This window comes from Pelophylax lessonae (genome assembly GCF_965119305.1).
Source record: "Pelophylax lessonae genome assembly, chromosome: 1".
NCBI lineage: Eukaryota > Metazoa > Chordata > Amphibia > Anura > Ranidae > Pelophylax > Pelophylax lessonae.
Genome location: NC_138768.1, coordinates 872,594,731 through 872,666,819, shown reverse-complemented (window position 1 = coordinate 872,666,819; position 72,089 = coordinate 872,594,731). Strand labels below are relative to the sequence as shown.

General features: G+C 43.6%; 1 protein-coding gene across 1 annotated transcript; it reads right to left on the bottom strand.

Moving 5' to 3' along the window:
• Positions 1 to 20,350: 20,350 nt before the first annotated feature.
• LOC309550360 (vomeronasal type-2 receptor 26-like) lies at positions 20,351 to 57,196 on the bottom strand (the record flags this gene model as incomplete). The annotated part of the gene is made up of 3 exons (XM_082250757.1): positions 20,351 to 21,243; positions 36,676 to 36,799; positions 56,456 to 57,196. 3 exons carry the CDS (start codon positions 57,194 to 57,196, stop codon positions 20,351 to 20,353), a joined length of 1,758 nt encoding a protein of 585 aa, XP_082106883.1.
• Positions 57,197 to 72,089: the final 14,893 nt, after the last annotated feature.

The window sequence follows — 72,089 nt, the reverse complement described above, 5'->3', positions numbered from 1 at the left end:
CATGCGTTTCGTCATCATCGGAGACGTGCTGCGATGGTCCTTCCATGTACTCATCTTGAGAAATAAGTGGTTGGGCATCGCTGCACTCAATCTCTTCCACTTCTGGAGCAGGGCTAGGTGGATGGCCCTGGGAAACCCTGCTGACAGAGTCATCAAAAAGAAGAAGAGACTGCTGCATGACTTGGGGCTCAGACTGCTTGCCTGATTTGCAAGGGTGTGAGGTGAAAGACGGTTGGACATCGGCTGCAGGTGCCAACTCTGACCTTTCTGCAGTAGACTGGGTGGGAGACAATGTGAAGAAACTGGAGGCACTGTCAGCAACCCAATCTACTATTGCCTCTACTTGTTCTTGCCTCAACACTTGTAGAGGCGCATGATGCCCTACCAAATACTGCTGCAGGTTCTGTCGCCTACTCACACTTGAGGAAGGTGTTTCACTTGTGCGTGTAGCTGGCACAGATCGACCACGTCCTCTCCTTGCAACAGGAACTCTACCAGCAGCACCACGACCCAGGCCACGGCCCCTATTTGACGTTCTCCTCATATTTCTGTAATTTATGATCTTGCCCTAGAAAGGTGTTTATTGAATAGCGGAACAAAACAACAACAGTATCGCACGGGTGTATCTCACAGTCAAATATGCGAACTATGCCGCAATTTAATTTCTTTTACCCCAAAAGGGTGTTTATTAAATAGCGGAATAGAAAAACAGTATACAAATACAACGGGTGTATCTCACAGTCAAATATGCAAAGTATGCCGCAATTTAATTTTTTTCACCTCAAAAGGGTGTATATTAAATAGCGGAATAGAAAAAAGTATATAATACGGTGTATCTCACACGTACAAACACAGACTAGGCCCCGATTACAATTTTTTGTACCCTAAAGGGAGGATGAGGAAGAGGAGTAGGAGGAGTTCGGAACAGGAGGCAAACTGAAGCGCCCTGCAATCCTCGGCGGAGGAAGGAGATGCACCAAACAAATTTAAAAGGTGTATCTCACACGTACCGATACAGACTAAGCCGTAATTTAACTTTTTTCACCCCAAAAGGTTGGATATTGAATAGCGGAATTTAAAAAAAGTATATAAAACGCTGTATCTCACACGTAAAAACACAGACTAGGCCCCGATTACAATTTTTTGTACCCTAAAGGGAGGATGAGGAAGAGGAATAGGAGGAGTTCGGAACAGGAGACAAACTGAAGCACCCTGCAATCCTCGGCGGTGGAAGGAGATGCGCCAAACAAATTTAAAAGGTGTATCTCACACGTACCGATACAGACTATGCCGTAATTTAATTTTTTTCACCCCAAAAGGGTTTATATTGAATAACGGAATAGAAAAAAGTATATAAAACGGTGTATCTCACACGTACAAACACAGACTAGGCCCCGATTACAATTTTTTGTACCCTAAAGGCAGGATGAGGAGTAGGAGGAGTTCGGAACAGGAGACAAACTGAAGCACCCTGCAATCCTTGGCGGTGGAAGATGCGCCCCAAAAATTTGGAAGGTGTATCTCACACGTACCGATACAGACTATGCCGCAAATTAACTTTTTTTTACCCCAAAAGGGGGTAGATTGAATAGCGGAATAGAAAATATGATATAAAATTGGTGATTTTTCAATAGCACATGTGAACACAGCAGTGTCTTATGTTTTATGTCACAGTCAGCAGCAGGCTATGAAGGGAAAAAAAAATTCCCCTTTAAATTTGTAATTTTGAAATAGCAGACCCACCCACATCCGGTCAGGAGACCGGATGCCAGGTCGGAGAGGACTGCCCCCGATCTGTTTCTTACATCCAGGCTGGGGGCGCGGCTGTGCTACTACCATCGGCGCCATGCACAGTAGGCGAGCGGTGTGGCGTCTCTCCGACGCCGCGTCGCTATGGTTACTTCTATCCATCTGCATCGGGGGCGGTCCTCTCCGACCTGGCATCCGGTCTCCTGACCGGATGTGGGTGGGTCTGTTAGCCGTCCATATATATCCGACGCCGACATGGCGTTGGCGTGGATTACATCCGTACTTGGGGAAATGCAGCTTGGTCACTACCTCAGTCTATATCTCCTCAGTTCACATTGGTGAGTTCCTGCACATCTAATTCGTGGTAGTCTGGCTTTCTACATGCTACACTATCCCATTTAGTTATTGCATGCCCTCAGTTTTTCTGTTTATGCACGATTTACCTGCTATCTGGGACGGATACAAGCTCCTTTGGGGTCCTCTTTCTCACCACGGCTCCGATTTCATCTTTCTCCTGATTCTGATCTTTCATCTTGGAATCACCTCAAATATAACCCGTTATCACAATCAACCTTTTCACTCTTACCTGTCCCCTTTATTCACGCAATAATATCACTTGCTCACTATTATGTTTGACACCTCTTTTTGAGTTATTTCTCTAGGATTTCCATAGCGTTGGCATTCTCTCTGGTGGCTTACTGACTTTTATTGACCACATAGAGTTTCTCACCATATCTAGACACATTCTTTTCTCTCCCTTCCATTACTACCAGATATATTTACATTTTATTAGAAGAATCAAAACTAAACCAAGTCTACTTTATTATATATTTTCAGAATTTACTGGTATTGAAGTATTTACCATTTCATTTCTTGACGACTTCCCTGGTTTCCTATTGATTTCCTCTTTCTCATATGGGGCTTTTACTTTTTCACTACTCATCCCCATTTTATTGGATGTTACCCATGCCTCAGCCCCGGGTCAGGCGTATCTCGGCCCAGCCCTGCACCTCCTCTCTGGGATTGGACTTTTGTAGACATGACACTGCTCAAGGTAGTGTTAACTCCATATATACTTTGATACATATCCCCATTTCCCTTGTGTTCATATCATTATTCTGATATATATCCAAACTTATATTTTCAGACACACAATTTAGTTCCTATGCTCCTGATGAGTGGACGGAGGTCCACGAAACGCGTCGAGCCTACAATTACTCAGCCATCATGTACAAGTCTGTTATAATGAAAGATTATGTATCTACAAAGAATATTTTCCCGTATTTTATATGCTTCTTATGAATAAGCAGTCTTGAAATGTTACCAATGTGTTTTTGTTTATGAAAATCTCTTAAATACATGACTTGTTATCGATATCAATATATGTTATATTTTAGGTTATGAATTTTGAATTTAATATGTGAACCATGTGTCAGCTCTCTGTAGGTCCCCATTTTCTGGGTCTTAGTAATTGATTTATATATATTAAAAGATTGTGTGCCTACAGAGACTTAGTTGTCACAATAAATCTGTTATTTATTAACAATGATTTTGTATATATTATTACTGCAGTTATTCTCGCCTAGATTAATTATATATAAGACTTATCATTTATTGATGCCACTTCATTCATTGTGATGTTATATTTGGTTTCAGGACATCATGGGTCCCCCATTCAGGACCTTATTCTGCTTTCATCACATCTAACACAATTATATATATACATATATCTAGCTGCACTCACTCAAAGTCCCACAATCCCATCTGTTTTTGCCATATTTCATTAGGGATGGAGACAGCTAGATACTTTATCTATGTGGCAAATCTATCCCCCGCTGCTTGCCCTAGTACATTTTGGGTGGAAGACACCCGTATTTCTAGGTCTTCCACATTCATTATATTCTTTTATATTTATATGGAATTTCCCCTTTTTTGTAAATAATATATACAATTATCAATAAACCCTTCATTATTACTCTGTATATTACTTATGTTTATACATCCCCCCTCTTTTTATTTTTGAACATTTTTTAATATCCCTTTCCAAGATTATCATACAGTCCCAGATAGATATGGAAGGTCAGGTTCCTGTGTTTGGGTTCCCTGCTCCGGGGCTGCGATGGTATTTAGCTACCGCTCCCTTTACCTGTCTCTGTTTCTTACATCCAGGCTGGGGGCGTGGCTGTGCTACTACCATCGGCGCCATGCACAGTAGGCGAGCGGTGTGGCGTCTCTCCAACGCCGCGTCGCTATGGTTACTGCTATCCATCTGCATCGGGGGCGGTCCTCTCCGACCTGGCATCCGGTCTCCTGACCGGATGTGGGTGGGTCTGTTCGCCGTCCATATATATCCGACGCCGACATGGCGTTGGCGTGGATTACATCCGTACTTGGGGAAATGCAGCTTGGTCACTACCTCAGTCTATATCTCCTCAGTTCACATTGGCGAGTTCCTGCACATCTAATTCGCGGTAGTCTGTCTTTCTACATGCTACACTATCCCGTTTAGTTATTGCATGCCCTCCGTTTTTCTGTTTATGCACGATTTACCTGCTATCTGGGACGGATACAAGCTCCTTTGGGGTCCTCTTTCTCACCACGGCTCCGGTTTCATCTTTCTCCTGATTCTGATCTTTCATCTTGGAATCACCTCAAATATAACCCGTTATCACAATCAACCTTTTCACTCTTACCTGTCCCCTTTATTCACGCAATAATATCACTTGCTCACTATTATGTTTGACACCTCTTTTTGAGTTATTTCTCTGGTATTTCCATAGCGTTGGCATTCTCTCTGGTGGCTTACTGACTTTTATTGACCACATAGAGTTTCTCACCATATCTGGACACATTCTTTTCTCTCCCTTCCATTACTACCAGATATATCTCCATTTTATTAGAAGAATCAAAACTAAACCAAGTCTACTTTATTATATATTTTCAGAATTTACTGGTATTGAAGTATTTACCATTTAATTTTTTGACGACTTCCCTGGTTTCCTATTGATTTCCTCTTTCTCATATGGGGCTTTTACTTTTTCACTACTCATCCCCATTTTATTGGATGTTACCCATGCCTCAGCCCCGGGTCAGGCGTATCTCGGCCCAGCCCTGCACCTCCTCTCTGGGATTGCACTTTTGTAGACATGACACTGCTCAAGGTAGTGTTAACTCCATATATACTTTGATACATATCCCCATTTCCCTTGTGTTCATATCATTATTCTGATATATATCCAAACTTATATTTTCAGACACACAATTTAGTTCCTATGCTCCTGATGAGTGGACGGAGGTCCACGAAACGCGTCGAGCCTACAATTACTCAGCCATCATGTACAAGTCTGTTATAATGAAAGATTATGTATCTACAAAGAATATTTTCCCGTATTTTATATGCTTCTTATGAATAAGCAGTCTTGAAATGTTACCAATGTGTTTTTGTTTATGAAAATCTCTTAAATACATGACTTGTTATCGATATCAATATATGTTATATTTTAGGTTATGAATTTTGAATTTAATATGTGAACCATGTGTCAGCTCTCTGTAGGTCCCCATTTTCTGGGTCTTAGTAATTGATTTATATATATTAAAAGATTGTGTGCCTACAGAGACTTAGTTGTCACAATAAATCTGTTATTTATTAACAATGATTTTGTATATATTATTACTGCAGTTATTCTCGCCTAGATTAATTATATATAAGACTTATCATTTATTGATGCCACTTCATTCATTGTGATGTTATATTTGGTTTCAGGACATCATGGGTCCCCCATTCAGGACCTTATTCTGCTTTCATCACATCTAACACAATTATATATATACATATATCTAGCTGCACTCACTCAAAGTCCCACAATCCCATCTGTTTTTGCCATATTTCATTAGGGATGGAGACAGCTAGATACTTTATCTATGTGGCAAATCTATCCCCCGCTGCTTGCCCTAGTACATTTTGGGTGGAAGACACCCGTATTTCTAGGTCTTCCACATTCATTATATTCTTTTATATTTATATGGAATTTCCCCTTTTTTGTAAATAATATATACAATTATCAATAAACCCTTCATTATTACTCTGTATATTACTTATGTTTATACATCCCCCCTCTTTTTATTTTTGAACATTTTTTAATATCCCTTTCCAAGATTATCATACAGTCCCAGATAGATATGGAAGGTCAGGTTCCTGTGTTTGGGTTCCCTGCTCCGGGGCTGCGATGGTATTTAGCTACCGCTCCCTTTACCTGTCTCTGTTTCTTACATCCAGGCTGGGGGCGTGGCTGTGCTACTACCATCGGCGCCATGCACAGTAGGCGAGCGGTGTGGCGTCTCTCCAACGCCGCGTCGCTATGGTTACTGCTATCCATCTGCATCGGGGGCGGTCCTCTCCGACCTGGCATCCGGTCTCCTGACCGGATGTGGGTGGGTCTGTTCGCCGTCCATATATATCCGACGCCGACATGGCGTTGGCGTGGATTACATCCGTACTTGGGGAAATGCAGCTTGGTCACTACCTCAGTCTATATCTCCTCAGTTCACATTGGCGAGTTCCTGCACATCTAATTCGCGGTAGTCTGTCTTTCTACATGCTACACTATCCCGTTTAGTTATTGCATGCCCTCCGTTTTTCTGTTTATGCACGATTTACCTGCTATCTGGGACGGATACAAGCTCCTTTGGGGTCCTCTTTCTCACCACGGCTCCGGTTTCATCTTTCTCCTGATTCTGATCTTTCATCTTGGAATCACCTCAAATATAACCCGTTATCACAATCAACCTTTTCACTCTTACCTGTCCCCTTTATTCACGCAATAATATCACTTGCTCACTATTATGTTTGACACCTCTTTTTGAGTTATTTCTCTGGTATTTCCATAGCGTTGGCATTCTCTCTGGTGGCTTACTGACTTTTATTGACCACATAGAGTTTCTCACCATATCTGGACACATTCTTTTCTCTCCCTTCCATTACTACCAGATATATCTCCATTTTATTAGAAGAATCAAAACTAAACCAAGTCTACTTTATTATATATTTTCAGAATTTACTGGTATTGAAGTATTTACCATTTAATTTTTTGACGACTTCCCTGGTTTCCTATTGATTTCCTCTTTCTCATATGGGGCTTTTACTTTTTCACTACTCATCCCCATTTTATTGGATGTTACCCATGCCTCAGCCCCGGGTCAGGCGTATCTCGGCCCAGCCCTGCACCTCCTCTCTGGGATTGCACTTTTGTAGACATGACACTGCTCAAGGTAGTGTTAACTCCATATATACTTTGATACATATCCCCATTTCCCTTGTGTTCATATCATTATTCTGATATATATCCAAACTTATATTTTCAGACACACAATTTAGTTCCTATGCTCCTGATGAGTGGACGGAGGTCCACGAAACGCGTCGAGCCTACAATTACTCAGCCATCATGTACAAGTCTGTTATAATGAAAGATTATGTATCTACAAAGAATATTTTCCCGTATTTTATATGCTTCTTATGAATAAGCAGTCTTGAAATGTTACCAATGTGTTTTTGTTTATGCAAATCTCTTAAATACATGACTTGTTATCGATATCAATATATGTTATATTTTAGGTTTCGAATTTTGAATTTAATATGTGAACCATGTGTCAGCTCTCTGTAGGTCCCCATTTTCTGGGTCTTAGTAATTGATTTATATATATGCATTTATTCTGGCCTAGATTAATTATATATAAGACTTATCATTTATTGATGCCACTTCATTCATTGTGATGTTATATTTGGTTTCAGGTCATCATGGGTCCCCCATTCGGGACCTTATTCTGCTTTCATGACATCTAACACAATTATATATATACATATATCTAGCTGCACTCACTCAAAGTCCCACAATCCCCTCTGTTTTTGCCATATGATGTGTGCTCTCTCCCTACACTACAGCAGAATGACGCACCGCGCTGTGTCTCTCGAGCTTATAAAGACATGGGTCACATGCTTCAGATGGCCAATCACAGCTACTAATACTTTAGTAGGCATGGCTGGGATGGCTTAAGGCACACCAGTTGACGCACTTCCGGTTGCGGACGTAACGTCATTTCCGGTCGGGAACTTCCTGTATGTGGAACGCACGCCAAGAGCGGCGCCACTTGCTTTGTTTGCTACATGCCATTTTTTTCTTTGATCTTGTAAGTATTCAATCGTCTTTTGGGGAATAAAATTATACCTACGTACTTCACGATGTATGGCCCTCTTTTCTTTTAATGGTGTTATCGGGAACGATTTCAACACGGAGGACACATCGGAGGAATCCCACATCTGATCCTGGGCAAATGTGCAATAAAATCAAGGGCTTTTATACAATCTAATTCCGGTGAGTGGGGAACCAAGAGGGCACCTTCACCTCACAAGCACCTTTATTTACTTGGCACTTTGGCACCTTTTTGGATCATCAATAAGGACTTTATTCCACCATTTTTGCACTTTAAATCTCACACTTTGAATGTATATTTATTTTTTAGTTTAAATATGCACTTTAAATTATTTCTATAGAAATTTATGCACCTTAATGTGATTAATATATTTTATTATTACATATTGTATTCACATGATATAGATTGGTTTCAATTTAAATAATTTTTAATTTTGTTATTAATCTGTTACTAGCGCTGCATAAATTTGTTTTCATTCATTTATTCTAAGAATTTCTTAGTGTTGCAGCAGCTGCACACCTTCACAGTTTTCTCACTGAATAACTTATCACTATTGTGCAGCGCGGGTTTAAATTTGTTTTTTCAGTTAAACGCTTGTTGATTGGCTGTTGAAAGCCTGCCATTAAAAGCGCACCATTACATACAAAACAGGAAATAAAATTACCGAACACGGATTTTAAACCCGAACATACAGTAAAGTTTTCGGGTCCGTGTCCGGGTAGCAAAAATCCAATTATCCGGTACGGACTCGAACAATACAGACCGTGTTCGTTCAACACTACTTAGCACTAAATTCATCTGTGTGTGTTGTAGGATCGGTCATTGTTCAGTAACATACACATTTGCACATAGTTTTGGATGCAGGTAGAGTGTACAGCCATCCCTGCTCTACAGATATTTAGTATCACTGCCTCATTGAGCAGAAATATTGATTTATCTTCCCTATTGGTTATTCCATTTAAGTAGCACCATATTGTTATGTTTTAAACACTCCTAAGCGCATAGGATCACTTAGTAACCTGCTGTGGGCATTGGTTACTTTTCAAGTGTTTTTTGGTAAATAGGTGTTGTCCTCCATCTATAACCCTTCTCCCACCCTCCTGTGTGACACATGATCAATAATCCCACCAACACTCGGCTTTTAATGAACACACAATCTGATCTCTTCTACATATAATAATGCTGTACCCCCAAACACAATCCTCTCCCCGGTATCAGTGCGGGGGTCTGACTGTAACCCATAGCAACCAAAAATATCCCCAATTCTCCTGTACAGATTCAGAATTAGGGGCTGAAGTGGTTAAATAACGAGACTGATTAAATACCTCAACTTTATTTATATGAATTACAAATGTAATGCTTTTCCCCTTCAAAATTTTCCCCATCCTTCAATATATTCTCCATCCTTCAATATATTCCCCATCCTTAATATATTCTCCATCCTTCAATATATTCTCCATCCTTCAATATATTCCCCCATCCTTAATATATTCTCCATCCTTCAATATATTCCCATCCTTCAATATGTTCCCCATCCTTCAATATATTCTCCCTTCCTTCAATATATTCCCCATCCTTCAATATATTCCCCATCCTTAGTATATTCTCCATCCTTCAATATGTTCCCCATCCTTCAATATATATTTCCCACTTGTCAATATATTCCCCATCCTTCAATATATTCTCCATCCTTCAATATATTCTCCATGCTTCAATATATTCTCCATCCTTCAATATATTCCCCATCCTTCAATATATTCTCCCATCCTTCAATATATTCTCCATCCTTCAATATATTCCCCATCCTTCAATATATTCTCCATTCTTCAATATATTCCCCATCCTTCAATATATTCCCCATCCTTCAATATATTCTCCCATCCTTCAATATATTCTCCATCCTTCAATATATTCCCCATCCTTCAATATATTCTCCATTCTTCAATATATTCCCCATCCTTCAATATATTCCCCATCCTTCAATATATTCTCCCATCCTTCAATATATTCTCCTAAAGGCAGGATGAGGAGTAGGAGGAGTTCGGAACAGGAGACAAACTGAAGCACCCTGCAATCTCCTTGGCGGTGGAAGATGCGCCCCAAAAATTTGGAAGGTGTATCTCACACATACCGATACAGACTATGCCGCAATTTAATTTTTTTTACCCCAAAAGGGTGTAGATTGAATAGCGGAATAGAAAATATGATATAAAAAGGTGTATCTCACACGTACAAACCCAGACTAGGCCCCGATTACAATTTTTTGTACCCTAAAGGCAGGATGAGCAGTAGGAGGAGTTCGGAACAGGAGGCAAACTGAAGCACCCTGCAATCCTCGGCGGTGGAAGATGCGCCCCAAAAATTTGGAAGGTGTATCTCACACGTACCGATACAGACTATGCCGCAATTTAATTTTTTTTACCCCAAAAGGGTGTAGATTGAATAGCGGAATAGAAAATATGATATAAAAAGGTGTATCTCACACGTACAAACCCAGACTAGGCCCCGATTACAATTTTTTGTACCCTAAAGGCAGGATGAGGAGTAGGAGGAGTTTGGAACAGGAGGCAAACTGAAGCACCCTGCAATCCTCGGCGGTGGAAGATGCACCCCAAAAATTTGGAAGGTGTATCTCACACGTACCGATACAGACTATGCCGCAATTTAATTTTTTTTACCCCAAAAGGGTGTAGATTGAATAGCGGAATAGAAAATATGATATAAAAAGGTGTATCTCACACGTACAAACCCAGACTAGGCCCCGATTACAATTTTTTGTACCCTAAAGGCAGGATGAGGAGTAGGAGGAGTTCGGAACAGGAGACAAACTGAAGCACCCTGCAATCCTCGGCGGTGGTAGATGCGCCCCAAAAATTTGGAAGGTGTATCTCACACGTACCGATACAGACTATGCCGCAATTTAATTTTTTTTTACCCCAAAAGGGTGTAGATTGAAAAGCGGAATAGAAAATATGATATAAAAAGGTGTATCTCACACGTACAAACCCAGACTAGGCCCCGATTACAATTTTTTGTACCCTAAAGGCAGGATGAGGAGTAGGAGGAGTTCGGAACAGGAGGCAAACTGAAGCACTCTGCAATCCTCGGCGGTGGAAGATGCGCCCCAAAAATTTGGAAGGTGTATCTCACACGTACCGATACAGACTATGCCGCAATTTAATTTTTTTTTACCCCAAAAGGGTGTAGATTGAATAGCGGAATAGAAAATATGATATAAAAAGGTGTATCTCACACGTACAAACCCAGACTAGGCCCCGATTACAATTTTTTGTACCCTAAAGGCAGGATGAGGAGTAGGAGGAGTTTGGAACAGGAGGCAAACTGAAGCACCCTGCAATCCTCGACGGTGGAAGATGCACCCCAAAAATTTGGATGGTGTATCTCACACGTACCGATACAGACTATGCCGCAATTTAATTTTTTTTACCCCAAAAGGGTGTAGATTGAATAGCGGAATAGAAAATATGATATAAAAAGGTGTATCTCACACGTACAAACCCAGACTAGGCCCCGATTACAATTTTTTGTACCCTAAAGGCAGGATGAGGAGTAGGAGGAGTTCGGGACAGGAGACAAACTGAAGCACCCTGCAATCCTCGGCGGTGGAAGATGCGCCCCAAAAATTTGGAAGGTGTATCTCACACGTACCGATACAGACTATGCCGCAATTTAATTTTTTTTACCCCATAAGGGTGTAGATTGAATAGCGGAATAGAAAATATGATATAAAAAGGTGTATCTCACACGTACAAACCCAGACTAGGCCCCGATTAAAATTTTTTGTACCCTAAAGGCAGGATGAGGAGTAGGAGGAGTTCGGAACTGGAGGCAAACTGAAGCACCCTGCGATCCTCGGCGGTGGAAGATGCGCCCCAAAAATTTGGAAGGTGTATCTCACACGTACCGATACAGACTATGCCGCAATTTAATTTTTTTTACCCCAAAAGGGTGTAGATTGAATAGCGGAATAGAAAATATGATATAAAAAGGTGTATCTCACACGTACAAACCCAGACTAGGCCCCGATTACAATTTTTTGTACCCTAAAGGCAGGATGAGGAATAGGAGGAGTTTGGAACAGGAGGCAAACTGAAGCACCCTGCAATCCTCGGCGGTGGAAGATGCACCCCAAAAATTTGGAAGGTGTATCTCACACGTACCGATACAGACTATGCCGCAATTTAATTTTTTTTACCCCAAAAGGGTGTAGATTGAATAGTGGAATAGAAAATATGATATAAAAAGGTGTATCTCACACGTACAAACCCAGACTAGGCCCCAATTACAATTTTTTGTACCCTAAAGGCAGGATGAGGAGTAGGAGGAGTTCGGGACAGGAGACAAACTGAAGCACCCTGCAATCCTCGGCGGTGGAAGATGCGCCCCAAAAATTTGGAAGGTGTATCTCACACGTACCGATACAGACTATGCCGCAATTTAATTTTTTTTACCCCATAAGGGTGTAGATTGAATAGCGGAATAGAAAATATGATATAAAAAGGTGTATCTCACACGTACAAACCCAGACTAGGCCCCGATTACAATTTTTTGTACCCTAAAGGCAGGATGAGGAGTAGGAGGAGTTTGGAACAGGAGGCAAACTGAAGCACCCTGCAATCCTCGGCGGTGGAAGATGCACCCCAAAAATTTGGAAGGTGTATCTCACACGTACCGATACAGACTATGCCGCAATTTAATTTTTTTTACCCCAAAAGGGTGTAGATTGAATAGCGGAATAGAAAATATGATATAAAAAGGTGTATCTCACACGTACAAACCCAGACTAGGCCCGATTACAATTTTTTGTACCCTAAAGGCAGGATGAGGAGTAGGAGGAGTTCGGGACAGGAGACAAACTGAAGCACCTTTCAATCCTCGGCGGTGGAAGATGCGCCCCAAAAATTTGGAAGGTGTATCTCACACGTACCGATACAGACTATGCCGCAATTTAATTTTTTTTACCCCAAAAGGGTGTAGATTGAATAGCGGAATAGAAAATATGATATAAAATTGGTGATTTTTCAATAGCAGATGTGAACACAGCAGTGTCTTATGTTTTATGTCACGGTCAGCAGCAGGCTATGAAGGGAAAAAAAAATTCCCCTTTAAATTTGTAATTTTTAAATAGCAGATTAGTACAGACTATGCCACAATTTAATTTTTTTTTAACCCAAAAGTGTGTATATTGAATAGTGGAATAGAAAAAAGTATATAAAATTGGTGATTTATTTTTCAATAGCACATGTGAACACAGCAGTGTCGTATGTATTATGTCACGGTTAGCTCAGCAGCAGGCTATGAAGGGAAAAAATAAAATTCCCCTTTAAATTTGTAATTTGTAAATAGCAGATTAGAACAGCAATCTGTAGTAAAATATAGCTGAACGCTGCACACAACAGACTGATAAAAATATATTTTTTTCTCCCTCCTCCTCCTCCTCAGTGGGCTCAAGTGAGGGCAAAAAGATCGTTCACCGCCCCACCCCCCACACAGCAAAATCGATGTAGATCGCTAACGGACGATTGTTCTGTCCTGTGTCTCCTATGTGTCCCTGCCTAATCTCTCCAGCCTGTCCCTAAAATGCTCAAATATCTTTCCCTGCCTACACTCCTACCTGTCCCTGCATTCTTTTTGGACACAATTTTTCCCTGTCTGTCCCTAATCAGCAGCAGCCAGCACGTATGATGTGTGCTCTCTCCCTACACTACAGCAGAATGACGCACCGCGCTGTGTCTCTCGAGCTTATAAAGACATGGGTCACATGTTTCAGATGGCCAATCACAGCTACTAATACTTTAGTAGGCATGGCTGGGATGGCTTAAGGCACACCAGTTAAACGCTTGTTGATTGGCTGTTGAAAGCCCGCCATTAAAAGCGCGCCATTACATACAAAACAGGAAATAAAATTACCGAACACGGATTTTAAACCCGAACATACAGTAACGTTTTCGGGTCCGTGTCCAGGTAGCAAAAATCCAATTATCCGGTACGGACCCGAACAATACAGTCCGTGTTCGCTCAACACTACTTAGCACTAAATTCATCTGTGTGTGTTGTAGGATTGGTCATTGTTCAGTAACATACACATTTGCACATAGTTTTGGATGCAGGTAGAGTGTACAGCCATCCCGGCTCTACGGATATTTAGTATCACTGCCTCATTGAGCAGAAATGTTGATTTATCTTCCCTATTGGTTATTCCATTTAAGTAGCACCATATTGTTATGTTTTAAACACTCCTAAGCGCATAGGATCACTTAGTAACCTGCTGTGGGCATTGGTTACTTTTCAAGTGTTTTTTGGTTATTAGGTGTTGTCCTCCATCTATAACCCTTCTCCCACCCTCCTGTGTGACACATGATCAATAATCCCACCAACACTCGGCTTTTAATGAACACACAATCTGATCTCTTCTACATATAATAATGCTGTACCCCCAAACACAATCCTCTCCCCGGTATCAGTGCGGGGATCTGACTGTAACCCATAGCAACCCAAAATATCCCCAATTCTCCTGTACAGATTCAGAATTCGGGGCTGAAGTGGTTAAATAATGAGACTGATTAAATACCTCAACTTTATTTATATGTATTACAAATGTAATGCTTTTCCCCTTCAAAATTTTCCCCATCCTTCAATATATTCTCCATCCTTCAATATATTCCCCATCCTTAATATATTCTCCATCCTTCAATATATTCTCCATCCTTCAATATATTCCCCCATCCTTAATATATTCTCCATCCTTCAATATGTTCCCCATCCTTCAATATGTTCCCCATCCTTCAATATATTCTCCCATCCTTCAATATATTCCCCATCCTTCAATATATTCCCCATCCTTAGTATATTCTCCATCCTTCAATATGTTCCCCATCCTTCAATATATATTTCCCACTTGTCAATATATTCCCCATCCTTCAATATATTCTCCATCCTTCAATATATTCTCCATCCTTCAATATATTCCCCATCCTTCAATATATTCTCCATGCTTCAATATATTCCCCATCCTTCAATATATTCTCCATGCTTCAATATATTCCCCATCCTTCAATATATTCTCCATCCTTCAATATATTCTCCATCCTTCAATATATTCCCCATCCTTCAATATATTCTCCATGCTTCAATATATTCCCCATCCTTCAATATATTCTCCATGCTTCAATATATTCCCCATCCTTCAATATATTCTCCATCCTTCAATATATTCTCCATCCTTCAATATATTCCCCATCCTTCAATATATTCTCCATGCTTCAATATATTCTCCATCCTTCAATATATTCCCCATCCTTCAATATATTCTCCCATCCTTCAATATATTCCCCATCCTTCAATATATTCCCCATCCTTCAATATATTCTCCATCCTTCAATATATTCAACATCCTCCAATATATTCTCCATCCTTTAATGCATTCCCCATCCTTCAATATATTATCCATCCTTCAATATATTCCCCATCCTTCAATATATTCCCCATCCTTCAATATATTCTCCATGCTTCAATATATTCTCCATCCTTCAATATATTCCCCATCCTTCAATATATTCCCCATCCTTCAATATATTCTCCCATCCTTCAATATATTCCCCATCCTTCAATATTTTCTCCATGCTTCAATATATTCTCCATCCTTCAATATATTCCCCATCCTTCAATATATTCCCCATCTTTCAATATATTCTCCCATCCTTCAATATATTCCCCAACCTTCAATATATTCTCCATCCTCCAATATATTCCCCATCCTTCAATATATTCTCCATCCTTCAATACATTTCCCATCCTTCAATATATTCTCCATGCTTCAATATATTCTCCATCCTTCAATATATTCCCCGTCCTTCAATATATTCCCCATCCTTCAATATATTCCCCATCTTTCAATATATTCTCCCATCCTTCAATATATTCCCCATCCTTCAATACATTCTCCATCCTTCAATACATTCTCCATCCTTCAATATATTCTCCTATCCTTCAATATATTCCTTATCCTTCAATATATTCTCCATCCTTCAATATATTCCCCATCCTTCAATATATTCTCCAATCCTTCAAAATATTCCTCATCCTTCAATATATACTCCATCCTTCAATATATTCTCCATCCTTCAATACATTCCCAATCCTTCAATATATTCTCCATCCTTCAATATATTCCCCATCCTTCAATATATTCTCCATCCTTCAATATATTCAACATTCTTCAATATATTCTCCATCCTTCAATATATCCTCCATCCTTCAATACATTCCCCATCCTTCAATATATTCTCCATCCTTCAATATATTCTCCATCCTTTAATATATTCCCCATCCTTCAATATATTCTCTCATCCTTCAATATATTCCCCATCCTTCAATATATTCTCCATCCTTCAATATATTCTCCATCCTTCAAGATATTCTCCATTAGTGATGGACGAACATCGGCCGGGGCGGTTCGCAAACGTCAGCCGCAAATTTTCTCAAATGTCCGCAAACCGCAAGTTTGACTTTAACAGGAGGCGAACTTTAAAAACCTTTAGGTCATATTTGCAGCCACAAAAGACTTACTAGCTGTGCACAAATAGTCCCACCACATTGACAATGTCATAACAGAAGTTTTGCAATTGGAAAAGTTGCCCTAAATTTTTTATTTTTTTTTAACAGCAAAAAAATGTATTTTTTTTTCATAAATCAGCCAGAACTGACAGCAGCCGGTAAATACATGTCAAATATATATAGGGTCCATTCACACATCTGTAAAATGGGTCCGCATCCATTCCACAATTTGGCTGAACGTTTACAGACCCATTGATTTTCAATTCCAGTATGCAAAAATGAGGCATTCACAGGATACAGAAGTAAGTGTTGCCCATTCCAGGCCCCAAAAATGAGCCCACATGGGTTTACCTGACAGCTAAGAACGTAGTATTTGGTGGCCGGAGGTACATTAGGCATTCACAGGATAAAGAAGTAAGTGTTGGCCAGTATAGGCCCCAAAAATTAGCCCACATGGGTTTATCTGACAGCAAAGAACATTGTATTCTGTGGCTGGAGGTATATTAGGCATTCACAGGATACAAAAGTAAGTGTCGGCCACTACAGGCCCCAAATATTAGCCCACATGGGTTTACCTGACAGCTAAGAACATAGTATTCTGTGGCTGAAGGTTCATTAGGCATTGACAGAAAAAATAATTGTCGGCCATGAAAGGCCCCAAAAATTAGGCATTCAATGGACATGAAATGCCTTTTATGCCACTGTATTTAACCGCTTGCCGACCGCCGCAAGTAAATTTACTGCGGCGGTCAGCCCCTCACAGGCAAAGTGACGTTAATTAATGTCACTAGCCTGGGAGGGTCTGGGGAGCGAGCACACGCCGCCGGAGGTGTGCACCCGCTCCCGCGCGGTCACGGACCCCCCCCCGCGCGTGTGACCGGCGGACCCGATGTCCGCCGGTCACTCGGCGATCGTCGGGGGAGAGGGAGAAAGTAAGGCAGCTTGTGTAAACAAGCTGCCTGTCATTCTCCTCGGTGTAAAAACACTGATCACACGGTTCTACTATGTAGAACCGTTGATCAGTGTCCTTACACCTCAAGTCACAGCCAATCACAGTAAGAATCACGCCCCTAGGGACACACACAGCCCCTCCCTCACAAATAAAGTTAACCCCTTCGCTACCAGTGTATTTTTACAGTAACAGTGCATATGTATAGCACTGATTACTGTAGTAATGTCTCTGGTAACCCCAAAGTGTCAAAAATGTCAGTCAAGGGTCCGATCTGTCCGCCCCAATGTCGCAGTACCGCAAAATAAATCGCAGATCGCCGCCATTACGCGTTAAAAAAAAAAACAACAAAAATGACAAAAATCTTTCCCTTTGTTAGTAAACGCGATAACTTTTGCGCAAACCAATAAAAATACGCTTTTTGCGATTTTTTTTTACCAAACATAGGTAGCATAAAACAAATTGGCCAAAAATGTTAAAAAATTTTGATTTTTAAATTTTTTTGGGGAATTTCATATAAAAAAATGTGAAAAATATTGTTATTTTTGCAAAATTTACGCTCTTTTTTTGTTTATAGCGCAAAAAGTAAAAAGCGCACAGATGATCAAATACCACCAAAAGAAAGCTCTGTTTGTGGGAAAAAAAGGACGTCAAATTTGTTTAGGTACAGCGTCGCACGACCGCGCAATTGTCCGTTAAAGTCACGCAGTGCCGAATCGCAAAATACCCCCTGGTCGTTTATCAGCCAAATCCTCCGGGGCTTAAGTGGTTAACGAAGACAAGGACCAGGAACTGTTGTGGGTGGATGGCGGTCTGGCGGATATTTGTGGCCTGTCATGAGGAATTTCAATAAAACATGGTCTACTGGTCACATGTGTTGAATTCCTCAGAGATCCATGCCTCATTCATTTTTATAAATGTGAGGTAGTCTACACTGTCATGAGCTAGGCGAGTGCGCTTATCGGTCACGATCCCCCCCTGCTGCGCTGAACGTCCTTTCGGACAGGACACTGGACGGGGGGCAAGCCAACAGTTACATTGCAAATTGTGCAAGCTCTGGCCAGAGGTCTAGCCTGCCCACCCAGTAGTCCAGGGGTTCATCACTCCTCAGAGCATTCACATCGGTTGTTAACCCAATGTAGTCGGTCTAGGCGTTCCCTGATGCTGGATCCGGAGGACAGCTGTCGATGGGTCAGCTGAAAAAAGGATCTCATATCTGAAGTGACCAAGACATCTTCAAACCGCCCTCTTCTTGCAGGCGCTGTTGGATTGCTACCCGCAACTGTTTCTCTGTGACTGAAAATTCCTCTGCCAGAGCACGCAAAAGCAGAATGCAGCATTTCTCGCATAAAGGCCTGGAAGTGCTGCATTCTGACCGCCCTCTTTGATGCTGGCAACATTTCAGACATTTTTTGTTTGTACCGGGGGTCTAAGTACGTTGCCACCCAGTACTGGTCCTTGCCCTTTATGCTTTTTATATGGGGGTCCCCCTTAAAACACTGCAGCATGAAGGCCCGCATTCGCACTAAACTGGAAGTTGTGTAGTGGCCTGGCTCCAGCTCATCATCCAGGATAATGTCGTCCTCGTTCTCCTCCCCCCATCCACCGCTAACACCAGGGATCCCAGAAAGGTTTAAAGCATGCTCTTCTTGCTCCTCCTCATCCGCCCCGGCACCATCCTCCTCTGACTCCTCTTCAGTCTCCTGTTGTTGACTTGTCTCAGATTGTCTCAGACTTGTCAGAATTGTCTCAGACTTGTCTCTCTACTGTACTTTGTATGGCCTCATCCTTCTGTACCCCTCTTCTGTAACTTGTATGGCTTCATCCTTCTGTAGCCCACATGGGTTTATCTGACAGCAAAGAACATTGTATTCTGTGGCTGGAGGTATATTAGGCATTCACAGGATACAAAAGTAAGTGTCGGCCACTACAGGCCCCAAATATTAGCCCACATGGGTTTACCTGACAGCTAAGAACATAGTATTCTGTAGCTGAAGGTTCATTAGGCATTGACAGAAAAAATAATTGTCGGCCATGAAAGGCCCCAAAAATTAGGCATTCAATGGACATGAAATGCCTTTTATGCCACTGTATTTAACCGCTTGCCGACCGCCGCAAGTAAATTTACTGCGGCGGTCAGCCCCTCACAGGCAAAGTGACGTTAATTAACGTCACTAGCCTGGGAGGGTCTGGGGAGCGAGCGCTCTGCTGTCATTTGTATGGCTTCATCCTTCTCTAACCCTCTACTGTTTTAAAAAGTCAAGAAAAACTATTGGAAATAAAATGAAGTCATCTTATCACTTAAAATATAAACCTACCAAGAACATGGTCTCATCTACTTCAACTAATATTACAAATTATTGTAGAATACGCTAAGACAAATGCATTTATTAATATATCTGGATACATCTGCATACAATAATAAATATTAATTATGACATTTCAAGCAGTTTTTAAAAGAATATGCTTCGTATTTACCTTTTGTTAAGGGTGGAGAGTGAAAATGTTACCATCTTGAAGAGCGATGGGTGGTGCTGGTATCTGACACTTTGTGATGTTTTTGTTCCCCTCTGGACACTGTGGTTTCTCCTCACTGACTACTTTGTTCTGTAGTCATGTAACAGCCGGTGGGAGGAACCACTACACCCAGGAGGGGAAAAGGTTTTCAACAAACCCAAAGTGTCAGATACCGGCAGTGTCCTTAGTTCTTCAAGAGAGCAAAAATTAGACTCACCATCTATTGGAGAGGTAAGTATTAAATGTTTAAATGTAACAATGTTCATTCTCAATACGCTAACAAAATACTAAAATTAACAATAATAAAGATAAAGCTATAACTACTGGTAATCCAGTGTTCCTCCATAAATATTAGTGGAAAACTATTTTTGTATTCAGGTCAGGTCTGAACAGAATTATATAACATTTGTGGAAAAATATACAGCCAAGAAGTCCAGTACTTGATGCCATTATAGCAAAAACCTTCACAGCCACCATGTATTTCCCTCTGGTGCTCAGATAGGCCGGAATCATGGCAATCCAGACACTGCAAAACACCAGCATGCTGAAGGTGATGTACTTGGCCTCATTAAACCTGTCCGGTAATGTCCTGGCAAAAAAAGCTATAATGAAACTCACAGCTGCCAGAAGCCCCATATATCCCAGGACAGAGTAGAAGCCAATAACTGAACCCTCATTACACTGAATGATGATCTTTCCCTGATAAGAGTGAGTGTCCTGATGCTGGAAGGGGGGAGAAATAGACAACCAAGAGACACAGATTATTACTTGAACCAGTGAGAAGACACAAATGATAACATAGGGCAGTTTGGCTCCCATCCATTTCCTCCAGGGGCTTCCAGGTTTGGAGGCTTTAAACGCAATACACACCATGATACTTTTGGCAAGTAGAGAAGAGATGGCAACTGAGAAGATGACACCAAAAGAGGTTACACGCAGCATGCAGGTTACATCCACTGGACGGCCGAGGAACAAGAAGACACAGAGGAAGCTCAACATGATGGAGACCAGGAGAAGATAGCTCAGGTTTGGGTTATTAGCTTTAACAATGGGGGTGTCCCGGTAATGTATAAATATCCCCAATATTAAACCAGTCAGAAGACTACAGAGGATGGAGACAGGTGAAAATACTGAAACAATGGGATCATCAGTGTAGGAGAGAAATTCCACCAGTTTTGGAACACACCGATCCTTCTTCTCATTTGGCCATTCATCATCAGGACATTTCATGCAATTTTCACTGTCTGCAGGAGGAAGAATACAAACACAATGAGTATATGGGCCAGAGCTTCTGAGAAAACATAGTTACATAGTTAGTCTGGTTAAAAAAATTCAATCTAGTTCAACCAATACAATTCTACAATATACACAATCTTATACCCACAGTTGGTCCAGAGGAAGGCAAACAAAAACCAAAAAAACAGTAAAGCATGATCCAATTTGCTCCCGCAAGGGAAAAATTCCTCCCTGATCTAATTGGATATTCCCTGGATCAACTATACCTATAAAGGTTAGTATGCAGTTAAATTCTGTACATTTAGGAAATAATCCAGGCTTTTTTAAAGCAATCTACTGAGCTGGCCAAAGCCAACTCTTGAGGGAGTCTATTGCACATTTTCACAGCTCTTACTGTGAAGAAACCTTTCTTGCATTTGGAGATGAAATCTCTTTTCCTCCAGACATAAAGAGTGACCCCGTTTCCTCTCTGATGCCCTTAAAGTGAATAACTCAACACCAGGTTCACTATATGGACCCCTTATGTATTTATACATGTTGATCATATCCCCCCTTAATCTCCTCCTCTTAAGAGAGAATAAATTCAGTTCCTCTAATCTTTTCTCATAGCTGAGCTCCTCCATGCCTCTTATCAGTTTGGTTGCCCTTCTCTGCACTTTCTCCAGTTCCCTGATATCCTTTTTGAAAACTGGTGCCCAAAACTGAACTGCATATTCCAGATGAGGTCTTACTAATGATTTGTACAGGGGCAAAATTATATCTCTCTCTCTGGAGTCCATACCTCTCTACAAAAACGAAGTTTGCTTGCTTTGGAAACTGCAGCTTGGCATTGCATGCTGTTATTAAGCTTACTGTCTACCAGAACACCCAGATCCTTCTCCACCATTGATTTCCCCAGATGTACTCCTTCTAGTATGTATACTGAATGCACATTCTTAGCTCCCAAGGCCATAACTTTACATTTATCAACAATAAACCTCATTTGCCACATAGTTGCCCAATTAAACAGTCCATTGATGTTGGCTTGTAAGTTGGAGACATCCTGTAAGGACGTTATTCCACTGCAAAGCTTGGTGTCAAACACTGAAATTGTACTTTTAATCCCAGACCCAATATCATTTATAAAGATATTAAAAAGTAAGGGACCCAACACTGAACCTTGGGGTACACCACTGATAACCTTAGACCATTCAGAGTAAGAATCATTAACCACTATTTTCTGAATTTGGTCTTTTAGCCAGTTTTCTATCCATTTACAAACTGTTTTTTTTTTTTAGGCCTATAGACTTTACCTTACACATTAGCAACGAATTGTCTTATGTTGTCTCACAGCTAACAATGTGATTATCATCAGTGCATTGTGGGAGAGTAAAAGAAAATATAACAAATGACCTAAATATATAATATTTAAATGCTGGATTCATTCATTTAAGATGGATAGATAGATAGATAGATAGTGTAACGGAACTGCGACCCACACTTTACTTGTGGACTTCCGTCAGATTACATTATCATATGCAGATGAAATTGGATACAGAAATAGAATTAACCTGAAATAATTATCTAGCCATCTGGACAGAAACAATATGTGAGATCATTAACATTTAACAGTGGGACAGAAAGGCTTAACAGAATACACGTCACACCTCAATACACAAACAATAGGGAGAGCCTGTCTCTGACATTGAAGTTCAATACACGTTATCATAAGTGTAAACACAGACCCATTTAAAGCAACCCAAACCATTAAGTATCTGTCTTTCACTCCCAGTGACGGTGAGTACTGTCACAGATAGATAGATAGATAGATAGATAGATAGATAGATAGATAGATAGATAGATAGATAGATAGATAGATAGATAGATAGATAGATAGATAGATAGATAGATAGATAGATAGATAGATAGATAGATAGATAGATCACACAGCTGAACTCCTGTATCTAGGGAATGCCTATTGGCAAGCGGTAAAATAAAATTAAAAAGTTGTTGGCGTCATAAGGGCCCAATAAAGTATGAAGAGAAAAAAAAGGAATGCAGAAGAAATGTGTAACAGGCAGAAAAGTGATAATGGGGAGTTTTCATTTTCAATTGTCTATAAACCCTGATAATGAGCTTCTCTTATTTGCTACCTTTTGGTCTGTTACAAACACTATTGAATCATTTTGTTATTATCTGTTCAATAAATTTAAAATAAAAACCCCCTGTTGATTATGTCAGAAATTCAGAGCTGTCCTTTGCACACTTCCTTTGTTATCTCAGCACAGTCTAATTAGCCCTCCTAGTTCTTATCTTGAGACTACAGAGTAACTAGTCTCTATGCTCCTTTGCTGCTGACTTTATTTTCTTTGTACTTGGCATGAAAACACCTGGTAACAGTGCACCCAAAACCATGGCTAAACACAGAGGCGTAACTAGAACCTTCAGGGCCCTGGTGCAAGAAACCATGAAGGGCCCCCCGGACCCCTGGCCGGGGCCCTTCCTTTCAAGCCTGGGGCTCTTCCCACTGATACTGGGGCCCTTTAATCTCATTGCGGGGCCCTTTATTATGGTCCCGCAGCGGGACCCTTTCACAAGTTCTGCAGTGGGCCCCCTTAGTGCCATCTTGGGGCCTCTCCACAATGGTGGAATGCCAGGGCCCAGTCACAAGTGTGACCTTTGGGATCCTGGAAGTTCACCCACTGGTGTCAGTAGTTTTTAGTTTTTTGGTATTATTTTTTATCATTTTATTTTATTTTTTTTACTATGTCACTGACTATGACTCTTTCCATTCAGAAAAGAAAGGAGCTTGTAAATTACATATTTAATGAGCCCCTTCCTGGTTCTCTATTGTGACACACTCTGCAAAACCTGAAGGCAAAACCGGAAGAAAAATATAAAAATAAAAAGTTAACCACTTGCCCTGAAAATTTACTCCCCTCCATGACCAGACCATATTTTGCGATAGGGCACTGCATTAGGTTAACTGACCATTGCACGGTCGTGCGACGCTGTACCCAAGTAAAATGTATGTCCTTTGTTTCCCACAAATAGAGATTTAATTTGGTGGTATTTAATCACCTCTGCTGTTTTTATTTTTTGTGCTATAAACAAAAAAAGCAGACAATAAAAAAAAAAAAAAAAATAATAATAATAATAATAATACAATTTTTTACTTTCTGCTATAAAACACATTCAATATAAAAACTGAAAAAATTGAATTTCTTCATCAATTTAGGCCAATATGTATTCTGCTACATGTTTTTGGTTAAAAAAAATCCCAATAAGTGTATATTGATTGGTTTGCACAAAAGTTATCGTGTCTGCAAACTATGGGATTTTTATTTATTTTTATTACTATTAATCAGTGACTTATATCGGGACTGCGACATTGCAGCAGACTTTCCAACACTAATTGACACTTTTTGGGGACTAGTGACACCAATACAGTGATCAGTGCTAAAAAATATGCACTGTCTCTGTACTAATGACACTGTCAGGGAGTGACTTAGTGTACATTGGGGGAGTTGCTTTTACAAGGGGAAGACATGGAGCGGTGCCCCTGCTTTGCAGGAACACAGGATCCATCCCTTCCCTACTGACAAAACGGCGATCTGACTTGTTTACATAGGCAGACCGCCGTTCTCCCTCTTTACCAAACAATCAGAGGGTGCCAGCAGACATGGAGATCGTGGTACCGGAGCCGGCCGGCAGCAGAGCGCATGCGTGCCCCAGACCCAGAAGTGTTGGATCACGTATTAGGAACTTAATGAGTTTGAAGGATTGTAAGAGGTGCATGAAAGTCAGCCAGCCCCCAGTCTGATGTACTCACCCTCCAGTCTGTCACCAACCAAATAAAACCTGTCTCTTGGTACAAAGAACAGGGGTTTAGTTGACACACATTTGCAAACGCATGTGAAAGCTGCAGAGCCACTTCACGGCACCCTGTTTAAATCTGCAGTCCTACACTCTTAATTTAGTGTCCTCACACCGGAGGCACATGTTCCCCATCCACCCATTAGCGGCCATGTGCCTCCAGTGTGAGGACACTAAATTAAGAGTGTAGGACTGCAGATATAACAGGGTGCCGTGAAGTGGCTCTGCAGCTTTCACATGCGTTTGCAAATGTGTGTCAACTAAACCCCTGTTCTTTGTACCAAGAGACAGGTTTTATTTGGTTGGTGACAGACTGGAGGGTGAGTACATCAGACTGGGGGCTGGCTGACTTTCATGCACCTCTTACAATCCTTCAAACTCATTTTGTTTCTCGTTATAGGGATGGAGACGCCAGGCAACACCAGCTTGGGTCTCATCTAAAGTCCCACCTAGTCCAATATGTTTAAAACGTATTAGGAACTTTGCAGCTGTATATGTAAGTTATATGGTGGGTAAGTGGTTAAGGATAACCTAACCCGTAATGTAGAACTTTAGAAATAAAACTTTACTGTTGCTGTGCATTGACAGATCAGGAATTTATGAGGCCATGACTTGTGAGGCCATGACAGGTCCACTTTAATTATACTGTGCAAAAACACCTATTGATGGTGTCAGAAAAAATGGGGATAGAGGAGGAACTCAGTAGTTTTGTAGTAGTAATAGTGGAAGCTAAGTGGTTAGCACTAGTGATCGACCGATATCATTTTTTTCGTTGCCGATACCGGTACCGATATTTTGGTCATTGCGTATCGGTATCGGCCGATATGGGCCGATATTTTCATACATTTAATTTTTTTTTTTTTTATTCGACAGATACTTTTGTGGAGGGATCTGGGGGTCAACAAACCCCTCCCAAACCCCTCCTCTGCAGTTCAAAGCATTCAAAATGCCAAGTTTGGCTGTTTTGAATGCTGTCATTTTTTTAAATCTGATGCCAGTACCCAGAACTTCCGGAAATGAGAATAGGGTTGTTGCATGGAGACCCCATCAGAGCCGAAAACGGCTTTGATCGGGTCTTCGGTGGCCGTGCAGGCTGGTTGCCCGGGTCTCCCGGTGGGACGGGAGACCCGGGCGAGCCACAGAAGGTGGCGGGAGGGGCGGGGGACGTCCCCTCCCGCTCCTTGTAATGACAGCCGAGCGGCTTCTCAGCCGTCAGCTATGGACGCCGGAACCGGGGTGATGCCTCTAGCTGCAGACATCTCTCCGGTACAAGCACTTTCCGAAATATCGGCAATATTGGTCACCTTGGTGGCCGATTCCGATATATCGGGGAAAGTGTAGATCGGCCCTCGATATATCGCTTTGCCGATAATCGGTCGATCCCTAGTTAGCACTTCTGCCTATCAGCATTAGGGTCACCGGTTTGAATCCCAACCATGACACTACCAACCTGGAGTTTGCATGTTCTCCCTGTGCCTGTGTGAGTTTCCTCTGGGTACTCAGTTTTCCTCCCACAGTCCAAAGACATGCCGGGAGTTTAGTTGACTCCTGTCTAAATTGGCCCCAGTATGTGTATGTATGAATGTGAGTTAGGGACCTTGTATTGTAAGCTCCTTGAGGGCAGAAACTGATGTGAATATATAGTATACACTCTATACTAAAAGTATTGGGACGCCTGCCTTTACACACACACATGAACTTTAATGGCATCCGAGTCTTAGTCCATAGGGTTCAATTCTGAGTTGGCCCTCCTGTTCTGCCCACCAGATTTCTATTCAGAATACTTGTGCTTATGTTGTTTAAAATAACATCTTGGGTTTTCTTGATTCACACAAGCTAGTTATATGCAGAGCGCAGGCGCCACCTACTGTTCTTTTCTGGTATAGCTTCAGCTATTCTGCAGTAATGACATGTTGTAAAATCATAAATGTGTTTATTAAAGTTGTTAGGAGCCAGGGCATTTTGGGTGGAATTTCTACAGGAAGTGAATCCGTCACCATTTTCAGAAGCTACAGCAGGGCAGCAAGGCACGTTTTCTCTATCTCTCGCCATCACCTCTGAGAGAGCTTAACCACTTTTGGACCGAGCCCATTTCTGACACTTGTTGTTTACAAGTTAAAATCTGTATTTATTGCTAGAAAATTACTTAGAACCCCCAAACATTTTATATATATATATATATATATATATATATATATATATATATTTTAGCAAAGACTCTGGAGAATAAAATGGCTGTCGTTTCATTATTTTTTGTCATGCGGTATTTGCGCAGCGGTCTTTCAAATGCCATTTTTTGGGGAAAAAATATATTTCACTGCATTTAAAAAAAACTAAACAGTAAAGTTAGCTCATTTTTTTTTTTTTTTTGTATATTGTGAAAGATGAAGTAATGCCGAGTAAATAGATACCTAACATGTTACGGTTTAAAATTGCGCACACCCGCAGAATGGCGACAAACTACGGTCAATAAAAATCTCCATAGGCAACGCTTTAAAGTTTTTTTTAACGGTTACCAGTTTAGAGTTACTGAGTAGCTCTTTTTGTTTATTGCTCTCGCTCTGGCGATAGCGGCGATACCTCATATGTGTAGTTTGAACAGTGCTTTCATTTGCGGGCACGACTTCCGTATGCGTTTTCTTTCATGCACGAGCTCACGGCGACGGGGCGCTTTAAAAATTTTGTTTTTCTCTTTTTTTATTTAATTTTTGAACTTTAGCACAGGTTTTTAAAAAAATAAATAAAATCTGATCACTATTATTGCTGTCACAAGCAATGTAAGCATCCCTTGTGACAGTAATAGGCAGTGACAGGTACTCAAAAATGGAGGGATCGGGGGGTCTAAAAGACCCCAAACCCCTCCACTGCACTTCAATGTATTCAAAATTCTGAAAACTGCATTTTTGAATACTGTCACTTTTTTAAATTTGGCACCTTTAGCAGCGGAGTAACCCAAACGTGACGTCATGGACGCCGCCTCCGGGTTACGTCATCGGAGACCCGATCGAAGCAAAATCTGGCTTAGTTCGGGACTCCAACCAGCTGGCGGACGTGTTGGCTGGTTGCTCGGGTCTAAAATATGATACAGGGATGATGCCTCTAGCTGCAGGTATCACCCCGGTACAACCACTTCTTGCAGATCATGTAGATCTACGTGAGATTGCGGGAAGTGGTTAAAAAGTGAGTTCTTGGCATCCTGTATTATAGATCATTGTTTCTTTATTGTATGCAATTTTGTACTGATTGATCCTTATTTTTATCAATTTGTAGTTTCACCTGGCTTGTTCTAATAAATTTGAGAGCAAAAAAAAAAAACTCTTCTGGAAAGGCTGTCCACAAGGTTTAGGAGTGTGTCTTGTTGTGGAAATTTTATTAAGACTTATGTTAACTGATGTGGACACTATCTGATAGGATGGGTTTTAGTTGAATTGCCATTATGGCTCCCAGTGTCAGTGTACCGATATTTGCTATGTACAGCGAATATGGCTTTAACCGGCCATGAGGAAAGACCGTTTGTTGTGGAAACCTTCCATTAAATGGAGACCGCATGCCACTCACCTGATCATCCCGGCCGGCGGGTGTTCTGTGTGCCGATCTGGGTCTATGGAAGTCCAATGCGAGGTCCACTGCGCAAATGTATATCAGTCAGCTGGGGCCCCATGATTTGCTGGCGTAGATATGTTTGTAAAGTGGAATTATTATAGTTTTGATAAGTATCTGCCCTTTAGCTGGAATAATGACTGGTAGCTTTCTATTATGCTCGATCCATATGACTGCTATTTCCTTTGCAGATATAGTCTCATTTACTGGAATAGTAGCATAATCACTATCAAATATGGTTTTTATGAACTATATTATAGAGGATTTATTATAACAGGTTATGACGGGAGTGCATGCACATGTATTAGCGAGGCAACGTTCATGAGATACACGCTAGTTCTATTGTATAGTGTTTGGCGGGCATTTTACTGCTCGTGGGTCTAGCTATAGTGCACGGTTCCTCGTGCCCCTAACGGTGGGAACTCATGCATGCTGCTCAGCTCATTCATAAACATACACTCCCCCTTCTATTGAAATTTTGAATGTATACATGTGTGTGATTGGTTGTTACTTTGTATAGAGCTCATGTTATGCGATTGTACACCAGAGGCTGATTGGTTATGTTGTATAGCCGTCACCTTCCACTGTAAACCCCTGTTTTCTGGCCATAAATTAACGAGGGACCTGTGTTGAAGCAAACTTTTTTTTCTGTTGGCAACGACCATGACACAGCTTGTGCCTGTTTTATGCTTTGCCGCCAAGCGCGCCGGAATTTCTTTTTACAAAATAGCCGCATATCGTACTTTCAGTACAAGGGATTATTGGCGTTTGGCGTGTATTAGTATCCTCACTTGCGCTTTTTAGTAGTGAATTTCTACGTGCCAAGCTCCATTGATTTCTACCACAGTCTATGGGAATGTTTGACCATCCTTCCAGAAGCACATTTGTAAAGGTCAGGCACTGATGTTGTATGAGAAGGCCTGGCTCGCAGTCTCTGCTCTAATTCATCCCAAAGGTGTTCTATTGGGTTGAGGTCAGGTCTCTGTGCAGGCCAGTCAAGTTCCTCCACCGCAAACTCACATCTTTATGGACCTTGCTTTCATCATTTCAAAATCATTTGGTGGAGGGGAGATTATGGTGTGAGGTTGTTTTTCAGGGGTTGGGCTTGGCCCCTTAGTTCCAGTGAAGGGAACTCTTAAGGCATCAGCATACCAAGACATTTTGGACAATTTCATGCTCCCAACTTGGTGGGAACAGTTTGGGGATGGACCCTTCCTGTTCCACCACTGCACAAAGCAAGGTCCATAAAGACATGGATGAGCGAGTTTGGGGTGGAGGAACTTGACTGGCCTGCACAGAGTCCTGACCTCAACCTGATAGAACACCTTTGAGATGAATTAGAGCGGAGACTGCGTCACCTCACAAATGCACTTCTGGAAGAATGGTCAAACATTCCCATAGACACACTCCTAAACCTTGTGGACAGCCTTCCCAGAAGAATTGAAGCTGTTATAGCTGCAAATGGTGGGTGTCGTGGCATACCTATCTCGCATTTTCTGGATACCTTATTGGCCTTTACAGGATGCCTTGACTGGCATTTAGAATGGTTATTTTAAACAAAATGTCTTTTGAGTTAATCTCATTCCCTTTGATTTCTTTACATGTGTCACTGAGCTTGCAAAGGCTAAGAATATATCAGATGACCGAAACAGTGGAAATTCCCTATCTCTCAGAATATCAACTCTGTCTGGACAGCTGACCACAAAGCCAATAATATCTTCTAAAAAGCCCCTTTGGAACTTTTATTGTGTGTCACCAAGAAATTTCCCCTGATGACAGAGAATCACGATCTAGATTGACATAATGCTTACTATAATTAGTTGTTAACTTTGATTGAATAAAAGATGTTAATAACAACCCATTTCTTGAACGTCAGATTGTAATGACAAACCCATTTTTGAGTATATATAAACTCCAGCAATGTTGTAATAAATCAGGTCACTATGATTCAGCCATCTTGAGTCTTGTCTGATCTCATTATATATATAGCTATATATTGTCTGATTTGGTATCACTGACTAACAGGTAACAGGTATTTTGTACCTGAGGAAAATTCCACAACAATTTGGCGAGCCAGCCAGGAGTCGAACCTAGAATCTTCTGGTAGCATGGCCGGGCGTGGTGGTGTGCGTCTGTAATCCCAGCTACTTGGGAGGCTGAGGCTGTCGGATTGCTTGAGTCCAGGAGTTCTGGTCTACCCTGTGCTATGTCGATCGGGTGTCCACGCTAAGTTCGGTATCAATATGGTGGCTCCAGGGGAGCCTGGGGCCACCAGGTTGCCCTAAGGAGGGGTGAACCGGCCCAGGTCGGAAACGGAACAGGTCCAGAGAACTCGGAAGTTAGAGGTAATTCCAAGTCACAGAGAACTCGGAAGTTAGAGGTAATTCCAAGTCACAGAGAACTCGGAAGTTAGAGGTAATTCCAAGTCACAGAGAACTCGGAAGTTAGAGGTAATTCCGAGTCACAGAGAACTCGGAAGTAAGCCGTAATTCCAAGTCACAGAGAACTCGGAAGTTAGAGGTAATTCCAAGTCACAGAGAACTCGGAAGTTAGAGGTAATTCCGAGTCACAGAGAACTCGGAAGTTAGAGGTAATTCCGAGTCACAGAGAACTCGGAAGTAAGCGGTAATTCCAAGTCACAGAGAACTCGGAAGTTAGAGGTAATTCCAAGTCACAGAGAACTCGGAAGTTAGAGGTAATTCCAAGTCACAGAGAACTCGGAAGTTAGAGGTAATTCCAAGTCACAGAGAACTCGGAAGTTAGAGGTAATTCCAAGTCACAGAGAACTCGGAAGTTAGAGGTAATTCCAAGTCACAGAGAACTCGGAAGTTAGAGGTAATTCCAAGTCACAGAGAACTCGGAAGTTAGAGGTAAGTCCAGGTCACAGAGAACTTGGAAGTTAGAGGTAAGTCCAAGTCACAGAGAACTTGGAAGTTAGAGGTAAGTCCAGGTCACAGAGAACTTGGAAATTAGAGGTAGTTATTTTATTTTTTGGATAACAGTGAAATGGGAAACTGGGTTACCGTAGATACCGACCAGGGGTCGATGAGAAAGGTCATTAGGACCATGGCCTTAGAGTGTATGGGTAACAGGGTTACCAGATAAATGGGGCAGACCAGGGAGTTTGCATTCGAAGATTAAATGCTCTGGGAGCATAGTTTTTGGGCTACACAGCCAATTAAAGTGTTCTGTAGTTGGACAGCTAATAATCCTAGTTGTAGGATAAGATAAGATAGGATATGACAGATTTTTGTAAAGTGTATGAAACAGATTTGGCAAGAACAAACTTAAAATCAGTTGCAGAAATATGGAAGCAGGAGAGTATGAAGTTGAATGAGTATTATGATAAATGAGTTGAAACAAGTATAAACAATAATGTGTTGAATTGTTTCATGAGAAAGCGCAGCAATCTTGTATTCAATAGTAGAATGTAAGGATGCTCATTGCCCTTTAATTCTGAAAAAAAAAAAAACAGGCTCTGTGTCTTTGATATAAAATGAGGAAGTAGTTTATAAGCTGGGAGTTTGTAGCACGGAGGAAAAGATTGTTTCTTTATATGATAAATGAACGGCATATGATATTTTTGGGGTTATTCTGTATTAAATTAAACTAAGATGAAAAATAATATGTTGCCCTTTAAACCAGGAATCTTTGTTTAGACATTAAGGGTTACCGCAATTAACATGACCATTGAACCCTATTGGCACTGAGCCAAAAGTTTTAAAATAGAATAACTTTTTATATAATTATGGTATATTAAGTGGTATTTCAGGGGCATCCTCCGTAACCAAAGGGGAACCTCTGATAAGATTTTTGAAATTCGGGACAAAGTTTTAGAGGATATTTGTTTGAAAGATAAAAGTACATTACTTCCTGTCATTATGGGTGTATAAAAAGTGACCTACTACAAATAGTGTAAAGACAGGACATTAGAGCAAAGAATCGCAGCCAGCCCCTCTCCCCCAGATGGACAGTAAATAAGGTATTCAGCTAACCTGTGTCCGCATGTCCCCATCAGAAGCGTCCGAAAGGTTTACAGTAGGAATAACAGTAGCAGGGGTGAGAGTGGTTTCCTGCCTGGCTTCAAAGGAAAAGGGGAAGTCATTAAAAAAAAAAAAAAAAATGTTTGTGTTGAGTTAAAATTTCAGTGTTCAGTTTCAGATGAAGTGCCCATTAATCCAGTATGTAGCATATGTCTCTTGCCAGCTTGACCCAGTGATAGAAGGATCCTCAGCTGTGTGCTGGCCACAGCCTGCAAAAGAGCTGCTGGGTAAAACAGGTGCAATGTATTTAAGCCAGTTTACTTCCAGTACAGGAGCAGGCACTAGAGGGGGGGAGGGGAAAAAATGTTTGTTAAATATCCCCCATGACTGTTTTTGAGCTGATGATGGCAGAATCTGAATTGTTGAGCCCTGCAAAAAAAGGCTCCTCTCTAAAGCCCTGATGAGACCCTTTATGTAGATGGATCATGTTTGTAAACAGAGGAGGGTAAGCCTGTAACCGGGTATGCAGTAGTAACAGCAATAAATAAACAAAAAGAATGCAGAGGCATTAAATCTAAAGTTCTAAGCACAAGCAGCTGATGGTTTTGGCAAAGGCCTGTGAATTTTAAAGAGTTAACATTCACATTGACATGATTTTGGTCATATTTTTGAAAGCTTGTAACTTTTTGACCTCAGCCCAAGTTCTCTCGGTAAGCCAAGAAAAAGCATGCAGATATAATAGAGACTGTTCTTAGTCTTCCAGTGTTTCACCAAGGTGGCCATTTATTAAAAAAAACCAAGGCACATGCAAGAGAGGACACAGAAGAAGCTGCAGGAAACGCAAGGGCCGACAGAGCAGCGAAGAAGGCTGCACTGGAACAGGTCCCTATCCGGGTACTGACACTCCTAGGAAAGCAACCAACTCCTGTAAGTATGGCAATCTTGATATCATTGCAGAAAAAGCCCCCTCACAGGAGCGTAAGAAGTGGCGGAAGAAAGGTGCAACACAGGATGTAACTGGTTGCTGGAGGATGGAGGAGCATTTCTGTCTGATCTCAGGCCCTATACCCGAGGGTGGCAGCCGCAGCTCACGGATCGTGTCATATCTCAAAGACTCTAATGACCACCTTGGTAATACAACACTGGTTAGCACCAGGTTTTCCTGGAGTAGCTGCAAAATATACTGCTTCTTGTCTTACCTGTGCTAGGTACAATGTTGGTAGAGCTGTAAGCACCCCATAAAAGCACCGCCTAAGTCAGACTGTCCTTTCCAAGGAGTTCAAATAGATTACATTGATTTCCCACAGTCTGGTCCCGATGCACATGTTTTAGTTTGTATAGACATTTTTCAGGATGGCCTAATGCCTGGCCAGTCTCTTAGGGTAAAGTACAAACCACAGGAAAAAGGCCTTTGCCCCAGGTAATGTGCAGGTATAGAATCCCAGAAACTATGGAAAGTGACAGGGGTACTCACTTTAAAGGAAGGGTTCTACAAGAGATCCTATCCGCACTAAATATTGAGAAAGCCTTTTACACTCCATATCACTCACAGAGTAGCGGAAAGGTACAAAAGGTTGTATGGTAAAAAAAAAAAAAAAAAAACACAAGTTGAGTAAAAAAATAGCAGAAACAAGTAGATTGTTTTACGTTTTTTCCTTTGTCAGGAACACTCCCAAGAGAGGTGTGGATAGCTGAAGCAGGTCTCTATTTACCACAGAAATTGCAAGCTGCACACTCAGATCTCACTAGATGTGTTGCAGCGCTTTAAAAGCAATTGACAAAAATGCATAATAGTGTGTTTTCATCCCTACCAGATCCAAATGAGGATACTAAGTCATAAAGTAAGGCTACTAAGAGTGCAATTGGTTACACCAACATCCCTCAAGGTAGAAGGGATACATGGATTCACGCCAGTCATTGAAAAAAGGTGGTACAATGATTTTCTTTTAATTTTTAATATGTATGGGAATGTTGGGTATAATGAAGGGGCAGGACAATAAAAGAGACAGACAACCTAAGGCCCAATGTACTGTTAAGTTTAAAAACCAGGTAGCCAGGAAGTCAGGGTACTCAGGGTGCTAGATATGTCCACAATTACACCCAGAGTCCCAGACTATATCTGTGCTGTAAACCCACTTGCATTAGAGGATCTAAATCAGACAGAGTTTTCAAAATCCTATAGAAACATTACCAGTGCACAAAAGAACATGTTAATTCCCCCAAAAGTCGCAGGTTTCAAGAATCCTACAGTGTGTATAGAGTTCTATGGAAAAAACTGATGTAGGGAGGGTGGACTGTTCACAAGCACTGATAAACATATCCTGCCTACAGCTGACTGTGAACAGCCCATGAAATGAAACTTGCATGCATTACAGAAATAAAACTGTTAAACATAAAATATGAGCCATATTAAATGACAATATGGACATTTCTCACCTAGGAGAAGCCCTCAGGTTTCTGTTGTTCAGACAGAAACTGGGGTATTATGCAGAAAGTTATTAATACCCATTTTCACCCCAGGGTGGTCACATTCAGGGTTGGGAATCTATTGTGTCTGTGGCAATAAGGCCCATAGTTGACTTTCTCAGTGTGTCACAGTAACAGGTACTATAGCCTCTTTATTTCCAATGGTGTCCGCCCATCCTAATGAACACAGTCTTTTGGAGGTTTTGCCTTATCTCCTAAAATAATGAAAGTGGTGTATTTATATTGATGTTTATGATAATTATGATCTCTAGTTATCTGTTGAATTAAAATAATTATGTGCTTGGTTGATAAGGTTACCAAGGCCAAGGAGACAACCTATTTCAACTCTATACGGAAATGAGAAGTGATTGATGATGCTGAGTATGCTGTAATGAGAAATCTGTCACCTCAAACCCCCATGTATGAAGTAATCTCCGCCTCAGAACCTTACCAAGACTCGGACACCCCCCACTGAGGTTTGCCCTCTGGGCCAGTGTTCCAAGCGTAAGGGGCTGCTCCCTTGGAGGGATCTGATAAGCGGAATAGGTAGTTAGTTAGCCTGATCAATAAATTCTCAAGAGGAGGAAGATGTCGTGGCATACCTATCTCGCATTTTCTGGATACCTTATTGGCCTTTACAGGATGCCTTGACTGGCATTTAGAATGGTTATTTTAAACAAAATGTCTTTTGAGTTAATCTCATTCCCTTTGATTTCTTTACATGTGTCACTGAGCTTGCAAAGGCTAAGAATATATCAGATGACCGAAACAGTGGAAATTCCCTATCTCTCAGAATATCAACTCTGTCTGGACAGCTGACCACAAAGCCAATAATATCTTCTAAAAAGCCCCTTTGGAACTTTTATTGTGTGTCACCAAGAAATTTCCCCTGATGACAGAGAATCACGATCTAGATTGACATAATGCTTACTATAATTAGTTGTTAACTTTGATTGGATAAAAGATGTTAATAACAACCCATTTCTTGAACGTCAGATTGTAATGCCAAACCCATTTTTGAGTATATATAAACTCCAGCAATGTTGTAATAAATCAGGTCACTATGATTCAGCCATCTTGAGTCTTGTCTGATCTCATTATATATATAGCTATATATTGTCTGATTTGGTATCACTGACTAACAGGTAACAGGTATTTTGTACCTGAGGAAAATTCCACAACAGTGGGCCAACTCAATATTGAATCCTACGGACTAAGACTGGGATGCCATTAAATTTCATATGTGTGTGTAAAGGCAGGCGTCCCAATACTTTTGGTAATATAGTGCATATGTGAAGCGCTGCGTACATTGATGGCACTATATAAGTACCTGTAATAAATAGGTAGCAGTAGCAAAATACAACAGGGCAGGGCTGATACAATTCTTCTGATTTCAGTCCATAAACTCTTGTGTGCAGTCAGCTGACAACAGGACTTAGGGGCTAAATACATTTCTGGCAGGATCAACAGGTATTTTTCTCTACTTGTAGGAACCTTTAAAGTGATAAAACATGGGGAAATGTATACAAACCCTACCGGAAATGTTGGAGATCTCTCCTTCTGGACACGAGACACACTCATAGAAACATTTATGGATGGAAGATGCAAACTTTTTTCTGCTGCCAGGTAAACAGGGATCTGAGCACCGAGATACCGGAACCTGAAATCAGATATTATCGTTACTATAATGTAAATGTCCATCATTTCTCATGAGGCTGTACAAACTAAGTGTTACAAATAAGACTGAGGTTCAGGCTTTCCTCTCTAATGAGTTCAAGGTGAATTCTGCAGGTCTGAGATCCATTCAGGGGGCAGTATTTTGTGAGTTTTTATTCATTTGTGGTGTTTATTGATTTCTATTGTATCTTGATAGGGCCTCCATTTTTTAGGTACACTTTTTTTGTTTCTAAATTCCAGCCCCCCTATGTATGAATATACCATTAATGTACTTCTTTCGCTGAAATAAAAAAGCTTTCCTTTTATCCTACACACTCCTTACCTCATTGTCCAGCTGGATATAAAAAAAAACATTTCTCGATTACTTCCTGGACAGACCTCGGAAGGAGTGACCTCTTTACATCACCCTACATCATCTACCCTCCTACTCCAGCACATTATTACAACCCCCTCATCAGGTGCACAGTTTTCCTATGCAATCAGTGAATTCCATAGTCACTAAATACACAACCATAGATTGTTAATTTGGCAGGGTGTGCAGGAGCTGAGCGATCAGATAACAGCCTCTGTGGATAGAGCTGTAATATTGAAAACAGGAGAACTATGTTCTAGGTTCTGCAAAGCTCACCATACACTATACAATCCCCTTTAGATGTACCATCAACTACACTATATTACCAAAAGCATTGGGGCGCCTGCCTTTACATGCACATGAACTTTAACAGCTTCTGGATCGGAAGATTTTCCCCCTTAAAGCGGTTGTATCCTCAAAAAAAAAAAACCCTGCAGGACAAAGGTATAATGAGCTAGTATGCATTGCATACTAGCTCATTATGAAATACTTACCTTAGAACGAAGCCCCGACACGGTCGCCCGGACACCGCTGAGGCAGCTGACATCTTCCCTTGGCCTCTCTTCCGGGTTCGGCCGCTCTGGGGGCTGTGAGTGGCGTATTTTGATTGGCTTGCGCAAAAGGTATCGCGTCTACAAACTACAGGAAAGATTTATGTCCTTTTTATTTTTTACTAGTAATGGGGGTGATCTGTGATTTTTAGCGGAACTGCGACATTGCAGCAGACAGATTGGACCCCGAACTGACATTTTTGACACTTTTGGAGGGACCAGTTACATTACTACAGAAATCAGTACTAAAAATATGCACTGTTACTGTAATAATGACACTGGCAGGGAAGGGGTTAACCCAGGGGCGATCAAAGGGTTAATTGTGAGGCTAGGGGGTGCTTTCTAACTGTGAGGGGGTTGGGCTTGTAAAATCAACACAGAGACCTGTGTTCCTAAACAGGAGGGTCACAGGAGCTCTGCATTGATACCAGAGAGAACAACGGTCTGCTGTGTTTACAACGAAAGACCGCCGTTCTCTCGCCGTTCTTCACGGGGAGCAATCGCAGTTGCCCGGTGGCAATCGTGGCTGCCTGCCTCATAGATCGGCTTTCCCGCTGGCGATTCGCGGCGGCTGGTCGGCAAGTGGTTAAACACTCCACACTAACACACTACACTGACACACTATACTAACAATACACTAATACTCTACATTCAGAGACGCAATAAGTGAACACAATAACTCAGAGTAGAGCTGCACGATTCTGGCAAAAATGAGAATCATGATTTTTTGGCTTAGAATGAAGATCACGATTCTCAAAATCCGCCGCTGGGACCACACTTATGTTAAAGCAGACCGTCCGCCGTTTAAAAAAAAAATACCGGGGTTATTGCAGCTATCTACTGCCATAACCCCGGTATTTAATGTCAAAATTCCGACGTAAATACACGGTGGGCGGTCCGTAAATGGTGCACTGCAGGCATAACGCAATGGCATCCAGACCACATTTATTTTCTGTGTGACCTGGCCTGTACCCACCATAACATTGTGATGAGGTAGGTTGTGGCGCTTTGTGTAAAGAAAAAAAAAAATAGATATGCTGAATTTTATGCAACAAAGTCACCGCACACTTCACTGCATGTCATTGTACATTAACTTGATTGAACCATCATCTTGTAATGTGACATTTCAAAAAATAAAAATGAAAAAGTGGGAGAAACTTTTGTGAGTTTATATCAAATTATTATTTTCATTATATATATATATATATATATATATATATATATATATATATATATATATATATATATATATATATATATAAATAAAATATCATAAATAATATGATATAATGTAAATAATAATTTCATTTATTATATTATATTAATAATTCACAAGTCAAACTGCTGAAAAGGTAGTGTTATTTGCAGAAAATGTAATCCCTAAAAAAAATTAAATGTGTATTATAATGTGTGATGGAGATTATATATACAGTATATCTATCTCCACACATTATAATACACATTTAATTATTATTTTTTTTTTTTTTTAGGGATTGCACCCCCTCCTCTCCTCCCCTCCCCTCCTCTCCTCCCCTCCCCTCCCCTCCTTTCCTCCCCTCCTCTGTCGATTACCTCACGATGGAAAGCTCATCATGCTATGTGAGGGCTGGAGTGCAGCGTCCATGGGGCTTCTGAAGGTACCGCCCATGAGGGATTGCACCCCCTCCTCTCCTCCCCTCCCCTCCTTTCCTCCCCTCCTCTGTCGATTACCTCACGATGGAAAGCTCATCATGCTATGTGAGGGCTGGAGTGCAGCGTCCATGGGGCTTCTGAAGGTACCGCCCATCAGTGGATGCGGTCTCTCACTGCTGGCGTCAGTTCCTGTATCGGTGGCGACGCCGCCACTTGCGTTCCAGGCCCCGCCCCCAGAATCGCCGATAGTTAGAATGGAGATCGTATAGGGGGGTGAATCGGGATCGCGATCCTAAAACGATTAATCGTGCAGCTCTAACTCAGAGGCGTACCTAGAGCATTTGGCACCCGGGGCGGATCCTATATCTGGCATCCCCCCCGTTGATGGGTGATTTGTTGGGTGAATGACTGGTGTTAGCACTTTAATCATCCCGACACCATGCTTGATATATGGTGTCAGGATGATCAAATCGAACATTATTTATATTACTACATTGTAATATATAATGAAATAGTTGAACTCACCGTAATGCAGAATCAGTGGGAACCTTGAGCTTGTCACTTGCCAGATGCAGCGTGACACCGTTGCCTGCCACCAGATGCAGCGTGCCACCATCACCTGCCACCAGATGCAGCGTACCACCATCGCCTGCCACCAGATGCAGTGTGCCACCATTGCCTGCCACCAGATGCAGCGTGCCATCGTTGCCTGCCACCAGATGCAGCGTGCGACCGTCACCTGCCACCAGATGCAGCGTGCCACCATCGCCTGCCACCAGATGCAGCGTGCGACCGTCACCTGCCACCAGATGCAGCATGTGACCATCACCTCTCTCCAGATGCAGCGTGCCACCATCGCCTGCCACCAGATTCAGCGTGCGACCGTCACCTACCACCAGATGCAGCGTGCCACTGTCGTTCTGCCACCAGATGCAGCTTGCCACCATCGCCTGCCACCAGATGTAGTGTGCCACTGTTGCCTGCCACCAGATGCTGCGTGCCACCGCCCCCTGCCACCAGATGCAGCGTGCCACCATCGCCTGCCTCCAGATGCAGCGTGCGACCGTCACCTGCCACCAGATGCAGAGTGCCACCATCGCCTGCTACCAGATGTAGCATGACACCGTCGCCTGCCACCGGATGCAGTGTGCCACTGTTGCCTGCCACCAGATGCAGCGTGCCACCGTCGCCTGCCACCAGATGTAGTGTGCCATCGCCGCCTGCCACCAGATGCAGCATGCCACCGTCACCTGCCACCAGATGCAGCGTGCTACCGTCGCCCGCCTGCTCAGTGGGGATCAGCAAAGCGATCCCCTGCTGAGCAGGTGAATTCCACTAGGAAGGATCCAGCCTATGTGAAAGGGGCCAAGCAGGGACATGGTCACAAAAGCATACAATTTGGGGTACATGAGGAGACACCTGCCTATTGACTATGCACCATTGAAATAACAAGCCTTTCAATGCTGACCTTCTTTTGGAAGTGCTAGTAGCCTGGCTGTCATGTTAAGCTCAATGCTTCCAGCGGTTTTGGTGTTTATTAAAAGTCAGCAGGTACAAAAAGTGTATCCGCTGACTTTTATTAAACACACACTCACCTGTCCCACAATCCAGCAATGTGGCCAGCGGGAGCCTGGGTTTTCTCCCTTTGCTTTCCGAGGCGCCGGCATCTCTAGTGTGGGCACTCGGCTGTGACAGCTTGCAGCTTCACAGCCGAGTGCGCACTGCGCATGCGCGAGCCGTGCTGCGTGTCCTGAACGGCAATCTTCTGGGACCTGTGACATGTCCTAGAAGATTGCAGGGAGGGAGGGGGAGAGGAGAACTTCCACTCGAGCTACCTAGGTGGCCCCAGGGGAAGTGGGAGCGGCTACCTGTCAAATCTAGGTGCCTGCTCCCCCCCCCAAAAAATGACATGCCAAATGTGGCATGTCAGGGGGTCAGGACCATTTAAAGCAGAAGTTCCCCTTTTGGGTGGAACTCTGCTTTAAACTACTCTAAATCAAGGACACATAACCTGCATTGAGATGACGCCCCCCCCCCCCCTCACTCTCAGATTCCTCAGTTGGGACTCCGGCGGGGAGGAGAAGTCTGGCATAGCCAGCAATCACAAAACCCAATTACCTGCAGCTTCAGCATTCCCTCCCTGACAGCATGCCACTGGACCGGCGAAGAGGAGGAAGTGGGTGGAGCTAATTACTCAGCGCGGAGGAGCAGGTAGTTAAATCCTCCTCTGCTGTGAATGCTGGGGCCTCGGCCTCACTCTGTGTCTGTTTGTGTGCCTGACATCACGGGTTACTAGACACCAGGAGGCTAGCAACCAGTCCGGGAATCAGGTAATATAGCTGATAGGGTGGCTGCTGTGTATCAGTTTAATTGTGGGACACTGCATTTTCCCGGAATGAAGCCACCTGGAACAGACATGCCAGATACCCCCCCAATGTGTGACACCCGGGGCGGACAGGCGATGTGCGGACCGAACTTTTGCTCGGATCGAACTGTCCGCCCAACTCTAGTGATAGGCAATCAGAAAGTAAAAGCTGTGGGGTTTTTTTTTTGTTTTGTTTTTTTTTCCAAAAACTTAGCAAAATAAATTTTTGGCCTAAATTTATGAAGAAATTTGATTTTATCGGATATGTTTTTATAAGAGAAAGAAGAAAATATCATTTTTTTTTTTCGAATTTGTTGGTCTTTTTTTTGGGTTTATAATAATAAAAAACCCAGTGGTGATTACACCACCAAAAGAAAGCTCTGTGTGAAATAAATTATATAAATGTAATTTGCATGCAGTGTTGCATGACTGGGAAATCGCCAGTTAAAGTAGAGCAGTGCTGAATAGCAAAAAATGCTCTGGTCATGAAGGAGGTAAAACCTTCTAGAGGTCAAATGGTTCATAACAGACTTTTTTTTGGTGTGGGCATTTGTATTTCTTTGTCAAAGGGTAATAAGTGTTATTATGTACCCTGTAGTCATTCACCCACTATGGCTGGAATGTTTCGGAGGCCCCGTATTCTAAAGTGGGCTTTCAATTTATGATAAGTTCACCAGCAAATCACCAGATCCCTTTTGGGGCGCATGATGTGAGATGTGTTCCTTGCCTCCCAACATGGGCACAGTGTGAATTGTTGGTGGTGAGAGATGTTGTCTTTTATGGTTAAGAAAGGGGGCTGAATACTTGTTGCTTCCCCTTTCCTGGCCACCCAGGCTGCAAGGGTCTGAAATATATTTTAAGGGGGGCCCCCCTTGCCATTTTATTCTTAAATGGGACAATACGCATTTTTGTAAAACAAGAAAAAATGACATAGGGTCTTCTCTTCCTAAAATATCAAAATAGACCCTCATCCATGCATTCACCCTGGGCCACCAGCAAAGGAAGGTCAGCATATGTGTCACCCTCCTCTCTGGCTGTCAGGGCACCAATAGTAGGAGGACTCTAGGACCCAGCACCCATCAGAGCAGGAGAAAGAATCTAGGACGCAGCATCTCCGCCAGCACCTCACCTGGGCTTTTATAAGGGAGCCAGTCCTTGTCTAAAATGCTGTTTGATCTTCAGCTGCTACCAGCGTTCCCGTGTTTCCTGTTATTGCTGGTTACCGACTCGGCTTGTTCCAGATCTGTCTCTGGCTCTCTCCCTGACTTTGACCTTGGCTTGTTTAACAGATATCCTCTACCTGCTACCTGTCCTGACTTCGGCTTCCACTTGGCCTTGTCTCCTCTGCTACCAACCTGGCACCGAACCTTGGCTTGAATCATCTACCCTCTGTCTCAGCTACCCTAGTTTCCTGCTACATCTCACGGGTGCCACCTGCCTGCAGTAGCCCTGCAGCAGAACAGCGGTGTTCCTGAGCCCTTTTCTGCAAGCAACTCCCAAGTGACCTGTGCTACTTTGGGCCTGACTCCTCCTGTCTCACCTCCAGGGGAGTCTGGACCTTAGCTGCAAGGGAAGCCCTCTCTCCATTGGCCTCCAGCACTTGATACCTGATACTGGCCTTGTCCAGATGAAGCTTTTCCGTAACTGCTGTGTCACTGATCTTCCTATAGCGCCATATTCTGCTCATGTCTTGAGGACTCTCACTGTCAGTGGCACTAGGTTCATGACAGGTTGGCCCTCACAAGTGTCTAGGGTCACTGTTTCTAAATCTATTCCATAATGACATCAGTCACTGCATAGAATGCCCTATCAACTGTCATAATGACTGATGTCACTGAATACAATGGGTTATTTTCACACCTAATAATCTATCTTACAACTGTCATGCCTACCAATGTCACTGTATATATTCTGTCAACAACTAGCATAAGTATTCCTGTATGGTCACATTAGATCAGGCACCATATATCCAAGAGACACCTATATGAGCTCTGCAGGCTCCTACGACATTTATGTTGACCAGCAACACGAAAAACACAATGAGGCACCCAGTTAGAATTATTTTCTTTCCATTTATATTTCTTTTATATATTTTAAGAAGTGCTAAGGACATGTAAGGACATTCTGAACTTTTGAGGGCCCCATTGGATGTATTACTGACAATCTCTTGATTTCAGTGCTGCTGTTTTTCTTTAATAATTATATCTCGTGTTACATATTCCAAAGATTTATGGCCCCTGTTACCGAAATTAACGACCTTCACTGACTCCAAAAATTACCCCTTTCATGGACAGCCACATTTTCTAGTATATCTTAAAACAAGGCTCCCTATAATTCCAAATTATGAACCTCCTCAGCAAACAATATAAACCGAAAACATCAAGTAATGTCTTACTTTTCTGGTTTTCCAGAAGTTGGGTTCACTCATATTGGCAAATGTTTTAAGCACATAATCTGGTTCTTGAAGAGTGGAAATTTTGGTAGTCACAATATGTGAATCGTTAAAAAAAAAGATTTCTAAAATAAGATTTGCTGGAAATTCTTTCCTCTCATTAAAGTGGATCTTGACTCCGGTTGAGTACATTAAATGAACATTTCTCACATATTTGTGCAGCTTTTCATGGAAGACAGAAATACACACACTGTCATATACAGTTCTACAAAGTCTGAGATAAAATACAAAGTGGTCAGATTCAATGTACTAGGTGGCAATTCTCTAAACGTGAATAGAAATGAATGAATCAGGAGAATCACTCATTCTTTATTTCTTCATTATCCTGCAATGTCTCCATGTCTTTCTAATATGAAAATAATCCTCCAACCCTCTAATCCTGAGAGTCAATTATTTGTTTATTTTTCAGATTGGATAATTTTGTAAATATATATTTAGAATTATAAAAAAAATTGACATTTTTCTGTCTATAGCTCTCGGGCTATTACTCTAAGGGAGATAGGCAGAGGACAGAGAAGGCTTCAAATGAAGTGATTGGCACTGATTGTTATTAATCATTTTCAAACCCATCATTATGTATTGTTCATTACTCATTACCACAATGTTACCTTCTTTGAGGATTTTATAGCTATACCATCCCTCTCTTTTAGACTTCAAAGGGCTTAATATTGTTCAACAGTCAACTTTCATGGGATAGATCCTAAGGCCATAATCTCCATCTCCACCACTATTCATCTAATAAATAACTCTACACTTGGGTTGGGTCTGAGTTGGAATTTCTTTTTATATTCCTGTTGTAATTTTTTAATTTTTTGAACTGGGTTTAATATCAATAGTCTGTAGTATCTGGAGTAGAAAAGCCTTTCCAGTCTGATAGAGCACCCAATAACAGTGTTTTTTGTTTTACAATTTATTGGTAAACACATATTGAAACATAACCGTCTACCAAATAAGTTCAGACTTGTCAATTCTACTAGTAGGGAGTAACTGAGATGACAACAGTGGTCAGTGAATTTGGGGTGAGGTTAATAACTTCCAATTCTCCCCTGATATACTAGTTTTTTTGGTTATTAATTTGTCCAAACACCGTATGTTTTACTGTATATCCCAATATGTTCTCCCTTTTATTGCTCCATGTGATCCCCTGAAAAAAGCTGCTGATGACTTGGGGACAATAGGCCACTAATCAAACAAAGTAAAAAATGTGCAAATTTGTGATGAAGGACAAATTAGAAGTGTGTGCACTTGTACCCCTCGAAAGTGGTGTAGAAGTGGAGGGAGTGCGGTGACTCCATGGAATTTTTTTAAAAAAAGAATAATAATAATAATAATTGAATTAATTTCATATTTTCCAAAAAAATATGACAAAAATGTACAACTTCAAAAAACTTGCCATGCCTCTTACTAGTTGCCATTGTAGTTTGGGGGAGTTTTCACATTAGAAAATTTCTGTTCAGTACAGTCAACAGAGCTATGCGTTTAATTGTTTGACCTCAAAATCGCCACCAGTTAATAAATTACTTTTTGTGTATAAATGCCTTACTCTGAATATATGGGTTAAGGCAAAGTATATTCAAGGTAAAAGTAATATTCAGGCAGATGTTCTCTCGATTCCAGATGTCATTTTTCAAGCTCATGCTGGATGCAGACAGATGTGGAACCTCATGCCTTCAGCATCTATGGAATATCATTTGATATGTAATATCATCTGGAAATCAATGACTCCTTCTGTCAACGAGTCTGTGGTAGTGAGCCCTTATAGATCCCTAGCTCAGGATTCCCCAGGGCGTGGAGTCTAAGCCCCAGCCTGCTTCTTCACCAGGGCCCCTGATGGTGGGGATGGACTTGCAGCAGACTGGAACCAGGTCGCGGCCCCCAGGTAGGCCCAGCTGAGGATGTGGAGACCGCTGGCGTGTGCAGGGTAAATAGGAGACTATAAGGAGATCCAGGAGACAAGCCGAGGTCAGGACAGGCAGCAGACGAACATAGACGGAGAAACGAAGCCGGGTCGGTACACAGGAGATCAGATACAATAGCCAAGGGATACACGGATGGGAGCTCAGAGAACAGCGATGTTGCTCAAGCAAGGAGCAGTGCACTGAGCATGTGTATATATAGGGAAGCAAACAGGGAGGTGACCCAGGAAGGAAGTAATTGACAGGAACAGGATATAACCCACAGTGGAGCAGGCGACGCCCATAGAAGCCCAAACACCACATGTGAAGGGAGGTAAGACAGAAGCACTGCAGCAAGGAGGTAAGAATATACAGACAAAACTATAGGCTAACTCGGGACACCTTCTACTTGGTTTGGATATGCCTCTGCTTGGTTTTTATGGCTAATGTTCCTTAATGAACATAATACGTCTTTATTGTCATTTTTGGAAAGCTTAGTGCTCTTGTTTCTAAATTCATTAATGCCCAAAAAATATTCATGGTCTCATATTAACAAATTTTATTTCGGAATCTCCTTTTTTCTCAAACGACTTACCATCATGCTTTAGTTTCTTCTCGGTACGTCAAGCCATGAAAGGCTATAAGAAATCTAACTTTTCAGCAGATGGCAGATTTCCTATTACTCCGCAGTTTTACAAAAGACATTCGCTTCTCTCTTTTTGAAGCAAGTCTATTTAGCACATTTTTTTTCTATTAGTTTTTGTTTTGCTGCTTTGCATATATCTGAAATTGTTCTCTCAAATGGTAAATGCGGACTACGATTTTTAAGATATTATATAATGGAATAATAAAGTTAAAATATTTATCAGGCTGTCAAAAACTGACCAGTTAGGTAAAGGATCTTGGGTTACACTATATTGCTGTGCAGACACTAATATTCGTCCTGTTTTACTATTAAGGCAATATCTTATGTTGAGGCCTCCTATTGGTGAGTTTTTGTTTATTCACGCAAATGGTTTACCTTCAACAAAATTCCAGTTTATTAAAGTACTTAAAAAAGGTTTACGGTTTCTCCAGCTAGGAAATTTCCCAATTTCATCTTATTCATTCCGTATAGGGGCTGCAACAGAGGCAGCCAAAATCGATTTAGATTCTGCAGTAGTTAAAAAAATAAGTAGATAAAAGTCGTATATTGGGCCTGCTTTGTCTTTTTGAATTCAAGACAAATAATGGAATATTTGAATTGTCGGGCATTCCTATGTGTTATGGACCAAACAAAGAGCAGCTTGCAGGATCTACATGGATTTGGACCTGCTGCTTTTTCGTCTTTTTTGGTAAGCTGGGTATGCCTTGGGAGGACTTGATGCACTTGTCATATGACTGGCTACTCTCAGACATGGGCGTCCGCATGTGGGGGGCAAGGGGGGGCAAGTGCCCCCCCCCCTGAATCTGAACTTCCCCTTTAAAGTGGTTGTTAAGCCACTTCATACTATCCTGTTTGGTCTGTTTAATGATCCTGTGTGCCTGTGCCCCTGTGTCTGTGTATGTGTTTTAAAAAAATAAGTCGTTCTTTACCAGTTTTCAAAGTGCTGATCGCCACTCACGTGACCCGTCGTCTCTCTCCTCTTCCAGTCTGACAGCTGCCTGCAGCTGGTGGGGCAGAAGATTCCCCGCTGACGTCAGTCGGGAGGGGAGAAGGAGGGGAAGGAGGAGAGGAGAGTAGGAGAGAGGCAGCGGGTCACGTGAGCGGTGATCAGCACTCTGAAAACTGGTAAAGAGCGGGTTATTTTTCCCCTTTAAAAATAAATACTCGCGAGACTGACATATAACTGACATCAGCAGCCATGCGGACCACTGTCCTCAGCCCCAGGCTCCGCTGCTATCATTCCAGGAACTGGGGAGCCCGGGGGCAAGAAAATTGAGGAGATTTGTGGCCCCCGTGCACAGAGGCAAAGCATGTGACTTCACAGCACATACTGATATCAAATGCATGCATGCGCCGCCTGCATGAACCCAAAACAGAGAGGGTCAGCTTTGCTTTTGCATCAGGTTTCTCAAACCTTTGAATGCCTGTGCTTTATGTAATAATGACTAAGCCCCTCCCCTTCATGACATTGTTGAAAAGGGGCGGAGCATGGCTGACCTTAAAATGATGCCCCCTCCCCCGGAAAAAGTTCTTTGGAAGCCCATGCTCTCAGATATTTTAATCATCCATTTAGGTGGTAATGACATTGTAAAAAAGGAAGACTTTAGATTTAATCTTTTACGTGTGTACTACAATTCAGCAATTTAAAGTATTATCTCCCAGTACTGACATTGTTTTCTCCACGATCATCCCTCATTTGGTTTGGATAAATTCTGCTATGTTGAAACCATTTGAGAAAATTCCTAAACAAATTATTAAGGATGTTAGAAAAATGTTTATCTTTAGGGTATGGGCTCTTTCACACGGTCCGCCTCCATAGGCGGATCCGTGTTGCTCAGCAGGGATCGATCCGCCGATCCCCGCTGAGCCGGCGGATGACAGCTCCATCTCCGCTTGCAGTGCGGAGAGGGTGGTGTCACAGCCCCTGCTGCTCTCTATGGGGGATCGGATGAGAGCGAACCGCCTGTCCGCTCTAATCCGATCCAATCCCTGAACGGATGGAAAAATAGGGTTTCCATCCGTCCAGATTTCACGGACAGGATCGGATGCGGATGTCAGCGGATGTCAGCGGAGGTGTCTCCGCTGACATCCGCTGCCCCATAGAGCTGCATGGAGGATCCGATCAGATCCGCCTAAAAAACTGACAGGCGGATCTGATCGGATCGCCCGTGTGAAAGAGCCCTATGTCTTTTCTTTTCGCCACCGGAATCTAGAGGGTGTTTTTTTTTTTGGGGGACAAACTATAATTTGATATGATTTGATTTAAGGGTATCTTTATTACAACTCGAGCCAAAAAAATGCTGAGTTGTTGAGTGGTTGAAGTTATGTTTGTATGTAATTTATTCATACGTTTTAATTGATGTGATGTGATACTTAAAGAAATGTATATAAACCAATAATAAAGGCCATGGCCCATTGCTTTTTCCAAAAGTAAAATTATTTCTGTTTATTTTTTGCATGTCTGTGAATAGCTGCTTTCAATCCAATGTAAAGGAAAAACGGGAATGGGTTTCAAGGCCTCCCTTATCCTCATGGGATTGAAGCAGTAGCAGTTTCAAGGCGCCCAAATACATTGGTGAGGGGCGGTGGGCTTGTGACTGTCATATTACGGGAGTCTTGTATCTCGGCCACCTGACCTTAGAAAGTTCTAGAGCCCTTTGGGGTCCCTATATAAAGGGGTTCCGACAGGGGCTAGGTGCCAGTCGCCTCAGGAAGTCATCAAGGGTGGAGCTCCCCACCCTGCCACCCTTGTTGTGGCCTTTCTTATGTGGTGGGTGACCTTTATTAACCAGTTCTGGACCAGAAGGATTTGCCCCCTTAATGACCAGGCCATTTTTCGTGATTCAGCACTGCGTTACTTTAACGGAAAATTGCGCGGTTGTGCAACGCTGTACCCAAATAAAATTGATGTCCTTTTTCCCCACAAATAGAACTTTCTTTTGGTGGTATTTGATCACCTCTGCAATTTCTATTTTTTGTGCTATAAACACAAAAAGAGCGACAATTCAGAAAAAAAAAAAAAAAAAACAATATTTTTCACATTCTGCTATATAACATTCCCGAAAAAAAAAAAAGCAAAAATTAAAATTTTTTATCCTTTTAGGCCAATTTGTATTCTGCTATATGTTTTTGGTAAAAAAAAATCCCAATAAGTGTGTTTTGGCTGGTTTGCGCAAAAGTTGTCGCGTCTACAAACTACGGGAAAGATTTATGGTATTTTTATTTATTTTATTTTATTTTTTTTTTTACTGGTAATGTCGGCGATCTGCGATTTTTAGCGGGACTGCGACATTGTGACAGACAGATCGAACCCCCAACTGACCTTTTTGACACTTTTGGGGGGACCAGTGACATTACTACAGTAATCAGTGCTAAAAATATGCACTGTTACTATAATAACACTGGCAGGGAAGGGGTTACCCTAGGGGTGATCAAAGGGTTAAGTGTGAGCCTAGGGAAGTGATTATAACTTTGGGGGGGTGGTCTTGTGAAATGACCATAGAGACCTGTGATCCTATATAGAAGGATCACAGGCGCTCTGTGATCATTTGAAAGAGATGAACAGTCGGCTGTGTTTACAACAGCTGACCGTTCTTCTCTCACAGACTTTACTTGCAAGCCCAGTCTCATATGTAAAATGTCTGCTGTCACACCTGGCAACAGTGAGGAAGTTCCTTTGAGACTACATGGGGTGTCAAAGAGCCTGAGATGCCTGCTGTAGTTTCATTCTATGGCCACCTGGGTGAAAAAGCATGTTAAAGTAATGCAAAGGACATGGCAGAGTAGTTCCAGATCCAACACATGGGGAAAACTCTTGTTCATCATGACTCAAATGCTGAAATTGCCAATCCAGTGATTAAAGAGAATGACTGTCCACTGTGAACTAGGAGTGACCTCCAGTTTAGAGACCCGCTGAATGGTACATTGAGAGACACTTGCCTCTTTACAATGTGCTGTTTAGTGACGATGCAAGAGGTAAAGTTGCTGGTGCATATGTGATATTGATTACTGATCAATGTGAAGTTTACTGCTACTGGGCATATACCTATGTCATGTAGACTAAATGCTGAGGTGAATGTGGCAGGGGTGACCACTGAGCAGGATGTATTATCTCCCCTGGCAACAGTGTCTAAGACAGCAGAGGTGTCCCTGGAAGCCTCCAAGAAGCTTGGTGTGTTAGAGGTTACCCAGGGCCACTGTGAGGCCACCCTGTTGGGTGAGAGTATTTCCACAATGAAGGGTAGGAGAAGAGTGTGGAGGTTATGAAGGTGAGCAGTATGTGTGGAAGATGGGTGCAGAGGGTACAACAGAGGGCAGTATGTACAGGAGAGGAGTGTGGAGGGTATGACAGAGGGCAGTATGTACAGGAGATGAGTGTGGAGGGTATGACAGTGGGCAGTATGTACAGGAGAGGAGTGAAGAGGGTATGACAGAGGGCAGTATGTACAGGAGAGGAGTGTGGAGGGTATGACAGATGGCAGTATGTACAGGAGATGCATGTGGAGGGTATGACAGAGGGCAGTATGTACAGGAGAGGAGTATGGAGGGTATGACAGAGGGCAGTATGTACAGGAGAGGAGTGTAGAGGGTATGACAGGGGGCAGTATGTACAGGAGATGAGTGAAGAGGGTATGACAGAGGGCAGTATGTACAGGAGATGAGTGAAGAGGGTATGACAGAGGGCAGTATGTACAGGAGAGGAGTATGGAGGGTATGACAGAGGGCAGTATGTACAGGAGAGGAGTGTGGAGGGTATGACAGAGGGCAGTATGTACAGGAGAGGAGTATGGAGGGTATGACAGAGGGCAGTATGTACAGGAGAGGAGTGAAGAGGGTATGACAGAGGGCAGTATGTACAGGAGAGGAGTATGGAGGGTATGACAGAGGGCAGTATGTACAGGAGAGGAGTGAAGAGGGTATGACAGAGGGCAGTATGTACAGGAGAGGAGTATGGAGGGTATGACAGAGGGCAGTATGTACAGGAGAGGAGTGTGGAGGGTATGACAGAGGGCAGTATGTACAGGAGAGGAGTGTGGAGGGTATGACAGAGGGCAGTATGTACAGGAGAGGAGTGTGGAGGGTATGACAGAGGGCAGTATGTACAGGAGAGGAGTGTGGAGGGTATGACAGAGGGCAGTATGTACAGGAGAGGAGTATGGAGGGTATGACAGAGGGCAGTATGTACAGGAGAGGAGTGTGGAGGGTATGACAGAGGGCAGTATGTACAGGAGAGGAGTATGGAGGGTATGACAGAGGGCAGTATGTACAGGAGAGGAGTGAAGAGGGTATGACAGAGGGCAGTATGTACAGGAGAGGAGTATGGAGGGTATGACAGAGGGCAGTATGTACAGGAGAGGAGTGTGGAGGGTATGACAGAGGGCAGTATGTACAGGAGAGGAGTGTGGAGGGTATGACAGAGGGCAGTATGTACAGGAGAGGAGTGTGGAGGGTATGACAGAGGGCAGTATGTACAGGAGAGGAGTGTGGAGGGTATGACAGAGGGCAGTATGTACAGGAGATGAGTGAAGAGGGTATGACAGAGGGCAGTATGTACAGGAGAGGAGTGTGGAGGGTATGACAGAGGGCAGTATGTACAGGAGAGGAGTGTGGAGGGTATGACAAAGGGCAGTATGTACAGGAGATGAGTGAAGAGGGTATGACAGAGGGCAGTATGTACAGGAGAGGAGTGTGGAGGGTATGACAGAGGGCAGTATGTACAGGAGATGAGTGAAGAGGGTATGACAGAGGGCAGTATGTACAGGAGAGGAGTGTGGAGGGTATGACAGAGGGCAGTATGTACAGAAGATGAGTGAGAAGAGTATGACAGTGGGCGGTATGTACAGGAGAGGAGTGTAGAGTATATGACAGAGGGCACTATGTACAGGGGATGAGTGTGGAGGGTATGTCACATGTAAAGATATAATAAAATATTTACATCTTATGGTGTGGTTGCACGTTGTCTGTGGTTGTGAGGCCGGTTGGATGTACTGCCACATTCTCTGGAACGACTTTGGAGATGACTTATGGTAGAGAAATGAACATTTAATTCACAGGCAACAGCCATGGTGGACATTCCTGCAGTCAGCATGCCAATTGCACACTCCCTCAAAATTTTCGACATCTGTGGCATTGTGCTGTGTGATAAAACTGCACATTTTAGAGTGGTCTTTTATTGTGGCCAACCTAAGGCACAACTGGTGCAATAATCATGCTGTCTAATCAGCATCTTGATATGCCACACCTGTGAGATCTAGACAGATTTGTGAACAATATTTAAGAGAAATAGGCCTTTTGTGTACATAGAAAAAGTCTTTGATCTTTGAGTTCAGCTCATGAAAAATGAGGGCAAAAACAAAAGTGCATTTATCATTTTGTTCTGTGTATATATACTGTACACCCCTAACATTTTTGTAAATACTTTATTATACCTTTTCATGTGACAACACTGAAGAAATGACACTTTGCTACAATGTAAAGTAGTGAGTGTACAGCTTGTATAACAGTGTAAATTTGCTGTCCCCTCAAAATAACTCAACACACAGCCATTAATGTCTAAATCGCTGGCAACAAAAGTGAGTACACCCCTAAGTGACAATGTCCAAATTGGGACCAATTTGCTATTTTCCCTCCCCGGTGTCATGTGACTCGATAGTGTTACAAGGTCTCAGATGTGAATGGGGAGCAGGTGTGTTAAATTTGGTGTTATCACTCTCACTCTCTCATACTGGTCACTGGAAGTTCAACATGGCACCTCATGGCAAAGAACTCTCTGAGGATCCGAAAAAAAGAGTTGATGCTCTACATAAAGATGGCCTAGGCTATAATAAGATTGCCAAGACCCTGAAACTGAGCTGCGCTGCAGACCATTCAGCAGTTTAACAGGACAGGTTCCACTCAGAACAGGCCTCGCCATGGTGGACCAAACAAGTTGACTGCACGTGATCAGCGTCATATGCAGAGGTTGTCTTTGGGAAATAGACATATGAGTGCTGCCAGCATTGCTGCAGAGGTTGAAGGGTTGGGGGGAGTCAGCCTGTCAGTGCTCAGACCATACAACGCACACTGCATCAAATTGGTCTGCATGGCTGTCATCCCAGAAGGAAGCCTCTTCTAAAGATGATGCACAAGAAAGTCCACAAACAGTTTTCTGAAGACAAGCAGACTAAGGACATGGATTACTTGAGCCATATCCTGTGGTCTGATGAGACCAAGATAGACTTATTTGGTTCAGATGGTGTCAAGTGTGTGTGGCGTCAATCCGGTGAGGAGTACAAAGATAATTGTGTCTTGCCTACATTTAAGCATGGTGGTGGGAGTGTCATGGTCTGGGGCTGCATGAGTGCTGTCGGCACTGGGGAGCTACAGTTCATTGAGGGAACCATAAATGCCAACATGTGCTGTGACATACTGAAACAGAGCATGATCCCCTCCCTTCGGAGACTGGGACGCAGGGCAGTATTCCAACATAACGACCCCAAACACACCTCCAAGACGACCACTGCCTTGCTAAAGAAGCTGAGGGTAAAGGTAATGGACTGGCCAAGCATGTCTCCAGACCTAAACCCTATTGAGCATCTGTGGGGCATCTTCAAACGGAAGGTGGAGGAGCGCAAGGTCTCTAACATCCACCAGCTCTGTGATGTCATCATGGAGGAGTGGAAGAGAACTCCAGTGGCAACCTGTGAAGCTCTGGTGAACTCCATGCCCAAGAGGGTTAAGGCAGTCCTGGAAAATAATGGTGGCCGCACAAAATATTGACACTTTGAGCCCAATTTGGACATAATCTCTTCGATGTGTACTCACTTTTATTTCCAGCGGTTTAGACATTAATGGCTGTGTGTTGCGTTATTGTGAGGGGATAGCAAATTTACACTGTTATACAAGCTGTACACTCACTACTTTACATTGTAGCAAAGTGTCATTTCTTCAGTGTTGTCACATGAAAAGATGTAATAAAATATTTACAAAAATGTGAGGGGCGTACTCACTTTTGTGAGAAACTGTATATACATTGCTTATATACATTTTTAACCTACTGGTGCTGATATATAGGAGGAAAGATGTCTTCATCCATTCGCACTAGCTGCTCTCCCAGATTCTTCACCTCAGAGTTTGAGAATCTGGGATGGAGATAGTTCAGGGTAAAGACCAGAGAAATCTTCAGATCTCACTTTCATAAACTGGCCATTTGGGACAGAACGGTTGTGTGCTGTGATGTGAGGTGGAGAACATGTTCTCTGCTCCTCATCTCAGCTACATAAACTGGTACATACGAGAGATCAGCTGTGATCCTGAGGATAACGGCTTTTCTCTGTTTCATAAACGGACACCTTAACTAGAAATGTATATGAAGTATACATAAATATATATTATAAATATATATAATATAAATGCATTGAAAATATATATATGAATCTGGCCTATGTGAATGTCTCCTAACATAGTATATACAAAGCAATTCGTAAAAAAAATCAATAAAAAAAAAAAAAGAGGGTAATTTCAGTTTTCCTGATCACCCAGACAGTAAGGCCCCATTCACACCCCATGTTTCCAAAAGAGATCCGTTCATATCTGCATGAGCGTCTGCAGAACTTTTTCTGGGGGGGGGGGCATCAATTTAAGTTCAGCCATGCTCCGCCCCTTTTCAACAATGTCCTGAAGGGGAGGGGCTTAGTCATTATCACATAAAGCGCAGGCATTCAAAGGTTTGAGAAACCTGATGCAAAAGCAAAGCTGACCCTCTCTGTTTTGGGTTCGTGCAGGCGGCGCATGCATGCACGTGACGTCAGTACCTCACATGCCATGCCTCTGTGCACAGGGCCACAAATCTCCTCAATTTCCTTGCCCTTGGCTCCCCCTCTCCTGGAATAATAGCACCGGGGCCTGGGGCTGAGGACAGTGGTCCGCGTGGCTGCTGATGTCAGTTACCGTGCAAGCTGCGACTCGCGAGTATTTATTTTTAAAGGGGAAAAATAAGCCACTCTTTACCAGTTTTCAGAGCGCTGATCGCTGCTCACGTGACCCGCCACCTCTCTCCTCCTCTCGGCCTCTCCTCCTCCCCTCCTGACTGACGTCAGTGGAGAATCCTCGGCCCCGCCCGCTGCAGGCAGCTGTCAGACAGGAAGAGGAGAGCTGGCAGGTCACGTGAGTGGCGATCAGCACTCTGAAAACTGGCAAAGAACGGCTTATTTTTTTAAAACGTACACACAGACACAGGGGCACAGGCGCAGAGGATTATTAAACAGACCAGACAGGATAGTATAAAGTGGCTTAATAGCCACTTTAAAGGGGAAGTAAAGATTCCAGGAGTCACCACTTGCCCCCCCCCCCTGCCCTCCCCAATGCGGACGCCCATGCATATCTGTGTAATCTAAAGTCGCAGTGAATTGAAAGTAGTTCCTGCACTACTTTGGTCAGACTTTCATGCAACTTGAGTGTCAAAGACTTCAATGTAAACCCTCAAAAGTTGCATTAAAGTCACACCTGCATGTTACACATGTGACTTGTATGCAAATTTGTAGAGAACAATCTACAAACAATCACATTGATTAAAGCCAAAGTTGCACCCATCCAAAGTCTCATCAAAATCGCGTCAAAGTCGCACTGTAAAGTCACAACGGAAATCACACGATTTTGAAGTCGCACAATCGTGAATTTACTCCAAGAAGGATCTCAGTTCATTCAAATAATACTTATATAATATAGGACAGAATCATAGTAATATAAACACTTATTATCCAACTTACTATGTGCTGAAATCTATTTTGTTTAGATTTATTTTTCATCATGTACATTTCATGTAGAGCACTGGCCAGAAAATATGCAGCCGTGTATGCATTGGAAGGTATAGATGTAAGACCAGTTAATAGGTATGACCAACCTGTAAAATTAGGACAAGGTTTTAAATGATCTTTAAAGAGTATTTCAAAAACATCATTTTTGTATCGATTTGGGGAAAGGCAGCTAAAATAGATAATCCAAATGTCTTCCAGTATTGGGTCATTTAAGCGTTTAGGAAACCGGCTATGACTATAAATATTGTCAACTATGTTGAATTTTGGTGGCCATAAAAATATGAAGCTGCAGTTGATTGGTGTAAAGTCACTCTTATACCCAGTACTTAGTTTACTCCATGATGGTGGAAAAATAAATGTGATATTTCCTATAACAGAGGGTATATGAGACACAAGCTTCTCAAATTGCTTTGTGTAAGGCCCACACACTATGACAACTTTAGCTGTTGATTTACTAATAGTCCTTATTTTCTGAATATCATTTTTAATATTCATGATGAGTGGAATGATATAATCTGTGCAGATCCCATGTTGGCTCAGCATCTTACTCAGTTCTTGGGACTCCTTATCACCACTGCCATCCTCTGATGATAATATTCCAACCCAATTCCACCCAAAATGCTGCAATAATTTTAAAATAGCTGCATAACGGACCCGGTCGTCTGGTGTCATACGGAATAGCGTTGGATACATTCTTCCATCACTCAGAGGAGTGTCAGTGACTCGATAACTGATCTGGATAAGATGTTTAGAAATATTTTAATGAGATGTTATTATTCAAACAACGGAAATATGAGAAACGTAATATATAAATGGCACACAATGATCTCTTGTCATATTTTTTTTTTGTTCTAACAAAAAGAGGTACTTGTCAGAATTTATATGATAGGGATCTAAGCATGTGACAACACACAATGCCTACTTACCTTCTCCAGCCTCACATCCAGCACTTAAAGTGGTTGTAAACCCCATTCATGAAATTTGACCTAGGCACATACCGTATTTGCCGGCGTATAAGACGACTGGGCGTATAAGACGACCCCCAACTTTTCCAGGTAAAATATAGATTTTGGGATATACTACCCCTCTTCCAACGCACACCAAATACAAATTAAAAAAGCATCACATTTGATTTCAATATGGTCAATATTTCAATATTTGATTTCAAACTATGACCCAATAGTGTTAGAGGATAATATATTTGGCAAGTTTTAACTCAGGAAACAAAATAAAAAATGGCCCCTGATCTCAGTGACAGTGTTTTTTAATTTTTGAATGCATGTTTGAATTCAGCATCCTGTCTGTAATGCAAAGATATTTTTGCTTTCTGTACACAACCAGCCCTTCCACATTTATATAGTGTGATCCAGCACCTAGATGCTATCTATGATTAAAAATACCATATGCCTGGGGTATGCAAAAAAGAGATAGAGAGAGCAGCCATGTGACCAGAAAAACATGCCTCTTTCACCTGTCTGGCCCGCCATTGTATCCTGTTACCGTACCTTCTTCTCTGCCTCTCAGATCTCGCACATGCGCGCCTGCACCGCTTTACTGCAGTCCTCGGGAGCGAGACACAGAGAAGGAGGTACGGTAATAGGATACAAGGGCGGGCCAGACGGGTGAAAGAGGCATACCATAGTCTCTGAGACAGGGAGGGCTTGGAAGCAGGGAGAGCCAATCCAAGCAGGCATACCGTGGCCCTTTTTGAGTCCCCCCCCCCCCCATCGCATAGTTCAGTCGGCTCCGAAGTTTCAGCATCCGCCCTATAAGACGATACCCGGCGTATAAGACGACCCCCGACTTTTGAGAAGATTTTCCTGGGTTAAAAAGTCGTCTTATACGCCGGAAAATACGGTATATCTGTAGTGTTAACTTATCTCTCTCCAAAGCTCTAAGTGCCGTGTCTTTCTGCTGCTCTGTTCCTCTGTTATCAGCAGAGTCACTTCTGACACACAAGATAACAGCAGCTGAAAATTTGTGTCGAGGAGGGAGCTTACAGGTAGATTAGCAGGGAGCTTGTCTATTAGAAGTACAGCTCTGCCTATGTGGAATGGGGGGGGGGGGTGTCCCTTTCCTCTCCAGTTATCTCTCACACAGCGTTAGCCCAGACTCCACACCCATTTGTAGAGCTTGTCTATTAGGAGTAAAGCTCTGGGGGGTGTTTACCTTTCCTCCAATCAGCTCTCACACAGTGTTAACCCAGACTCCACACCCATTTGTAGAGCTTGTCTATTAGGAGTACAGCTCTGCCTATGTGGAGTGGGGGGTGTGTCCCTTTCCTCCAATCAGCTCTCACACAGTGTTAGCCCAGACGCCACACCCACCTCTATGTACAGTATGTACTGCTGAAACAGGAAGAAAGATTTGTAACACAATCTCTACTTTCCAAACAGTGTAGAAAGGGAAAGACAGCAGATATACATGTAAAAAAACAAGGAAATTCTGCACTAAACGTGTAAGATTTTCATAATGTGATATACAAAAATGTGAACAAGTAAGCAGCTCACACAGACCTATAGAAAAAAAAGTCCAAATAAATGTATAAAGTAAACGTGTAGTGCTTAAAATAATGTGTCAAAAGTGAATCTTAAATCAAATGAAAACATGATTCTAAATAGAAAATATGAAATATGTGAAAAAGTCCATAAAAGTCCATATACAAGAAAAAATGCATCAAAAAAGACTTGTATTTGATGGAGAACCACAAGTCCCAGCATGCAGATGAAAGTGTTAATCCCTCCACGACAGACGAGAAGAAAAAAGGAAGTGATTGGCTGCTTACCAGAGGCTGTTGGCCACCCAAATTAATGGAGAAGCCAAATTGCGCTTATGAAAAGTTGTAGACCACCGGGTACAGATCATCAGACACGGTTATTCGGGTCAACTCGCAGGAGGGCACATAGGAACCACATGTGTGAAGGAGCAACAATAACACATAAATACTGTATATTGCATTTATTAACCACTTGCCGACCGCTCACATGGAGCGTACTGCGGCAAAGTGGCTCGTTATCGTCCAGCGACGTAGACCTACGTCGCTGGACTCCTCTCCTTGTGGGCAGCGCGCGCGCCACCGGAGGCTCGCTCCCGCTGTATTCAGACACAGCGGGAGTCGGGCCAGGGGAGGAGAGGCGGTGATCACCGCCGCTCTTCCCCGATCGTCGGGGATCGAGTGAGGAGATCCTCCCACTTGTGTAAACAAATCAGGCGGATCTCCTAAGTGACAGGCAGTCACAGATTACAGGATTTAGCATAGCTGAACCTGCGATCTGTGCCTGTGTCACGCAGTCCCCTCCCCCACACACGTCAGTAAGCACCAGGCATACAATTAACCCCTAGATCACCAATAAAGTTAACCCCTTCCCTGCCAGTGTCATTATTACAGTAACAGTGCATATGTATAGCACTAATTACTGTAGTAATGTCACTGGTACCCCCAAAAGTGTCAAAAATGTCAGTTAGGGGTCCGATCTGTCCGCCGCAATGTCGCAGTCCCGCAAAAAAAAATCGCAGATCGCCGCCATTACTAGTTAAAAAAAACAAACAATAAAAATGACATAAATTTCCCGTAGTTAGTAAACGAAATAACTTTTGCGCAAACCACTCAAAATACGCTTATTGCGATATTTTTTTACCAAAAATATGTAGCAGAAAATAAATTGGCCTAAAATGTTAAAACATTTTGATTTTTACATTTTTTTGGGGGAATTTCATATAAAAAATGTGAAAAATATTGTTATTTTTTCAAAATTGTCGCTCTTTTTTTGTTTATAGCGCAAAAAGTAAAAATCGCACAGGTGATCAAATACCACCAAAAGAAAGCTCTATTTGTGGGGGGGAAAAAAGGCATAAATTTAATTTGGGTACAGCGTTGCACGACCACGCAATTGTCCGTTAATGTAACGCAGTGCTGAATTGCAAAATATGGCCTGGTCAGGAATGGGGTAAAATCTTCCGGTCTTAAAGCGGTTAAAAATACGCTCATTGAGAATTTTTTTGTCAAAGACATGTATCTATATACATTTTGGCCTAAATATATGCCAAAAATTTAATATATTGGATATTTTTTAACTGTCAAAGTAGAAAAATATTGTTATTTTTTCAAAATTGTCGCTCTTTTTTTATTAATATCGCAAAAAATGAAAAGCGCAGAGGTGATCAAATACCACCAAAAGAAAGCTCTGTTTGTGAGAAAAAATGGACGTAAATTTAGTTTGGGTACGGCGTTGCATGACCGCGCAATTGTCAGTTAAAGTCGCACGGTGCAGAATCGCAAAAAGTGGCCTGGACATAAAGCAGGAAAATCCTCCGGTGGTAAAGTGGTTAAAAGAAGGTAGTGCACTTATCTTAAAACGAAAACAATCAGGCATATGAAATATCTCCAAACATCCATAGATCCGCAGAGATGTTTGGAGATATTTCATATGCCTGATTGTTTTCGTTTTAATGTAAGTGCACTACCTTCTTTTAATAAATAATACTACAGAGACTGTGGTATTGTCAGGATTGACGTGGCAGAGCCTGATGTGTAGAGGGGAGTCTTAACTGATAGAGAGCCCAGACACCACGCAGGATCCAGGAGCGGGAAATGCTGACAGGACACCTTGGCAGGAGACGCAGGTTTACCTGAGATGTGGCGTCCAAGCGCTTGCCCTTGTTCACTAGAGCTCCTGATGGTGGAGATGGATTTCGCTGCATGCTAGCACCAGGTCACCCAGCCAGGCGAAGAGCACGTCCAGGTCCAATAGCGGATTACAGGACAGGGTGAGGCAGAAGCGTAGTCAAGACGTGTCGAGATCAGGGCGGGCAGCAGGCGAGCAAGGTCAAGGGTAAGCTGGGTCAGATTATAAGGAGACAACAGGTGTGGATACAGGAAATACAGGAAAAGCTGAAGATCAAACAGCAAAGGCCTAGTGTAGTTGCTGCACTTAAATAGGCCGTTTGGCGCCAATGGTTATTATGCGCACATGCACACAAGCGTTCGCGAACACGCGAGAGCTTAAGTGAGGGCGCTTCTGGTGCACGGCAGAAAGGTCACCAGTGAGTCTGTGCTTGCGTACAGCAGTACATTCCTGACAGGTATGAAGTGTAGGGAAGAGCTGCAGGGGGATGTTAAGTAGGGGGCAGTGATGCAGGGGTCTGTGATGTAAAAGTGGGGGCAGAGCTGTGGGGGGGAGCTGTGTTGTGATGTAAAGGGCAGAGTTGTGGGGTCTGTGATGTAAAGTTAGGGCAGAGCTGGTGTGGGACTGTAAAGTGAAGGACAATTAGAGGACCCCACTGGGGGGGAAGCAGAGCTGTGAAAGGGGGCAGAGGACATAGCTGTGGCAGGGTGATGTGAAGGGGCAGAGGACACTATTGTGGGGGGGGGGGAGATGTGAAGAGGGCAGAGGACACCACTGTGGGGAGTGATGTGTAGGGGGCAGGGGTGTTGGACAGGAGGTGCAAGAGAAGCCCTCTCTACAGCTTGGTCTCCACCAGGTACGTGATAGTGCCACTCAGCCAGATGTCGGAGACCGAGAGAGGGGATCCAATCCATGGCCTCCACCCCAGCAACCTCTGCACTTGGGTCCTTCTTGCCCGAACGGGCCCTATCCGCACCTGCAGTGTTTTTGCCACCACCAAAACCTCGGGTACCTGCTCCAGAACGATTTTCGGGTGACTGGCACAAATTCCGGGCCTTCAGGAATTCTTGTGAGCTGTACTTTGCCCTGCAACCACGGACTTTCTCACTTGAATCCACCAAGGTGGGGTTCGTAATCTCTACTTCTCTGAGAGCCGCAATCCTGGGCCCACCGTCTCCTGGAACAAAATAGTACAGCCCTGAACACCATCTCATCGTTCTTCGAAGCAATGGCGCAGCTTTATGACGATCCCCAGCGATCTGTTACAGCCGAAGCAACCCTACATACACTACAACAAGGCCGCCGCCCTGCCGAAGACTATGTCGCAGAATTCCATAGATGGGCCTCTGATACAGGCTGGAATGATGCAGCCTTATGGCATCAATTCCGTCTCGGCCTATCGGAGGGCCTTAAGGACGAACTTGCCACAGTAGGTACGCCTGGTTCCCTTGACGACCTTATTGCTTTATGGACAGTGACTTTGCTCATCGTCATCAAATCCCTCTGCAAGCAAAGACCCGCCAGTTATCTCTCCATCTAGCTGACGGATCCCATCTCAAGTCTGGACCTATAACCCAAGAAACCTGTCTGCTACTGGCTATATCTAGTAATGACAAGAGGAGTCCCCTGTAGTGCATTTGCACATCCTTCCCAGCAAGGAGTATTATCTCCAAGGGTTAGAAAGGCTGGATTCATCTCTTTTTCATGGATAGTGTAGGACCCACTGATAATGGGGTACTTTGACGCAGTAGTGGGCATGAGCACGATATGGCCATATGGTGGGACCAAACCCCCATTTTTATTTATGGATTGTCTTCAGATTTGGTAGTTATTTCTTTTGCATTTGCGCGCTATTCTTCTTCTTTTTTAATATACATGTCTTTTGGTTCATAGCTGCAGCAGCTTTAGAAATACATGGGTATGCTCCCCCAAATTTTTTGCCTGTTTATTATGTATTCGGTCTGACCAGACTATCGAGGTTGAGCAACCCTCCCCACCCCCCCCACACACACCTGTACTCAATCAGTGTCCACCATCAAGTGGATATAGGAGGAGTCCCCTGTAGTGCATTTGCACATCCTTCCCAGCAAGGAGTATTATCTCCAAGGGTTAGAAAGGCTGGATTAATCTCTTTTTCATGGATAGTGTAGGACCCACTGATAATGGGGTACTTTGACGCAGTAGTGGGCTTGAGCACGATATGGCCATATGGTGGGACCAAACCCCCATTTTTATTTATGGATTGTCTTCAGATTTGGTAGTTATTTCTTTTGCATTTGCGTGCTATTCTTCTTCTTTTTTAATATACATGTCTTTTGGTTCATAGCTGCAGCAGCTTTAGAAATACATGGGTATGCTCCCCCAAATTTTTTGCCTGTTTATTATGTATTCGGTCTGACCAGACTATCGAGGTTGAGCAACCCTCCCCACCCCCCCACACACACCTGTACTCAATCAGTGTCCACCATCAAGTGGATATAGGAGGAGTCCCCTGTAGTGCATTTGCACATCCTTCCCAGCAAGGAGTATTATCTCCAAGGGTTAGAAAGGCTGGATTAATCTCTTTTTCATGGATAGTGTAGGACCCACTGATAATGGGGTACTTTGACGCAGTAGTGGGCTTGAGCACGATATGGCCATATGGTGGGACCAAACCCCCATTTTTATTTATGGATTGTCTTCAGATTTGGTAGTTATTTCTTTTGCATTTGCGCGCTATTCTTCTTCTTTTTTAATATATATATCTAGTAATGGCCACCGAGAATACTTGTGTTAGGACATTATCCCATCTCCTCTGTTCCCTATCATTCTGGGCATCTCATGGTTACAAGCACACAACCCTCAGATAAACTGGAAGTCAGGAGAAGTTGTATTTGCATCTACCTATTGCCAACAAAACTGCTTCCAGCCCAGTCCTGTGAAACCTGCATCCCTTCTGGGTGTACAACCTGATCTCTCTGCATCCCAGCTTGTGCCCTCAGCTTACCATGAGTTCTTGGAGATCTTCGCTAAAAAGAAAGCAGACATCCTGCCACCTCACCGGCCGTATGACTGCCCAATTGAACTTTCACCAGGTGCTGAGATACAGTTTGGGTGTATCTTCCCTCTCTCTGAACTGGAACTCAAAGCATTACTCCTCTACATTGACGAAAATCTGAAAAAAGGCTTCATCCGGCCCTCTACGTCCCCTGCAGGGGCTGGTATCTTCTTTGTCGAAAAGAAAGATCATTCTCTACGTCCCTGTGTTGATTATCGGGAGTTAAACAAAATCACTGTCAAAAACAGGTATCCTCTGCCCTTAGTTCCTGAACTTTTTCAACGTTTCAGGGCAGCCACGGTATTTACAAAACTTGACCTACAAAGAGCATACAATCTAGTACGGATCCGCGAGGGCGACGAGTGGAAGACCGCCTTTCGCACAAGATTTGGCCACTTCGAGTACCTTGTCATGCCCTTTGGATTATGCAATGCTCCGGCCACCTTTCAGCATTTTGTGAATAATATTTTCAGAGACTTTCTTGATCTGTTTATGATTGTCTACCTTGACGACATTCTTATCTTTTCAGGATCGATCGAATTGCACCGTGAACATGTCAAAAAGGTTCTCGGCCGCCTAAGAGACCATGGATTGTATAGGCCGAGAAATGTGAGTTTGAAAGGGAATCAATCCAATTCTTGGGACTTGTCATTTCCACTTCTGGGATCTCCATGGATCCCCAGAAAGTTAAATCAACCCTCGAATGGCCCACTCCCACAGACAGGAAGAGCACGCAGAGGTTCACTGGATTTGGTAACTTCTACCGCAAGTTTATTAAGAATTTCTCTGCCATTATCCTTCCAGTCACCCAGCTAACGAGGCAAGGTACCCGCTTCCGATTGGACACCAGCAGCACAAGCTGCGTTTGACCAGTTGAAAACCCTATTCCCCACAGCACCTATTCTACGACACCCAAATCCTGCATTTCCCTATGTTCTTGAGGTAGATGCCTCGGAAAATGCCATAGGTGCCATCCTGTCACAGCGCTTAGGTACAAAGTCCCGTCTACATCCTGTTGCCTTCTTTTGCCAGAAACTCAGTTCAGCAGAAAGAAACTACGACATAGGGGACCGGGAACTGCTGGCTATAAAGATGGCCTTGGAGGAATGGCGCTACCTATTAGAAGGGGCATCTCACCCTATCCTGATCTTTACTGATCACAAAAATCTGGAGTATCTCAGAACTGCTAAGAGACTAAAACCACGTCAAGCCAGATGGGTACTGTTCTTTTCTCGCTTTGCCTTTCACATCACCTACAGACCAGGCTCCAAGAATGGCAAACCTGATGCGCTATCCCGCAAGTACCCAGAGGGCAAAGAATGTCACCAAGTAGACACAATCCTGCCGGTCCAAAGTTTCCTACTTCTGCAAACGGATCTGATAACACAGCTGAAGCAGGAATCCATAAGGGATGTTCTACCATCAGGTATGTGCCTTCAAGAACAAAAGGGACTGTTTTTCTTTAACTGAAAGGTGATTGTACCTCAGAGTCTACGTGCCAAAATCCTCGGCCTGTGCCATGATCATCCCTTGGCAGGCCACTTTGGGAAATCCAAGACGATCGACCTGGTACAACATTCCTTTTGGTGGCCTGGTCTGAGGTCCGACTGCCGGGATTATGTCAGAACCTTTGAAATCTGCATTCGGAAAAAGAATGGCAAGACCAAAGCCTGGGGTCTACTAAGGCCCTTGCCCATTCCCAAAAGGCCTTGGGAGATGATCAATATGGATTTAATCATCGAGCTCCCTCCTTCTGAAGGATTCACGACCATCTTTGTGGTGGTCGACAGATTAACGAAGATGGCCCATTTTATCCCTATGTCGGGAACCCCCTCAGCAATGGAAACGGCCCATATTTTCATCAAGGAAGTTGTTCGGCTCCACGGGGTACCTAGCAACATCACCTCAGATCGGGGGGGGGGGGGTGCAATTTACTTCCAGATTCTGGAAAGACCTTTGCAGAACATTGAAAATCAACACTTACTTTACTTCAGCCTATCATCCACAAACGAATGGTCAAACTGAGCGAACAAACCAAAGCCTGGAACAGTATCTCCAGTGTTTTTCATCATTTTCACAGGATGACTGGGCATTGCTTTTACCTCTGGCAGAGTTTGCATATAATGACGCAGTGCATTCAGCCACAGGTCAAGCCCCGTTTTTTGCAAACTATGGGTACTTCCCAGCCTTTTTACCTGATGTGATGCCTGATTCCTTGGATCCTGCAGTCCAGGTAAGAGCCAAATTTCTTCAAACCAACAACAGATTATTGCAAGATGCCATTGTCAAGGCACAACAAGACAATAAGAAGTTTTTTGATAGAAAGAGAAGGGGAGATCTAAACCTCAAACAAGGAGATAAGGTTTGGTTATCCACCACTAATCTGAAACTGTCGTGCCCATCCAGGAAACTAGGGCCTAGATATATTGGTCCTGTTAAGAGACAAATCAATCCAGCAGTTTATGAACTTTCACTTCCGGAAACATACAAGATTCACCCTGTCTTTCATGTATCCCTACTAAAGCCTACAAGACTTAATCCATTTCCTGACTGGGGGTCGGATCCACCTCCACCTGAAATAATTGATGGCAACGAAGAGTACAAGGTTGAAACAATTGTGGACTGTAGGAAGAGAGGAGGTACTGTCCAGTACCTGATTAAATGGAAGGGCTATGGCCCAGAGGAAAATTCATGGGAACCAGAAGCTAACCTTCATGCTACAAATCTAATACAAACTTTTTTTCAGTTTCATCCTGAGAAGATGTTGCAGATGGGCATCCGGAGGTTGCCCATTGGGGGGGGGGCAATGTAAGAGACGCTCAGCTGGACCCAAACAGATGTTTGTGCGCATGCCCAGGCACACAGGAAGAAATGTGCGTACGCGCATGCGCGAACGCAACGTGCGCACGTAATTGGCGCCAAACAGCCTATTTATACTGATCGTGACTGGAGCATATTGCTGAGTGGTCTTTCAGCTTGTTCCTGTTTACTTGGGCCCTGACCTCCTTCTGGATTACCTGTTATACCGACCCGGCTTGCCCTTGACTCTTCTCTGGATTCCTGCCTGCCTATCTGTGACCTCGGCTTGTGTCTGACCCTGCTCTTGCCTTATGCTTTCATACCTCGCTGCCAGACTGTGTACTGACTTCAGCTTGTATCCTGGCTCCTCTCCTGTCTCATGCTCCTGTACCCGTGCTGTCCGGCTGTTGACAACTCCTTGGCTTGTGTTTGCGGCTCCGCTCCTGCCTTCTCATCCAGCATCACGAGTTCCATTTCCAGGCGTTCATCCGGTGATCCACAGCCATCAGTCTCCTGTCAAGACACCACCTGCTATACCGGCCCTCGTGCCACTCTGTGTCCTACATCGCCTGTCATCTCTGCCAGGGGTGTTGGACAGGAGGTGCAAGAGAAGCCCTCTCTACAGCTTGGTCTCCACCAGGTACGTGATACTGTACTACCTCAACATGTAACTACTATTTTAAGTAAGCACAGTTCCTGTTAGAGCATTTCCTGCTTTCAGTTACTTGCAAGCAGAGACAAGATTGTGAATAGCAAAGTGTATTCATAGTTTATCTGAAGAACAGGGAAATAGTGAGTAACAGCCATGGTAAACCCTCTGGGTTCTACAATAAAGAGTGGCCAAAATAGATAACCCTTGAAGTTATTGAGTGGAGCGTAAAAAGGAGAAGCAGCTAGCTGAGAAGAGGAGGCAATGGTGGTTAATGACGTAGGTTCACTAGGTGGAGTTGCCTGCCATTTGACACTCCACTGAGCAGCTGGAGTTTCGATACTGCTGATGGCTGCTGGCTGGGAGAGGAGGAAGACATGTCCTGGCCTGGTCAGTTCCAGCTCCGCACACAGGAGGACACCTACAGGATAGCGCTGCCCTGGGTGAGAGCTGAGAGAGGAGAGAGACGGAGGCACTGCTTCAATCATTTACTTACCTGCTCTTGGGCTGGCTCTGGCTGGTTCTGGCTGACTCACTCGACCGGACCGACTGCTGTGTGCTGCTGAAGACAGGAGAGACGTCTCAACTGACCACGCGTGCCGCTGCTCCTCCTCGCTCTGACGGCGGGCGGGAAGGTGACGGACGGTGAGTGACTGACGCACGCACCGCCCCCACGTCGACGTCAGCCGGGATGTCCTAAATGATTGGTCCAGGCTGGAGTCTGGACCAATCACAGCCAGGACATTGCTCTGCACCCCGATGACACACAGAACGGTCGCCAATCGGCGCCTCTGCCTGGCACCACGTGGGATGCCAACCCCCCCCCCCATAGCCAGCAATAGGTCCGGCACCCCATAGTGGGCTTTAAATGGTAATTTCTTTTTTCTTTGAAGATGATTGGGGGGCGGCGCCCCCACGCCCCCTATCGACTGGCCGCCACTGATGTGAAGGTGCAGAGGACACTACTGTGGGTGACGATGTGAAGGGGCAGAGGACACTTCTGTGGGGGATGATGTGAAGGGGCAGAGGACACTACTGTGGGGGGTGATGTGAAGGGGCAGAGGACACTACTGTGGGGGGTGATTTGAAGGGAAACAGAGGAAACTGCTGTGGGGGGTGATGTAAAGGGGGGCAGAGGACACCACTGTGGGGGGTGATGTGAAGAGGGGCAGAGGACACTACTGTGGGAGATGATATGAAGGGGCAGAGGACACTGCTTTGGGGGGTGATGTGAAGGGGACCGAGGACACTATTGTGGGGGGGGGGTGATGTAAAGAGGGCAGAGGACACCGCTGGGGGGAGTGATGTGAAGGGGTTAGAGGACACTACTGTGTGGGGTGATATGAAGGGGGCAAAGTACGCTACTGTGGGCAGTGTCGGGACAAGGTCATCTGGTGCTCAGGGCGAAGATGGAAAACCCCCGGGGTATAAAGAAAGAGTCAGTGTCATTTCAAAACCAATATTTCCCATAGATGCCAATGTTAAAAACAAGGAGCAGTGCCATGTCAAGCTGACCAAGATTTCCTATATATGCCAATGTAGACAGGGAGCAGTGCCATGCCACGCTGTCCAAGATTTCCCATAGAGGCCAATGTTAGACAGGGAGTAGTGCCATGCCAAGCCGACCAAGCTGTGTCCGTACTCGTGAGCAGTGCCTGTCCTAGCAAGCAAGAGGGTCATCGAGGCGGGTGGGGAGAGAGGAGGCGGGCAGGGAATTCGGAGAACTGAAGGAAGCCTGACAGGAATCTTCACTGAGTGAAGCACAATGCCGGACGTTGATCCGGCACTGACTTCATCCACAGGAGCCTCTCATGGGGCCCCCCACTGGTCCCGGGCACTCAGTCAGATGGGTCAGTCCGCCCCTGGTATGAACTAACACACCAGGCGGGCGGGTGAGCGGCCGCTAATGGCTGCCTGTAATGAAGTGAGCCCTTCACTTCCCTGTCAGTGGAGATACCCGCCTGACAGGGAAGTGAAGGTCTCACTTTGTTACAGCTAATAGCGGTCGCTCGCCTGCCCGCCCGGTGTGTTAGTAATCACACACACTTCACATATGCTGCACTGCGCCCCCCCTTCCTCTACTAAATGGTGCCGCCCAGGGCACCCGTCCCTTCCACCCCCCCTTGTACCGGCTCTGGCTGTGGGGGGTTATGTGAAGGGACAAAGGACACTGCTTTGAGGAGTGATGTGAAGGGGGCCGAGTACACTATTGTGGGGGGGTAATGTGAAGGGGGCAGAGGACAATACTGTGTGGGGTGATGTGAAGGGGGCACAGGGCGCTACTGTGGGGGGTTATGTGAAGGGGCAGAGGACTCTACTTTGTTGGGTGATGTGAAGGGAGCAAAGGACGCTACTGTGGGGGATGATGTGAAGGGGCAGAGGACACTGCTGTGGGGGGGGGGGGGGGTGTGGAGGGAGCAGAGGACACTACTGTGGGGGGGGGGGGGTGGGAAGGGAGCAGAGGACACCAGTGTGGGGGGTAATGTGAAGGGTCAGAGGACACTACTGTGGAGGGTGATGTGAAGGGGACAGAGGACACCTCTGTAGAGGGTGATGTGAAGAGGGCAGAGGATGTTACTGTGGAGGGTGATATGAAGGGGTAGAGGACACTGCTGTGGGGGGGTGATGTGAAGGGGACAGAGAACACCACTGTGGGGGATGATGTGAAAGGGTGACAGAGGATAATGCTATGAAGGGGGGATTGTGATATGCAAGGGGACTAAGGATGCAAGAAGGATATTGCTATATAAAGGAGGGGGCTGTGATGGGAAGGAAAGAGTCCTCACACCTCACCTATGTTTGAGCTGTGTGGAGGGCAGAGCTGCAGGGGTCTGTGATGTAAAGTTGGGGCAGAGCTGTAGGGGGACTGTAATGTGAAGGACAGGTAGAGGACACCACTGGTGGAGGGGGAGCAGAGCTGTGAAAGGGGGCAGAGGACACAGCTGTGGGAGAGTGATTTGAAGGGGCAGAGGACACTATTCAGGGGGGTGATGTGAACTGGGCAGAGGACTCTACTGTGGGGGGTGATGTGAAGGGGGGCAGAGGACACTATTGTGGGGGGGGGGGGTGTGAAGGGAAGCAGAGGAAACTGCTGTGGGGGGTGATGTAAAGGGGGGCAGAGGACACCACTGTGGGGGGTGATGTGAAGAGGGGCAGAGGACACTACTGTGGGAGATGATATGAAGGGGCAGAGGACACTGCTTTGGGGGGTGATGTGAAGGGGACCGAGGACACTATTGTGGGGGGGGGGGTGATGTAAAGAGGGCAGAGGACACCGCTGGGGGGAGTGATGTGAAGGGGTTAGAGGACACTACTGTGTGGGGTGATATGAAGGGGGCAAAGTACGCTACTGTGGGCAGTGTCGGGACAAGGTCATCTGGTGCTCAGGGCGAAGATGGCAAACCCCCGGGGTATAAAGAAAGAGTCAGTGTCATTTCAAAACCAATATTTCCCATAGATGCCAATGTTAAAAACAAGGAGCAGTGCCATGTCAAGCTGACCAAGATTTCCTATATATGCCAATGTAGACAGGGAGCAGTGCCATGCCACGCTGTCCAAGATTTCCCATAGAGGCCAATGTTAGACAGGGAGCAGTGTCATGTCAAGCTGACTGAGATTTCCCATAGACGCCAATGTTAAAAATCGGGAGTAGTGCCATGCCAAGCCGACCAAGCTGTGTCCGTACTCGTGAGCAGTGCCGGTCCTAGCAAGCAAGAGGGTCATCGAGGCGGGTGGGGAGAGAGGAGGCGGGCAGGGAATTCGGAGAACTGAAGGAAGCCTGACAGGAATCTTCACTGAGTGAAGCACAATGCCGGACGTTGATCCGGCACTGACTTCATCCACAGGAGCCTCTCATGGGGCCCCCCACTGGTCCCGGGCACTCAGTCAGATGGGTCAGTCCGCCCCTGGTATGAACTAACACACCAGGCGGGCGGGTGAGCGGCCGCTAATGGCTGCCTGTAATGAAGTGAGCCCTTCACTTCCCTGTCAGTGGAGATACCCGCCTGACAGGGAAGTGAAGGTCTCACTTTGTTACAGCTATTAGCGGTCGCTCGCCTGCCCGCCCGGTGTGTTAGTAATCACACACACTTCATAAATGCTGCACTGCGCCCCCCCTTCCTCTACTAAATGGTGCCGCCCAGGGCACCCGTCCCTTCCACCCCCCCTTGTACCGGCTCTGGCTGTGGGGGGTTATGTGAAGGGACAAAGGACACTGCTTTGAGGAGTGATGTGAAGGGGGCCGAGTACACTATTGTGGGGGGGTAATGTGAAGGGGGCAGAGGACAATACTGTGTGGGGTGATGTGAAGGGGGCACAGGGCGCTACTGTGGGGGGTTATGTGAAGGGGCAGAGGACTCTACTTTGTTGGGTGATGTGAAGGGAGCCAAGGACGTTACTGTGGGGGATGATGTGAAGGGGCAGAGGACACTGCTGTGGGGGGGGGGGAGGGTGTGGAGGGATTAGAGGACACTACTG